Genomic DNA, 58,195 nt, shown 5'->3' on the forward strand with positions numbered 1-58,195 from the left:
AAAAAAAAAAAAAAAAAAAAAAAAAGCGATAGAGAACAGTAATAGGTCAAAACTGGGGAAAAATGGAATAGAGTTATGGAGGAGTAACTTTTCTATATGTCACTAGAATAAAACTAGTATAAATCTGAAACTCATTCTGTTAAGTTAAGGTTTACAGTATATGGTAAACTCTAGGGTATCTATTAAAAATATAGTGAAAGGAGTGGGCATGGTGGCTTATGCCTGTAATCCCAGCATGTTAGAAGGCCAAAGTGGGAGGGTTGCTGAAAGTCGGGAGTTCAAGACCAGCATAGGAAATAAAGTGAGAACCCATCTCTATAGAAAAATTTAAAAATAAAATAAAAATATAGTGAGAGAATTACTAAAAAAGTTAAAATGCTGCATTAGAAAATATTCAATGCAAAACGAAGCAGGAAGACAGAAAAGAGGAACAAAAAAGGCATGGGACATACAGGAAATAATTGCAACTATACCAATAAAGCACTAAATGTGAATCAATGTGAATGTGAATTAAGCAGTCCAATCAAAAGTCAGAGATTGTCATACTGTATAAAAATATATAGTCAAACTATGTGCTGTCTACAGAAGCCACAAATATAAGTAAAAAAATGGAAAAATACATTGTCTTGCAAACAGGAACCATAATAAAATGGAATGGCTATACTGATAGGAGACAAAATAGACTTAAAAAAAACTTACAAGAGATAAAGAGAGACATTCTATAATGAAAAAATAATAAAAGGATAAGCTCATCAGGAAGACATTACACTTACACATATATTTGCACCTAATAGCAGAGGCACCAAAACACATGAAGCAAAAACTGACAGCAGTAAAGGGAGAAACTGACAATTCCACAATAATGATTGAAAATGTCAATACCCCACTTTCAATAATGGATGTAATAATTAATGAAGATCAATAAGAAAAAAAGGAAGACTTGAAAAACACTATAAACCAAATAGACCTGACAGATATCTATAGAACACGCCACCCAGTAACAACAGAATATACATCCTTCTCAAGTTCAAATGTAACATTCTCCAGGACAGACCACATGCTAGGCTATAAAACCAACTTCAATAAACTTAGAAGGATAGACATGATACAAAGTATGTTCTCTGACCACAATGGAATGAAGTTAGAAATCAATACTAGGAAAAAATTTGAGATAATCACAGATATGTGGAAATTAAACAACATACTCCTAAATAATCACGTGTCAAAGAAAAAATCAAAAGGGAAACCAGAAAGTACTTCAAGATTAATGAATATGAAGATACAATATACAAAAACATATGGGATGCCGCTAAAGCAGTGATTACAGAGAACTTTATAGCTGTAAATGCCTATATAAAGAGAAAAGAAAGAGTTCAAATAATAACCTAATTTTCCACCTAAGGCACAGCAGGTGGGAAAAACAAATGAAATCTAAGGTAAGCAGAAGAAAGGACATAATAGAGACTAGAGGAGAAATTAATGAAATCGAGAACAGAAAAACAACATAGAAAATTATAGTCCAATATCCCTAATAGACGCAAAAATCCTTAACAAAAATTTGGCAAATCAAATCCAACAATGTCTAACAATACAGTCATGTGTTGCTTACCAATGGGGATATGTTCTGAAATATGCATCGTTAGACAATTTCCTCACTGTACAAATGTCACGGAGTGTATTTACACAAACCTAGACAGTATGGCCGACTACACACCTAGCCTATTGCTCCTAGGCTACAAACCCGGACAGTGTGTTACTGTACAGAATTCTGTAGGTAACTGTAGCAGAATGGTAGGTATTTGCATATCTAAACATGTCTAAATATAGAAAAGGTACAGTAAAAATACAGTATTATAATCTTATGGGACCACCATCATATATGAAGTCTGTTGTCAACCAAAATGTCATTATGCAGTGAATGACTATATATGAAAACAATATTAACAATAATAATAATAAATCATGAGCAAATAGAATTTATCACAAGAATGCAAGGTAGGTTTAATATTCAAAAATCAGGTAATTCATAACATTCACAGAATAAAAAAGAAAATCATATAGCTATCTCAACAGATGCAGTAAAGCATTTAACAATATCCAATACCCGTCCATGAAAAAAAAAACCTCTCAGCAAACAAGCAATAAAAGAAAACTTTCTCAATCTAGTAAGAGGCACCTACAAATAAAGCACAGCTAAGATATCTTGCTTAATAATAAAACAGTAAACACTTTCTGTCAAAAAATGGACTAAAAGAGAGAGCAGAGAGAGAGACACCATGTTCTTGGACTGGAAGACTCAATATTGTAAATCTGTCAGTTTTCCACAAATTGATCTACAGTTTTAATGTAACCCTAATCAAAATCCTATCAAGCTTTATTTTTCAGAAGTTGGCAATTTGATATTAAAATGCATATAAGAATATAAAGTACCTACAGTAGCCAAAGCAGTCTTGAAAAATAAGTGGTACAAAATTAGAGAACTTACCCAACAGACTTTAAAATTTATTACAAAGCTACAGTAATTAAGATAGTGTGGTATTAGTGTAAGGGTAGAAAAATACATGAATGGAACGAATAGAGAAGAATGGAGAGTCTGGAAATAGATCCAATATGTATATAGTGGACTTTTTACTAAGTTGCTAACGCAATTCAATGTGGAAAGAAAAGTCTCTGCAATAAATGATGATGGATCAATTAGACATCTGTATGGAAAAAATAATAACTCATATACAATAATTAATTCAAGGTAAACAACAGATTTAAATGTAAATCCTAAAATTATACATCTCCTAGAAGAAAATATAGGAGAATATCTTTGTAATCTCATGCAAAATTCTTTAAACAGAACACAGCAAGCACTAAATATAAAAGAAAAAATGATAAACTGGTCTTCTTCAAAGTCAAAGCTACTGCTCATCAATTTTGTGTTAAGAACACAAAAGGCAAGTCACCAACTAGAAAAAACAGATGCAATACATATACTGCACAAATGACTTATAAAGAACACAAACAAAACAATATTTAAAAAAAATAATCCAACAAAAATGGGCAAAAGATAGACATTTCATAAAGAGAATACATGAAAGCCTAGTAATAAAACTAAAAGTTGCTCAATATCATTGGCCTAGGGACATGGATTTTAAAACCACAAAGAGATTCCACTACAAACCAACAAGAATGGCTAAATTTATAAAGACTAATGGTGCTGGGCAACCACATTGCTTATATATCACTAGCCAGAATCTAAAACAGTATAGTTGCTAGACACCTACCTCTTGATCCAACAATTTCACTCCTTGCTATTTAACTGAAAGAAATCAAAGATATGTCTATAAAAAGATAAGAAATATATACCAGCAAGAGAACAGATGAATAAAATATGGTACATCCTCACAATGGAATACTACTCACCAATAAAAAGAAATGAACTACTGATACATGCAAGAATGTGGATGAATCTAAGTAACATTCCTCTTTGGCATGAGTCATATGAAAGGTCAGTTTTTCCCTTGGGTTGAAGAGAATATAATTACAAAGTTTTAGAAAAGGTAGAGATGTCTTAAAGTGGCTGTAATTCATCTGCTTTTATTCACTGGAGAGAGAAAGTAGAGGAACTCTTAGGGCAGAGGGAATCTTAGGAATTGTAAGCTAATTTCTGGCAAGGACTCTTAGAGCAGAAGGGTCATTAGATACGGTAACTTAATGTTCACCCTGGGCTTAACTGTAAGTGGATACTAGCAGAAGAGCAAGGACAAGGGATATAAGCCAGACCTTGGAAGAGCCTTTACTCTAAGTTAAAATAAATGAGTTGTCACACAAGAATGGTGGAAGAGATAACTGTACATTATAGAAGGGATGAAATATACCAATAATTAGGCTTTAGCAAAATATATCTCACAGTTTAGTATTCTTATATATGTTACCTACAAAAACTCTTTACTTCATTGTTTATTGCTATTTTAAATAAGGTTTTCAATTTTCAGTATATCTCAAAGAGAACCAGTGGAAAATGCATTATGCTGATCCAAATCTCAGATTAAGGCGAGTTTCAAGTTTCAACCACTGACCACATCATCAGAGCACCACCACTTAACAGGTGGCCACATAATTAAATTACAAAGTAACTGAATTGACAGTTGTTTCCAAAATTTTGCTATTAGAAAAAATGTTAAATGCACAGTCTTGAGCATCCGTCCTATTTCACTGTGCTTCTGTAGGAAAGAAAGTGAGAAGTGAAATCACTGCAATTTTAAATTTCAAAAGGTACAACAAATTGCCCTGGAAATTTACACCTTTACTCACAACATATGAGAACATTCACCTCTCCACGCCACCATTTGATACCATCATTTTTTTTTTTTTTTTTTTTTTTTTTTTTTTTTTTTTTTTTGAGACGGAGTCTCGCTCTGTCGCCCGGGCTGGAGTGCAGTGGCCGGATCTCAGCTCACTGCAAGCTCCGCCTCCCGGGTTCACGCCATTCTCCTGCCTCAGCCTCCCGAGTAGCTGGGACTACAGGCGCCCGCCACCTCGCCCGGCTAGTTTTTTGTATTTTTTAGTAGAGACGGGGTTTCACCGTGTTAGCCAGGATGGTCTCGATCTCCTGACCTCGTGATCCGCCCGTCTCGGCCTCCCAAAGTGCTGGGATTACAGGCTTGAGCCACCGCGCCCGGCCCATCATTTTTTTTTTTTTGTCAACTTGATGGGTAAAATATACTAGCTCTTTGTTATTTTATTTTGTACCTCTTGAGATTGAGCATGTTTTCATGTTTATTAGCCATATGTACTACATCTTCCATAAATTGTCTATTTCTATTTTTTGGCTATTTGTTTTTTTCTACTTGCTTGTATCTCCCTTTCTTTTCTATTTGAAGTAGATGTGTGTGTGTGTGTGTGTGTGTGTGTGTGTGTGTGTGTGTGTGTGTCTGTGTGTTTGCCAAATATAACTTCTTTGTTATTTAAGTTGCTAATAGTTTATCCAAGCCTGCCACTTGTCTTCCAATTTGTTTGTGTAGATTTTTTTAATCATTGAGAAGTTTTAAATTTTGATGTCGTCAAATGTCTGATCTTTTTGCCTCATTAAAGATCTCCCCCTACTCTGACAGTATCAATATATTATCCTACAATTTCTTCAATACTTCTTTGTTTTTACACCTAAGATGTTAATTCATCTAGAACTTATTTTTATAAATGGTGTCTGCCAAGGAAGTAGTTTAACTTTTTTTCAAATGGTAAGTCTCCATTTTAACTCACTGAATTGTTCTTCCTTTCCTCTAGTGAATCAGAAATGCACCTTTATCCTATACTAACTTGCTATACATATAAGAGACCATTTCTAGACTATATTATGTTCTACTGTTATACTTATCTACATTAATTATATATTGTTTTAATCTCATATTTTTAAAACATGTTTTGATGTCAGGTACGATGGCTTGTTAATTCATTGTGTGGTAAAAGCTTTTTATTCCTGGAAACTTGCTTTCTTTTGCTTAGAACTCCACTGCTACAATTCTCCATCCAGAATAGATGCAATACCTTTTGTCTGCTACTTTCCAGTCTGGCCATTTTTTATAATATCCAACATCCATTCCTGGAAAACAAATCAATAAAAACAAACCAACTAAACCACAACTTATGTGGAATGTTAATAACAACATTATTCATAAAAGCCAAAAACTAGGAAGAATTCAAATGTCCATCAACTGGTGAATGGATAAACAAAATATGGTACTTCTATACAATGGACTACCACATACACATTCATAAAAAGAAATGAATTACTGATACATAAAACAACATAGATGAAATTCAAAAAATGGAATTTCCTACTAGGATATGAACACACAACAACCAAACACACTCACAAAAGATAAAAAGATAAAATCTGCCACCCCAACACCCAACTTTCTACACCTGGAAGTTTAAAAAACAAAGCAATTTGGGAGTTGAAATGAAAATGCTAAGGGAAAGAAGTCAGACATAAAAAATTGCCTATTATAGGATTCCATTTCTACACAATTTCTAAAAAAGGCAAAATTATAGAGACAAAAAGCAGATCAGTGGTTCCCCAGGATTTGGGGTTGAATGGGAATTAACAGCAAATGGGCAAAAGGAAACTTTTTGGATTGATGAAAGTATTCTAAAACTAGATTGTGGTGATGACTGCACAACTATATAAGTTTACTAAAATCCATTGAACTGTACACTTAAAATGGATGACATTTAAGGTATATAAAATTCTACCTAAAGATGTTTAAAAAAAAACAAAATCCTGATCTATGAACAAAGCCACAAAAGAAATGTCAACTAACTCTACAATGAGATATCAGACAAGTGACAGTCACTATTCATCATGCAATCAATCAATTGATCAATAAACTATAGCTAAAAACCTGGAACAACCCAAAAATTTGTCTGCAGTAGAATGAATAAATAAATTATCACATTATCATACAACATAATACTGTACACAATGAATATAAAACACAGTTACATGCAACTTCATGGAAAAATCTCACAACAATAATTTTGGGCAAAAGAAGTAATATAGATACTACAGAATAAATTCAGCTGTATTCACATGAAGTTCAAAACCAGCCAAACTAAACTAGCAATGCATATACAAATTTTAAAACATTAAAAAATGTGGATAATTATCATAAAAATAAATTCATAGTAACCTTTGAAGGAAGGAAGATATGAGATATAATACAGAAGATCATGTGAGTTTTGTGGGGTATTGGATACTATTTGAATTGTTTTATTACTTACATCCACACACACAAACACAATCACAGGAACCACAACCCTCATTCCCATTGGGCGTACTAGGATGTGAACACACCACAACCACACACACTCACAAAAGACAAAAATAATTAATAGCTAGATGAAATCCGTCTGCCCAACACCCAAATTTATACATCCGGAAGTTTAAAAGACAAAATGCTTTAAATAATTTGGGAGTTGAAATGAGAACCAAAATGAATATAAGGAAATAAAGCATTGATAAAACTAAAAGCAGAAAATAATAAATTAGAAAATAAAAGCTATTCAGTAAAACTAAGTGAAAAAGATAAAACTTTGGCAAATATGATTTAAAATAAGGACAAAATTAATATAAATAATAAAATGAAATAGATGACTAAACTGAGTTTTTTTTTATTATAAAGAGATATGCACAGAAAAGATCCAAAAATATAAAAACTCACACAAAATAAGTAATTTTCTAGGAAAATATAATTATCCAAATGGGCCAAAAGACAAGTAGAAACTCTACAAAGATTAATCAATAATCATAAAAAGACTCAATAAGAGTAAAAAAATTATATTCCACAAAGGCTAGAGGTCAAAAGAATTCCATGGCAGAACTCTATCAAACCATCATGGAACAGATAATTCACATCTCAAACGCAATGTTATAGAAAACACAAACAAATGGGAAGGTACTCAGTTTATTTTACAAGACTAATACGATCCTAATATCAAAACAAGAAAATGATAGCACAAGAAAACTTTGACCTCGTCATATATGAACTCAGATGTGAAAATTCCAATAAAAAATTAGAAAGCTGAAAGCAGCAGGGAATTAAACAATATTATATCAATAGCCTTTATTTCATGAATTCTAGGGTGGTAAGGTGAGAAAAGGCTACCATATAATTTGCTCCATGGATAGTTTAGGGGAGAAAAACAGTAATCTCAACAAATATTTAAAAATTGGTAAAATCCAATCTATTATTTGTAGACGTAATTCACATATCACAAAATTCACAATTTAAAGTGTATAATTCAGTGGTTTCTATTAGATTCACAAAGTTATGCAACCATCACCATTAATTCCAGAATGTTTTCATCACCCCAAAAAGAAACTCCATGTCCATTTTCAGTCTCTCCCCAACCTCTCTTCTCTCCACATCCTCTGGCAATCACTAATCCATTTTCTTTCTCTATGGATTTGCCTATTCTGGGCATTTTAGATCTACACAATCATCAAATATGGGCCCTTTGTGTCAGGCTTCTTTCACTTAGCATAATATTTTTGAGGTTCACCCATACGGTAGGATCTAACTTCATTCCTTCTTATGGCTGAATAATTTTTCATTGTATTAATAAATTCCATTGTAGGACAAACAGGATTTCCTTATCTACCTGTTGCCTGATGGACAGCTGATTGTTCTCACTTTTTGGCTAGTATAGATAATGTTGCTATGAACTTTACGTACAAGTTTTTATATAAACATGTTTTCAATTCTCTCGGGCATATACCTAGAAATAGAATTATTTAACTCATTTTTATGGTCAAAATGATTAGCAAACTAGATACAAAGCAAAAGTATACAGTAAATATGGTTGGTGAAACATCAGATGCAATCCAATAAAAGTCAAGAACAAGATAAGGATGCCCTTATCTTGCACAGGATGTGTACACAAGTATCTCAGTAGTAATACTATATTAATACTATTCAACACTGTCCTAAATGTCATAGACAATGCAATAAGAGAAGGGAAAAAGGCCGGGCGCAGTGGCTCACACTTGTAATCCCAGCATTTTGGGAGGCCGAGGCAATCATGAGGTCAGGAGATGGAGATCATCCTGGCTAACATGGTGAAACCCCATTTCTACTAAACATACAAAAAATTAGCCAGGCATGGTGGCGGGTGCCTGTAGTCCCAGCTACTCGAGAGGTTGAGGCAGGAGAATGGAGTGAACCCGGGAGGCGGAGCTTGCAGTGAGCCAAGATAGCACCACTGCACTCCAGCCTGGGTGACAGAGCGAGGCTCCATCTCAAAAAAAAAAAAAAAAAAAAAAAAAAAAAAAGATTGAGAGAGAGAGGAGAGAGAGAAGGGAAACAAAATAACATATAAGTGACAAGAGAAAGAAGATGGCAAAATTGTGATTATTTGCTTATGACACATTGAAAATCCAAGAGCATCAAATAAATTATTAGAAGTGATAAGAGAGTTCAGCAAGAGAGCCAGATAAAAGTTAACACAGAAAAGTCAGTAACTATCTGTTAGGGAATGTGTTCATATGTAACAAAAAAACCCAAGTCAACAATGCCTCAAAAAATTAGTGCTTTACTTTTTTCTTCACACAATGAAATTCAGCTCACAGGTGTCAAGGCTAAGGTCTCCAAAAATCTCTTGATCTTTCTTTTAAGGCTATATAGTTCTAACCATTACATCTGTGTTCTATGTAGGCGAAAGATAGAGAAAGAAAAAGGTAGTATGAGCAAAGTCTACCCTCTTTTAGAAAAGAGCTTTTCTGGGAGCTCCACCCAGCAGCTTCTGCTTGCATTTCATTAACCAAAACAGTGTCATATGGTTACTCTATGCTGAGAGTCTGAATAATATGTAGTTTGGCATACTACTGCCACAAACAAAAGTGCAGCTCTGATTATGCAAACTTGCCTGCCACATGCCAGTAGTAACCAAGTAGAAAGTGTAATAGAAAAAATAATCCCACTCATCATATCAACAAAAAACTATAAAATTTGTAGGAATAAACCTAACAAGGAATATAAGATCTTTATGGAAAAAACTTTTAAAAATGACTAAAAAACATTTTTTAAAAGGACTTGGAATAAACAGGAAAATATATCATACTTATAAATTGAAAGACTCACTTTTGTAAAGGTATCAATTCTTATCAAATCAATCTATTATATCAATTTAATCGAAATCAAAATCCCAATAGAATTCTCCACATAACCTGGAGAACATGATTCTAAAACTCATATAATAGAAGGTAAACATTAACAGGACAACTTTGAATAATTAGGGAAAATTGGCCCTACTGATCATCCAAACCTATGCTATTGGCATAGAAATACGGTACAAAATATGGAATCCAGAAACAGATTACATACACACAAACACATACAGCTGGATTACAAATCTCACAATTTTTTTAAGCAATAGATTGAAAATACAGGATTACAACTCTCACTATTTTTTAAGTATTAGATTGAAAATACAGAAGAATACATGTATGACTCTGAGTTCTTGTGTTAGAGAAAGTTTTTCTTATACAATATACACAAAAAACCAAAAATATAAAAGAAAATTTTTTATAACTTTGACTACCTAAAGATGTAAAACCTCTAGAAGACTGAGATCCCACAGTAAAGATTATTATTAAATCAGGAGAAACTTTTTACAACTTGTATAAAAAAAAGAAATTATTGCAATCTTAAACCTATGGAATTTTACACAGAAATTTAAAAATGAGTAATATCAAAATAATCCAGCAATAGAGGGAATGGTGAGAATATGTATGAAACAAGATTGACCATGAACTGATAATTATCAGTGCTGGATGATGAGTATACTAGGTTTATTATGCTACCCTTTCTATTTTTGTATATGTTTGAAATTTTTTCATATTATTATTTATGTACTAACATGGCAAATGATCCAAGAGTGTAGAATGAAAAAAGCAAGTTTGTAAATAAACAAACTATAATACTATCTATATTTTAAACATCGATATTATGTATTATAAATTTTCTATGGGCCAATTTCCTTAGACCAGTTTTACTAATTTATATTTTCCCAGAAAATACATATGTAAATGTCCAGAAAAGGTCTACAATATTACAAACCAAACGAGTATCCATAGTTACCTTGGGAGAAAAGGGAGGTACCAGCATTGTGAATGTTCATCAAAGGGAAAATTTAGCCTAATCCCTAAGGCTTTAATTTTTATGTAATTACAGTGTAAGAGTTTATGCAACTGCATATATTTATCAAACTCATAGGCCTGGAATTGTTCTGCATCCTATCTGTGGTAGTGGCTACATGGATCAATACACATATAAAAACTCATAGAATCATACAACAAAAGAAGTAAATTTTGTTATAAAGTTAAAAAAATTTTAAAAATACAAGCAAAAAAACCTCATAAAACTGTCACTTTAAAAGGGTGAATTTGACTCTATGTAAATTATACCTCAATATATCTGACCTTAAAAAATAGGAGTTTAATTTTTTAAAAATCATAATTTATTTAAAGAATAGGGTATAAATTACATTAGTGGTATGATACGTTAATTGTTAAAGCAGATTACAAGGCATACATGTACTATATATGCATGTATAATATGATCCCACTTATATGCCTCTATCTTATTTCTGCATTAGAGATTACAGAGACTTTTTTTACTTACCTGTATTTTTTCTGTGATAAACACATATTATTTTCTACTAATAATATTTTTCAAGGTTAGACGAGTGGGCACTGGCCCAATGGTGGAGACTCAATGTGGAATCTCTGCTGTCTAAGCCTGGACTCCAAGAGTGAGTGTCTGCAGTGGCCCAAGGGAATGCAGTGGGGGGTTCCTGTGGTAACAAATAAGGAAACGTGCTTAAGGCCCTGACAGCCGTGTGTCCCGGGTATCTGATCATTTGGCTACCACAGGCGTGCGTGAAAGAGTTTGCCAAATTGAATATAGCTCTTAAGAACTTACTGTGAGGCCCCATCAGGCACTGTCAAAGATTCCCTTCCCAGCACACTAGAAAGCACTCTCTACCGGCAGATTGGTCTCTGTCAAATTATTTATAGGAGATTGGTTTGCATACTCAAAATGATATGAATACTTCTAATTATATCCAAACATGACAAATGTCACTACAAACTATGTTGCCAAATGTCTTGCCCTAACAAAGAGGAGGTTGTTGCAGCATCAGCACATTAGTTCCTATATAAGCAGGACTGATCCTTGTGCCTTATCTCCACCAAGAACCCAGAGGTAAGTGATGAGGGCCTTGGAACTCCAAAAACCCCAGGTGGGGCAAAAGGGCTGACCTCGTAGCTTTTTGTGAGCATTAAACTGCTCTCTCCGTCTTAACTTCTATCTTCATAGAACCAAGCTTTAGGGTAGGGAAACTTCAATTTTGTAACTATAGTACTGGAATTTCGGAGCATCACTAACAAGAAGCTTGTTGTTTTACAGTGTGGAACACTTCTGAAATTGCATTTTCATCTGGAACTCCAGAGGTAAGACTTGGCTTTATTAATTTATTGATGACAGAGGGGATATAGTCTAATGAAGCTGTGAACAATCCTTAATTATACACCATTTCCATGTTTTTGCAGTTATATCAGGAAAGAGTGTTTCTGAATGAGTGTTTATAAATGCTAGAAAATAACTTTTTCATAATGTCTTGTTCTCAGAGACTATCTTCATTTGAGTTCTAAGATTAAAAGACCGTTTAGAACAGAATTCGCTTTGACAGGGAGTTCTCAGCTGTGCTTAGAACTGTCCAGTGGCAATAGACTAGTCCACGCCAGTCTTCTTCTATGGCAAAGCATTGAACACTTAAGACATTTTATAGACACTTTTGAAGACCCCAGAAAGATTCTTACCTAAAAATATAAACACAAACACCATTGTTAAAACCATTATATTTTAGCTACCTTTGATGATTCACTATTTGTTGTTAGAAAGACTTATTATTATTTACGGAAAAGGTCTCAAGTGTTACATCCATGGGGTGTAATACCGTGACTAAATTCCATAACTAATTTAAGACGGATCCTGCCCTTCCCTAAGTAACTTAGTAATTGAAAATAAAGGAAAAACTCAACCAATCTAACATGTCCACATAGCAGAGGCCTATCTATTAATCAGAAGACAATGGCTTACATGCATGTGATGTACTCTTAAATTTTTTTCTGTTTTCTGGGTGGAAAGAAAAGAACCCCATGGAATTTATGTGGGAAGAAGGGCCTTTGTGCTGAAGCTCTCATTCTTCTGTGGTTAGATCTGTTAACTGACAGCTGCAATCTCTCATGTCAAAAAAGATTTTGGAATCAAGGCAATGCTAAGTCTGTTGGGAACAAGCCAAACGACAAAAAATTCGGAGTACTAGAATGTATTACGTTCTTCTAACAATCCACTGAGAGATACACCACCAAATATCAACATAAAGATGTTAAAAATAATTATTTGCTTTATGAGAGAAAACGGTCATCTTAAAAGGCAAAGGTTTTTTGATAGCTTTGAAAACATCAACCTTCATTTGAACAAGACAAACTTTCTTTTCTCACTGTGTGATTGTCCTGGCATATGGCATAGACAACCACTATGCAGAAAGAGAAGGAATTAAATAATGACAGTTGCTACAAAACAATCCATCAATAGTTTTAGCTGCAGAGGTTTCACTCTAATTCAGTTGTAGGTACCCTATCCCTGAGGATCAAGATATGTGATCTGGAAAGGAAACTCACAGTCCTAAAAATGAAATCTCAAATTACAGTCTGACTCCAAACTTGTCCTTTAGACTGTGTTAGAACACTGGGGAGTGCCAGTTTGGAGGAACAGTTACAGCACAGGCTATGTTCAACATGTCTTTCATTTCAAAGCCTAACTCACATTTGTGACTTCTGCTTTTTATTTCTCTCTCTCCCGTTTCTTTCCTCCCTAGGCAGAATCCTTTGCTGAATAAATCGCAGCCATGAGTGCGAGCTCGGATGCTGAGATGGCTGTTTTTGGCGAAGCTGCTCCCTATCTTCGAAAATCGGAAAAGGAGCGGATTGAGGCCCAAAACAAGCCGTTTGATGCTAAAACATCTGTCTTTGTGGCGGAGCCCAAGGAATCCTATGTGAAGAGTGCTATACAGAGCAAAGAAGGAGGGAGAGTAACTGTCAAGACTGAAGGTGGAGCAGTAAGTGAAAACAGGGAGAAAATACTCCCCATTTTATTTCTTGGTTCAAAAGTTGAAGCCTAACTTCCTGGGAATCTCCAAGCCTGTTGCCAATGCAAACACCCTTCTAGTCAGTGTGGAGACATCAGATGCAGAAGGCAAAAGGAATTCACAGCAATAACTTCATGTCTTCCCTTCCCAACTTCGCACAGGACCTCACCCCACTATGTATGGCCTTCACTATCTCCCTTCAATTCCCCACTTCCTAGTCTGAATCTCCAAACGTGAGAGAAATGAAAACAAGCTCCTTCTATCAGAAGTTAAATATTTACTTAGTTAAATAATGTATTAATATCCCCATTACTTCCAGAAAACGAAGTTTCTTAATGAATGAAAGAAAAACAATAAAAATTTAGCCTATTAAAATAATAAAAGGATACAAACTGATAAATCTGGGATAAGAGAATGTGGGAGGAAAAAATCTTTTAAAAAGATAGTGTCCTAGCTCATCATAGGAAACAGGTTTTCTTAACACTGAAGCTCTGAAATGAATATATTTCATGCCTTTTTAAGAGGACATTAAATAAAATAATGAGAAGTATGTGCGATTATAGTTTTACACCAAAATACACAGGCAAACATAAACCCTACCTCCAACTATCAAAACAAATTAGTCTCAGCCAGGGGCAGTGGCGCATGCCTGTAATCCCAGCACTTTGGGAGGCTGAGGCGGGTGGATCACCTGAGATCAGGAGTTTGAGACCAGCCTGGCCAACATGGCGAAACCCTGTCTCTACTAAAAATACTAAAATTAGCTGGGCATGGTGGTGGGCGCTTGCAATCCCAGCTACTCGGGAGGCTGAGGCAGGAGAATCGCTTGAACCAGGAAAGCGGAGGTTGCAGTGAGCTGAGATTGCGCCACTGCACTCCAGCCTGGGCAACAAGAGCAAATCTCTATCTCAAACAAACAAACAAAAACGAACTGGTTTCTTGCTTACTCCCCAGACTCTAACTGTCAGGGAAGACCAAGTCTTCCCTATGAACCCTCCAAAATATGACAAAATTGAGGACATGGCCATGATGACTCACCTACACGAGCCTGGAGTGCTATACAACCTCAAAGAGCGCTACGCAGCCTGGATGATCTACGTGAGTGTCTGTAAATACCTTTTTATTTCATGTCTCTCTCTGAGTAAAAACAAGATCCAAATGATAAATGTTCTGATCTTCACAGACCTACTCAGGCCTCTTCTGTGTCACCGTCAACCCCTACAAGTGGCTGCCGGTGTACAAGCCAGAGGTGGTGGCTGCCTACAGAGGCAAAAAGCGCCAGGAGGCCCCGCCCCACATCTTCTCCATCTCTGACAATGCCTATCAGTTCATGTTGACTGGTGAGTGAGAGAGGCATCTATTTACAGAAATGTGTAAATAGAATCTTTGCGGAACAGACAGACCTCTTCCGAGCCTCATTATATAATAATAATACATTCTAGCCACATGGGGCTTCACTGTTTTCAAAAAACTTTCACAGCCGTGACATCTTATGCTCTTCCCAGCAGCTACCTCCATTTTGCAGATGAGTAAAGTGAAGCTCACTGAATTCACTGTCCTTCCCAAGCTAACACAGATAGTTAAGTGGAAGGCTAGCTGAAACAATTACTAGACCACTGTAAACATATTCATTGTTTTCCATATTTTTTTACTTTCCAATTTGGATAGAAAATAATGTTCAAATAGACTTTTTAAAAATACCCAGGTTCACAGCAATCAACGAAAAGAGTTATCAGCCACAGCTGGAAAACTTTGTGAATTCTTACATTTATTTTTGAATGACACAGCTAATATTGCCAGCCTTTAAGGGTAGAACATGAGTAAAGAAAGCTATGATTTTCCTCCGAAAGATTTGAAGCACTTTCCTATTAAAATGAAAGGAAAAAATCTTTTCTGAGAAAAATTTTTAAATTGTATCAAAGCCTGTTATTCCTGCCTTATCAAGGTATAAACAACCAGCTTTGATATGCATTATAGGCCCAAATACAGCATTAAAACCTTTTATCTTCATACAGCAAATGCACTGCCTTTGGAAATAGTTTATATTCCTGAGTTTCCTGTTGTTCCATGGAATTTTAGAAACTAAGGTGTTTTTGCTTTCTTTTTGGTTTGTTTTTTTGCACTTGTTTTTAAATTGTCTTTTCAAGGGGGAGAAAAAAGAGGAAGGGATAAAATAGGAATCTCCCATTACAAATTGGCCAACAGATTCTACAAGGATTCTATGCCAGTAAACTGTTCTTTGGTTGTCAACAGAAGCTAACTACCTCCCAGAAATCATCCAAACGCTGGCTCATTTCAGAGGTTTTAATACTCAGCAGCTGCATTTACACAGCTATGTACACCACCCCTGCCCTCCCACCCAGCAAGCTCTCTGCTCCAAATGGTTTGGTTTGGGGCTGCTCCAAACTGAAGGTTACTTATGGCTCCCAAACATGATTTTAGTACAAAATGGTGCAGCACTCCAGCATTTGAGCTGGTGAATGTTATTTTAGCATTGCCAAGAGACCCGAACATTGTTTTCTTATCTGTGCTCCCACTAGACGTGATATAATCTTCCACGGTTTTGCTTATACTAGAAAACAAATCTATCTGACTAGGATGCAAAATCTGCATCAACTTCCCTGAAGAGAAGGCTAAAGTTTTCTGAAGTCTATGTCTATATCTACATCGAAATAACATCCAGATTTGTATCTATTTTCCCTGAATAGATTTTTAGGTTTTAGAATTCTCTAAAATCTATAATCTAACACTATAGAATTAGAGATTTAACAATTCAGCAAATTGATATAAATACAACGTATCAGTCACATAATCAGTGACATTTGTTTTTATTATTTAGAAATGCATATAAGATTAAAAGGAAAATAAAAGCAGATGAACACAAATATTCACAATTCCAGACCCCTTCCTTATTTAGTATTGCCAGAAGTCAAATGAGTGACATCAAAAGCTGGGAAGAGGCCAGGAGGATATCTTTGACCTTAAGTAGCTATATACTTAATATTAGAAAAGTCACTTCCTCCTTTATCGGTCTCAGTTTTTTATCCCTCAAATGTAAGGGTTGGCCTAAGCAATTTCTAAGATCTTTTATGACTTCAAAATTCTGTAATTCTAATTGCAGTATTTATAAATAAAATTATAAGATGTCTGGGATTTTCTTTAAAATAATTCAGTGAGACTGGGATGGCGTATAGATGATATAAAATTGGCCAAATGTTAATAACCATTGCATCTGTATGATGGGCACATGGGGATTCATTATATTATTGTCTCTACTTCTGTATATGTTTGAATTTTCTGTAATAAATGTTTTAAAAATTAATCAAATATGTACCTTACACTCATTAGGATGTTTACTATCAAAAAATCAGAAAATAACAAGTTTTGACAAGAACTGGAGAAATTAGAACTCTTGTACACTGTTAGTGATTATGTAAAATGATTCAGCCACTGTGGAAACAGTATGGTAGTTCCTCAACAAATTAGAAATAGAATTACAGTATGATCTAGCAATTCCACTTCTGAGTATATACCCAAAAGAACTGGAAGCAGGGTCTGGAAGAGACATTTGTACAACTATGTTAATAGCAGCATTATTTACAATAGCAAAAACATGGAAGCCACCCAAGTATCCATCGACAGACGGACGGATACGCAAAATGTGGTATATACACGCAAGAAGATATCCTGCCTCTAAAAGGAAGGCAATTCGGACATATGCTAAAATATGAACGAACCTTGAGGGCATCATGCTGAGTGAAAGAAGCCAGTCACAAAAAAGACAAATACTCTATGATTCCTCTTATATGAGGTACCTAGAGTAGTCAAATTCACAGAGGCAGAAAGTAGAACGGTGGGTGCCAGGGAATGGGAGGAGTAGGAGATGGGGAGTTAAGAGGTTAAGGACACAGAGTTTCAGTTTGACAAGATGAAAAGAGTTATGGAGATGAAGTGTGGTGATGATTGTACAACTTTACGAATGTATTTACTGCCAGTGATCTCTACACTTAAAAATGGTTAATGGTAAATTTTATGTTATGTGTATCTTACCACAATTAAAAATTAACAAATACAAATAGGAATAGACGATTCCTTGCTCTCATTTTCACAAATTTTACAGTGAGAAGCAAATGGCTATTTTGGAGGATAAACACAAAACCAAAACCAAAGTTGACATTTTCAAAAAGTTACAAAGAACAAGCTGTGTTTGATCTGAACTGATTCAATAATCTTCATATTAAATATGCATTTTTTATTTATTTATTTATTTTTATTAATTTTTTTTTTATTATACTTTAAGTTCTAGGGTACATGTGCATAACGTGCAGGTTTGTTACATATGTATACTTATGCCATGTTGGTGTGCTGCACCCATCAACTCGTCAGCACCCATCAATTCATCATTTATATCATGTATAACTCTCCAATGCAATCCCTCCCTCCTCCCAAATATGCATTTTTTAACTGATGATTTTGAATTCATTCACAGATCGAGAGAACCAGTCCATCCTGATCACGTATGTGATTTTTATTCTTCTCTGATTTGCAAGGATTGTCTTAGATGTTGACAATGCAGGCCATAGTTCTCTGATTTCTTCTCTGATTTCCATTTGACAGCGGAGAATCTGGTGCCGGAAAGACTGTGAACACCAAGCGTGTCATCCAATACTTTGCAACAATTGCAGTTACTGGAGAGAAGAAGAAGGATGAATCTGGCAAAATGCAGGTAGGTCTGGTAGCCAGAGTCAAAGACTCTGTCAAGGCTCTCAGATATCTGGAGTTCCAGATGTGAGAACTGCTCCTTCCTTTGCAGGGTACTCTGGAAGATCAAATCATCAGCGCCAATCCCCTACTGGAGGCCTTTGGCAATGCCAAAACTGTGAGGAATGACAACTCCTCTCGCTTTGTGAGTCTCTTGGTCACAGAGGGGTCTACTCCATCCCTAACTTCCAGAGTAGCCACATCTGAATTATTACTGAATTACTATTTCAGTTGCATCTCTCTGTGTGTTTCAGTTTTCTAATATTAAATATTCTTTTCAAGGGTAAATTCATTAGAATCCACTTTGGAACTACAGGGAAGCTGGCATCTGCTGATATAGAAACATGTGAGTAACAGGACCACTGAAAATCAAAACAAAGAGACAACTGATTTCATTTGCAGGGATATTTTGCAACCTTTGCTGCACATGAAGCCTGTTAAAAGGGTAGTCTGCTGCCAGTACTGCCTGCAAGCTAATGCCAGGCTTACCCATAATCCACTGAATGCTCCCTTTATCTCAGTCTCAGACTTGATGGTTCTGTAACACGTCCTAGAGAAATTCCTGCCCCAGAAGCAACTATGATTTTTTTCCAGGACAAAAGCTAGGGCTACCTATGGGTTTCCAATACATCCCTGTGGTTGCTCCGGATCTGAGTTTTGGTAGATGTTTCCAAGGTAGCCCCTCACCACAGAGTGAATCCTAGGTGATCCAAAGAAGGAGGGGACATTAGGGATCAACTAAAATACAGAGGTCATGGATCCTTCATGTGAAAAATATATTTGTCCTAGAGCAAGTATGCTTCAGTTGCTGCTCTTAGACAGTGAGAATCACAATCCATCTGCCATTGGTCATCAAGTTGAAATCTCACTGGAGCCAAATGTAATGCCCCAAATTTGACCAAAAACGTGAGTTTCATTTACCATCTCAGAAGCACTGATACTTTTTTCTAACTCAATATCTATTTCCCTCTCCAGATCTTTTAGAAAAGTCCAGAGTTACTTTCCAGCTAAAGGCAGAAAGAAGCTACCATATTTTTTATCAGATCACTTCCAATAAGAAGCCAGATCTAATTGGTAAGAAAGAACTTAAAGTCATAGATGGAAGTTAATATTTTATTAACAATGTCTAATGTAAAATGTATGCCCTGAATTCTGTGACCCAGAAATGCTCCTGATCACCACCAACCCATATGACTATGCCTTCGTCAGTCAAGGGGAGATCACAGTTCCCAGTATTGATGACCAAGAAGAGTTGATGGCCACTGATGTAAGTCAAACACACTAATTTTAAAAATCCATTACGTATGGGAATGATAATAGCAACTTACTGTAGGTAAGTAACTTACTGTGGTTACCTTAGGATATGTATAAATTCTCTTATAAGTTAGTCTCTTCGGCCCTAACCTCTGTCCTATCATTTTTCCTGGTAGAGTGCCATTGACATCCTGGGCTTCACTCCTGAAGAGAAAGTGTCCATCTATAAACTCACAGGGGCTGTGATGCATTATGGGAACATGAAATTCAAGCAAAAGCAGCGTGAGGAGCAAGCTGAGCCAGATGGCACAGAAGGTACCAAATGAAACCTTTTCTGGGTTTAATGAGAGAATGTAGCAAAAAAAAAAAAAAAAAAATCCTATTTTACACTCACATCTCCTTTGTGGCTGGACTTGTGACTTGTGAAGGGCATATACACATTTACACACACTGCATGCTTTCCTCACCCCCTCCCTTCCTTACATCTCCATGTCTCCATCATTTCCATCCAGCCCAAATAAGTCACAACAAACCCCAAAAGCCACTTATAAGCACAAACTATGAGATAGAATGAGGTATAATAGTGCTTCTCGTTGGCCTTGGCAATGAAGGTGGGTATATGAGATAACTGTAGGCTGCTCTATTTCAGCACTGAATAGGAAGACCCTAGGAACGGACAACAGGGAATCTGCCCAAATTCAGGGCTGGGGAGAAAGATACCCCCAGAGTCATCTGTATGAATGTGTGTATTGTCTGTATATAAATCTATAGACAATATAGGCAGCAAGTAAGATTTAAAAGAAGGAATTGAGAAAAAAGATTATATATTCTATGTATGGAAAGAACACACAATACACAGGACCTACCACAGAAAGATAGTTATCGCTCCTTAAAGCCTTTCCTGACCACCTCGAATTGACATTCTTTCTTCTTCCTCTAAACGTTTCATCGGTTACTGGTGTACCTGACATGTGACATTTATTTACATTATAGTCACTGACAGAATTTTAGATAGGGACTCTGTAGGGATCACCCAGTAAAATTTAATCTCCACATTTTTAGATAAAGAAATTAATCCCGCAAGGTTTAATAGGGAGGTGAAAAACTAAGATGAGAATCAAAATATTCTGACGTTTACCCTCTCTAACAGTGAATATTTATATTATCCTTCCAATTACACCTAATGTGTCTTAAAAACAGGGACTATGGCTTTTACTTATAAAAAATTGCAAGACTGCAATAAACATTACATATGTTTATGGTTGATGAAAAATTTCTTTAAAACTACTTGTAATAAATCACTAAAGGTCAGTATAAGCAATCAACCATTTACTGGCAACCACATGCTCTAAGGTTAGAGAATCTCATTTGGCCTTTTATAGAGTTATTTGAGCTTTTTATTTAAATAATAGGTTGAATTGGAGAAAAAATGGAAAGAGTAGGTAAAAGAGGATATCCTTCATGAAACATGTCCTGAACTGTGTCTCTGCAGTTGCTGACAAGGCAGCCTATCTTCAGAGTCTGAACTCTGCAGATCTGCTCAAAGCCCTCTGCTACCCCAGGGTCAAGGTTGGCAATGAGTATGTCACCAAAGGTCAAACTGTGCAGCAGGTAAGTACATGACCTCAATGAATCATACACATCTCAGGCCTTCATGGCATGTCTTTAACAACACCAATAAACTTTATCTGTGAAGGTGTACAATGCAGTGGGTGCTCTGGCCAAAGCCGTCTACGAGAAGATGTTCCTGTGGATGGTCACCCGCATCAACCAGCAGCTGGACACCAAGCAGCCCAGGCAGTACTTCATCGGGGTCTTGGACATTGCTGGCTTTGAAATCTTTGATGTGAGTTATCTTCATGTTAATAAGAATTAAGAAGGAGGCAATTGTGGGCTTTGATGTATTAAGTATTATCATTATTCATTCACATTTATAGTGTCCATATTACTTGCCTCCAACACTGCACCTAGAACAAGGGTTATCTGCAAAATAGGAGGTAACATAATGTACTACTAATAATAGCTAACACTCACTGGGCCAGCAGTGCACACTAGGGACTTCAAAATGTTACCTTATTTAATCTTCAAAACAACCCAAGGAGTAGCTAATATTCTCCCAACTTATATAAAAGAAACTGAAATGCAGGGAAATCAAAACACTAGCTAAAGATCCCACAGATGCATAAGACAAATCCAGGACAGCAACCCAGATCTACAGCAGTTGGTCCATACACAAGCCTTCTTCATAGAGGAGAAAAGGCCCAAAGGTAGAAGCCTAGAGACAGATGAGAGTCTGTCTCTCCTCTTCCAGATTCATCTTACACAAACTATTTTACCTCCAGGGCATCAGTTCACCATCTATAAAATAAGGGAGTAAATTATTACAAAGACTCTTTTGGATCTTCAACTGCTATACTACATCAGGTCCCTGGTTTTACACACCTGACAAGGGGGATCTGCTAAATGTCTGCTATAAATAGAAGAGAAATTACCCTAACGATTTCACTTTATACATCAAGACCTTTATACTAAAGGTCTTAAGATCAGTTTTCCTTAATAATGTAACAGCCAAAGTTGAAAATGTGAACTTTATTTTGAATTGGAGAGTGGGAGTGGTAAAAGAAGCGAGGCTTGCCAATAAACTCCTTTCCCCTTTACCTTTGAATCTAAACCGTAACACAGGACCATGGTTGAACTTTTAATGTATACCCTTGTCCATGGAATCTTAGAGGAGAAAAGGTAAATTCTACCAGAACTTGTGTTCTAACATTGATATCTGGGACCCTAAACAATGCCTGGAATCCATGAGAAAGGCTCATGTGAATAAAGATCTTTTCTTTCAGAGTCTCACTCTGCCACCCAGTCTGGAGTGCAATGGCACGATCTCGGCTCACTGCAACCTCCGCCTCCCAGGTTCAAGCGATTCTCCTGCCTCAGCCTCCCAAGTAGCTGGGATTACAGACGCCCGCCACCATGCCCAGCTACTTTTTTTGTATTTTTAGTAGAGACAGGGTTTCACCATGTTGGCCAGGATGGTCTTGATCTCTTGACCTCATGCTCTACCCAGCCAGCCTCCCAAAGTGCTGGAATTACAGTTGTGAGACACCACGCCAGGCCAATGATCATTTTTTGAAGGAATAACAGTTTGAATTGCATCTCATTACTACATTCCACATTTTTTCAATAAAAGAATTTTTTCAGTGATGAATTTTACTACTATAAAAACTCATTTGATTTGGAAATCTCTACTATTTTGTATAGTTCAACAGCCTGGAGCAGCTGTGCATCAACTTCACCAACGAGAAACTGCAACAGTTTTTCAACCACCACATGTTTGTGCTGGAGCAGGAGGAGTATAAGAAGGAAGGCATCGAGTGGACGTTCATTGACTTCGGGATGGACCTGGCTGCCTGCATCGAGCTCATTGAGAAGGTCAGTTTGGTTTCCAAAGAAGGGCAGACTGCGAGGATCACTTTCCCAGAAATCTTAAGCAATTCCAGAAAGTATTACTGTAATCTTTCTGGAATGGTTTGTGATCTGAACAAATTGGAAAATTACTACTTAGAAATGACTTCCTCCTTTTAACTTTTACATAAGAAAGATCTGACAGTGTTTACTTCGTTTTGTTCTAACCATTCTTATTCTGATACTGGATCAAATCCAACTTTAACGCAGCACTGACAACTCTATTTGAGATGTTCTGCTTCACTGCAACTACTATCCTCATTAGTTCTTGATCTATCTCCATTATGATCCATGATGTCCACAATAAAAATATTTTTCTATATAAAAATTAATGCACACATGATACAGTTAGTGCTTTCATGAAAGCTAATCTGTTCAAAGTCAAGAAGTCAAACTGCATATGCTACTTCATAATCGATTTTATTTATTTAGTTAGTTAGTTATTTAGACAGGGTCTCACGCTGTTGCCCAGGCTGAAGTGCAATGGTGCGATCACAGCTCACTGCAGCCTAAACCTTGAGGCTCAAGCAATCCTCTCACCTCCGTCTCCCAAGTAGCTGGGACCACTGGCATGTGCTTGGCTAATTTTTGAATTTTTTGTAGAGACAGTGTCTTGCCATGTTGCCCTAGCTGGTCTCGAACTCCTGAGTTCAAGTGATCCTCCTGTCTTGTCCTCCCAAAGTATTAGGATTACAGGCGTAAGCCACTGTACTCAGCTTATAATCTATTTTAAAGAAATTAAATACCCAAAATATCTTAAAGAAAGTTTGGTTGTTTATACTGTTTAATTACTGCATAGAGTCAACATCGTAAGTCAGCAAGTTATTTTCATAGCAAAAGAAAAACTCTGACAATAGATTTATTCACTGAATAGGAAAAAGGTGTGATAATACACAACATTTCAACATGCTGTGTTGAGGGAGTTTGCATCCAGCTATTCTTTTAATTGAAAGTAATGCTACAGATTGAATGTGAGAAGAATAGTGCAAAAGTCACTGTAGTGATAACAAGGGACTTCTTTGAGCTATGACCCTGGTTTATTTCAGACATATATTTAATCGGGTGTGCTCATAATTCAGTCAAATGACAGCCACCATGTCTCTATCTTTTGAGAGAAGTTAAGTTGACACCAATGTTACTTTTCTGAATCCAGCCTATGGGCATCTTCTCCATCCTGGAAGAGGAGTGCATGTTCCCCAAGGCAACAGACACCTCCTTCAAGAACAAGCTGTATGACCAGCACCTGGGCAAGTCTGCCAACTTCCAGAAGCCCAAGGTGGTCAAAGGCAAGGCCGAGGCCCACTTCTCTCTGATTCACTATGCTGGCACTGTGGACTACAATATTACTGGCTGGCTGGACAAGAACAAGGACCCCCTGAATGACACTGTGGTGGGGTTGTACCAGAAGTCTGCAATGAAGACTCTAGCCAGTCTCTTTTCCACGTATGCGAGTGCTGAAGCAGGTACTTTCTGTGTCCTTAATCGAAATTGAACCCATTCTCATAGAATGTTATAATACATGTTCATATAAGCCTCTGGTATTCTATTCTTATTGATGGGTTTTCTTTTTACCTCAGATAGCGGCGCAAAGAAAGGTGCTAAGAAAAAGGGCTCTTCTTTCCAGACTGTGTCTGCCCTTTTCAGGGTAAAGTACAAATTTAATTTGAAATATCTACTCAGTTTCTAGGAATTATCATAATTAAGGATTTAGAACACATTATGAGGGAATAAAATGTTAACAGGAACCACTTCAAATATCCGCTCTTGTCAAGAGTATAGCCAAAGAAATACTACTCCTGTAGGAACGGATGCTTTACCCATTATTCCTTATTATGATGATCTAATGCATTCAGGACAGCCAAAATGTCCTTAGAAATTTTCTTATTATATAATGAAGCTGATTTCTAAAGAAGTATAGTCAAACTTCAGAGCTGTCCCTGTGGAGGGCCATATTCTTATTCCACTAATGTTGCCCTTTGAAAATGTTCCTGAGTTCCTCTTTGAGAATGAGCTTCAGAAACACTCTTTATGACATCTTTCACCAAAACATATCTTTGTCCTCTGAGGTGAATTTCATTTTTCCTTACAGCTGAAAATCATCTAAAGCCAAGCCCAGCGATTTAAATGGATCATTAAGATACGAAATATCTCTTGAGATTAAAGAATAATAGTTTCACTAAAAAATAATGTGATTTCCCTATGTAGCTTAAAAAATGGTTCTTATATATGGACTAATAATGGCTTTTTAATCAAAATGTGTATGGCTAAGTCTCATTCCTTATAAAACTAAAATACAGACATGACAATATGACCTATGCTATAAACAAGAAAACTACTCTTGTTCTTTTTCTTTCTCACAACCAATTTGCATTATCTTACCAAATAAGACTTCTGTTTTATCAACTTGTTTTCATACATGTTTTCAAAATTAGGAACTCACATTACTTATTTTCTTCATTTCCTAATGGTTAACTGAGATATGAAAAAAAAAAAAAACTGCCTTCTTGGCCAGGCGCAGTGGCTCATGCCTGTAATCCCAGCACTTTGGGAGACCAAGGCAGGCAGATCACGAGGTCAGGAGATCGAGACCAGCCTGGCCAATATGGTGAAATCCCATCTTTACTAAAACTATACAAATTAGCTGGGCATAGTGGTGCACGCCTGTAGTCCCAGCTACTCGGGAGGCTGAGGCAGAAGAATCACTTGAACCCGGGAGGCAGAGGTTGCAGTGGACCGAGATTGCACCCACTGTACTCCAGCCTGGGCAACTGAGTGAGATTCTGTCAAAAAAAAAAAAAAAATCTGCCTTCTTAAGCGTTTACCTAAGAATATTGAGAAATATTCATATGAGTTTTCTATGGCTGATTAAAACATCATCCTCTGGCACAACTGAGTATTTCTGGAGTAACTCCCCCCATATGCTTCAGATAGTAAATAGTCTCAGGTACCTAACACCCACCCACCCAAGGTTATATAGTTTCACAATTTTATTTTATTTTATTTTATTTTATTTTATTTTCGAGATGAAGTCTTGCTTTGTCACCCAGGCTGTAGTGCAGTGGCGCGATCTCGGCTCACTGCAACCTCCGCCTCCTGGGTTCAAGCAATTTTCCTGCCTCAGCCTTCTGAGCAGTTGGGATTACAGGTGCCCGCCACCATACCCGGCTAATTTTTGTATTTTTAGTAGAGACGGGGTTTCACCATGTTGGTCAGGCTGGTCTCAAACTCCTGACCTCACGATCCACCCGCCTTGGCCTCCCAAAGTGCTGGGATTACAGGCGTGAGCCGCCGTGCCCAGCCAGTTTCACAATTTTAGACTCTGCAAAAACCAAAACAAAACCAGAGGTTAAGAGGTCCCGGGGAATAATACACTCAAGGAAGGAAAGGCAAACGTCAGGACAATTGCTAACTTAGGTTGCCACTGTAAACTGCTACTGTGAAAATTATTAGCACTGAGAGAGATGAAAGAGACCCCACACACAATCTCAACTATTCTCAGATAATGTCCAGAGAAACAAAAGGGAGTTTATAGAGTCAGGTAGCTCATTAGTAGCATAGCAAGGCCATCACTTTTTATCTTGTGATTCTCCGTTGAGAACCTTTCCTTGTGAATCACAAGGTTACTGAATTGCAATTTGTTTATGAGACAGATCCCTGGTGTTACAAAGGAATACCTTGGAGATGCGCATTCCTTCCAAGCACTTTGGCCTTTTTGTTATTTGGCAGGCTAGAACTCTTGAGACCCTCAAAATACAGAGCAATGAAGCCTCACAGATGCATGCCTAGTAAAGGACTGTCTAGGTTCATTCCACATAATTACAAAAAACAACCTGAAGTAGAACTTTTTCATCAAGTCCTTTCTGTCTGGTTTTCTAGGAAAATTTAAATAAACTGATGACGAATCTGAGGAGCACACACCCTCACTTCGTACGGTGTATCATTCCCAATGAAACCAAAACTCCTGGTAAGACACAGAGAGTGAAATAACCAAACAGGCACAGGTTTGAAAATCAAATGCCCAGTAATAAGTACTGTTCTATATTTTTAGGGGCAATGGAACATGAACTTGTCCTGCACCAGCTGAGGTGTAACGGTGTGCTGGAAGGCATCCGCATCTGTAGGAAAGGATTCCCAAGCAGAATCTTATACGGTGATTTTAAACAAAGGTCAGTCTTCTTTGTTGTATTTCATTAATACTGTGAATATTTTACCATCTCAATTGTGTCCTCTCTTCATTTTGTTTCATATATCCTCAGTATATATTAAAAAATTAAGAAGTCGAATAATATAGTCTTGTGGTAGTAGGATAATACAACAGGTTAGAAGGATAACAGGAAGCAGGCATGCAACAGAAAATCATATTGTTTTACTGTCTGTCCTCAAAGGACAGTTGGATTTTCTACTTTTATTTCTACTCTCAGATTTTTGTTGATATTTCTTTTTGGTGTCATTTTTGTTGGCATGCGGTCGCATTTTCCTAACCATTCCTTCTTTGTTTAACTGAGCAGATACAAGGTTTTAAATGCAAGTGCTATTCCAGAGGGACAGTTCATTGACAGCAAGAAGGCTTCTGAGAAACTTCTTGCTTCTATTGACATTGATCACACTCAATATAAATTTGGACATACAAAGGTATATTGTTATTTATTTACACCTGACCCAAGTACCTTCTGCCATTTCTGCGTCTCCTGCAGTATGGGGATGATTTGTGACTGTCTCTTTCTCCAGGTTTTCTTCAAAGCTGGCCTCCTGGGTCTTCTGGAAGAAATGAGAGATGAAAAATTGGCCCAGATTATAACAAGAACACAAGCTGTCTGTAGGGGATTCCTAATGAGGGTAGAATATCAGAAGATGTTGCAAAGGAGGTAACAACCATACAGAATATCAGAGTTATAAAGTCCCTTAAGGACTATCAATCAGTCTTCTTCATTCATTTATTATTTCGTTTTGTGGCTAATAGTTCCTCTCACCCAATTCAGAACTCACTCCTACAACACAGCAGCCTTTGCTTCAGCTCTCACAATTGGATTCCCTTCAAAACTTCTCTCCTACCTCCAGCCATCTCACATACAGCCACAAGAATAGTTTGCAGTAAACAGTATTTTTGTCAAGCCAGTTGCTTGCTTGCCTGCCAAGGCCCTCTCTATTCCCCACCTCATCTATCATTTCCAACCACATAGCCTTTTCCAGCCAGGCTAAACAATTTGCTTATCTACTATTCTCTCATTTGCTTATCTCCTTATCTCACCTCTCCCCTCATCCTAATTTATCTATTTACCAATTGAAAACTTTAATTTCCCTTTTCTGTAACTAACCTTACCCAGTTTGTCTACCCAACACTACTGCATTCCCTCTACTTATGCACACACTGTGCATTAATTTTTCTCATCTGTACTAATTCAGGCCCGCACTGGAAGTGTTCCTGAGTCTTTCCCATGTGTGAACGTTATGGTCTGTGTCAAGGTATCTGCTTTCACAGAGTTACAAGTCTTAAAAATTGGACCTATAGGCTGGGCGCGGTGGCTCAAGCCTGTAATCCCAGCACTTTGGGAGGCCGAGACGGGCGGATCACGAGGTCAGGAGATCAAGACCATCCTGGCTAACACGGTGAAACCCCATCTCTACTAAATATACAAAAAATTAGCCGGGCAAGGTGGCGGGCGCCTGTAGTTCTAGCTACTCTGAGGACTGCCAGCTAGGCTGAGGCAGGAGAATGGCGTCAACCGGGAGGCGGAGCTTGCAGTGAGCCAAGATCGCGCCACTGCACTCCAGCCTGGGTGACAGAGCGAGACTCCATCCCAAAAAAAAAAAAAAAAAAAAAAAAAATTGGACCTATAGAGATGGAATTTCCATTTTAACAAGCTTGAAGAAACAGACACATTGCTACAAGGTAGTCAAACCTAGCCAGTCGATGGCTATAGTTTGCAGTAGGGGTACCTTTTATTACTATTTTTCACTTTATTTCAATAAAATAAATTTTAGAGCTCAACAGAGGCTGAATGCCTCGCAAATATTAACAACCCAATTAATCAGTTAAGACTGAGGCACTTGAAAGAATTTGAGACAAGCCAGTGTATTATCTGAAGAAGCTAGTAAAAAAAGTTTAGAGTGGGCCGGGCGCGGTGGCTCAAGCCTGTAATCCCAGCACTTTGGGAGGCCGAGACGGGCGGATCACAAGGTCAGGAGATCGAGACCATCCTGGCTAACACTGTGAAACCCCGTCTCTACTAAAAAAATACAAAAAACTAGCCGGGCGAGGTGGCGGGCGCCTGTAGTCCCAGCTACTGGGGAGGCTGAGGCAGGAGAATGGCGTCAACCCGGGAGGCGGAGCTTGCAGTGAGCTGAGATCCGGCCACTGCACTCCAGCCCGGGTGACAGAGCGAGACTCCGTCTCAAAAAAAAAAAAAAAAAAAAAAAAAAAAAAAGAAAGAAAGAAAAAAAGTTTAGAGTGGACAATTCAGTGTTGTTCAAAATAAGAGGAGCAACTTCAAGGAAGAGATGACAAACCATACTCTCAGTTTAGGTGGGCAATTCAGAAAGCAACCTATGCCATTTCACAGTTCTCATCCGTATGCCCAGAGACAGGCAGCACAATCAACACGCAACCGCCACGCCCACCTCAAATCACTAATACTGTCATAGGTCAAATGGCATGTGCTGATCTTACATTCAAAATATTCACCCCTAAAGGCACTTTCTTTGCTAGTTTGATAGGGACTGAGAACACAGAAGATCTGCTCAATATGAACAGCATTCAATTAGCAAAGTGGTTATACTGAGGGCTACTGACCATGAGTGTGAGTGTCAGAATGTGTGTACACGTATGTGTGTGTAAAGCCTGCATATAATATGTAGAGAATGTGACATATTTATTTGTGAGGGGCAGTCATTAAAAGGGAAATCTGTGTGTGATAAGTAACAATAACATTGCCTCTAATGGATCAGTCTACACTGATATTTTCATGTCATCGCAGAGAAGCACTTTTCTGCATCCAGTATAATGTCCGTGCCTTTATGAACGTCAAGCACTGGCCCTGGATGAAACTGTTCTTCAAGATTAAGCCCCTCCTCAAGAGTGCGGAGACTGAGAAAGAGATGGCCACCATGAAGGAAGAATTCCAGAAAACAAAAGATGAACTTGCCAAGTCAGAGGCAAAAAGGAAGGAACTAGAGGAAAAAATGGTCACTCTCTTAAAAGAGAAAAATGACCTGCAACTCCAGGTTCAATCTGTGAGTACTCCATATTCTGAATGCACCATGTTACTGAAGCTTTTTTGAAACACACATATACTGTGGATTTACAAATGGTCTCTACTTGAAAATCTCAAGTTGCTGTTTTTAATACCTCATTTATCTTTCAATACTCTATGAGGAAGAAAAGCCACAATTATTTCCAAGTTACAATGGGAAAAGGAAAGATTGAAGAATTTGTTTAAATAATATCACAACATTTAACAGCCATGAAGGAAGTAGCTTAAAGCCAACCCCCACAAGTCTCAGACGAATATTTTACCCCTTTGCCTGGGCTACTTTAGCCCAGCATTAAAAGTACAGCCCTATTTTCTAAATGCAAGTCTATGAGATGTATTTAAATTCAAACTTATTTCTCTCTGTATCTCCTTTCCCCAACCCCCAAGATTTAGCTCAATAAATTTATCTGTATTTAATGGAACTGAACTACCAGCATGTCAGGCAGAGCAATGTGTCCTCCTGATTCTTCCTCTGATGCAAACGTCTAGTTCCTAGCCTCTGTTTATTGGTGCAGGAAGGAGGGACGACAGTTAGGGTGGGGAGTAGGTTTGGCACGAGCATGCTCGTCAAAGGTAACCTCCCATTTCCTTGGTTCAACAAACCTAACAATATCATAAACTAACCTGTGAAAAGGATAGTTTTCCTACTTTTTTTTTTAAGCAACTTTCAATTTTTCCTTCTGATACCTTCATTTATATGAAGGTTACATTTTTCCAAAAGCACAGGACCGTAGCCTCTCTCTCACCATCTTTTCACAGTTATCATCAGTCAGTGAGTAAATGTGTATTGAGTATACCACTATTAAAAATAAATATATTAAGCAGTAAAGCTCAAAAAAAGAAGAAGAAAAAGAATCCCACAGTAAGTCCCCATTATATTTCATTTAAATGTTTTTTAAAACTCAAGAACAAAACGAACACTGGGAAATTAAAAAATATTCCCCAGGTCAAGGTAACCTAATAAATTAGGGACTGATCTTTATTTGAATTCTTTCATTAGTCACTTATAAAAACTTTATTGAGCTACACAGTTTCTGAGAATTACACTTTCTCATACATTCTAAAATTCATTTTGATAATTATGGGAGAAGGGGAGAGGGCCACAAATGGGATGCACAAAGCAAATGTGGCATAACTTAGCAACTGGTGAATCTAGGTTCATAACATATCACTGTTCATTCTATTTTTTTTTTCCTAATTTGACATATGGGTTTGAAAATTTTCAAAATTTCAGGGGCTCAACATAGACTTTCCACATTAACCAGATTTAGAAGGGAATAGGAAAACAAAACCAAACAAAAACACAAAAGCAGAAAGAGCTAAGAACAGTTCATCGATCTTTCCTTAACTAGAACTGTCCTGGGCAGAAGAACCTCTAGCCTAGTCAATGGTACAACTCTCTGAAAATTATGTTGCAGTTTAGACCTATTGCCCATGTTGTGTATAAAAATAAAACAATGAAACCACAAAACTTAAAGAACATTTCTGTTACACTGGGGAAATCTGAATATAGACTATATATTAGATAGTATTATTGTATCAGTGATAATACTTTCATCTGTAATAACAGTATTGTAGTTATACAGGAGAATGTTCACGTTCTTAGGAGCGAAATGCTAAAATATCATGATATCTACCATTTACTTTCAAATGATTTAGGAGTGTGTGTGTGTGTGTGCGCATGTGCATATATATGTGTCTATGTGTGTGTTTAGAGAGAGAAAAAAACAGTAAAATGCTAAAAATGCAAGGATTTAGGTAAATGGCATATGGCAATTTATTGTATTATTCATACGGCTATTCTGTAAGTTTAACAGTTTTCAAAATAAAAGTTAGGGTAAAAGTTCCAAAAAATAAAATTCATTTTAACACTAATGGGTAATTCTTTAAATGGAAATGTAAATTTTCAACAATTATAGCACTGTATGAACTATCAGGAAAGTTTTAGTATATTAAAAAATACTACATGGAAATGTATTTATTTTTCTTCTTTTTCTTTTTTCAATACAGCCTAGCAATTAGTGGTTTCAGGGGGACAGGGAATGATCAAAACCAAAACTAACCAATTTAACTAAATCAAAATCTTTAAATATTACAGCTGAAAAGCTCTTGGCAATTATTTATTCGAAATATACATATATGAATATATATAAATATATACATACATGAATAAAAGGAATAAAGCAATTTGCCCAAAGTCATACATATGGAAGCAATATTGTGACAAGAACCCAGGCTTCCTTTTGCCTGATTTAGAGGTCTTTCCACTCTTCTACAAATTATTTTTTAAATAGACAACAGCTCCAATCCAATAACTTTGCAAACTAGTTTGCTTCTAAAACTATAGTCTCACTTCTAATAAGCTGCATTTCTCCAGACCATGTAATAACGTTCGATTCAATTAAATTTATATTCATACTGAAACATTCAACAGACTTCAATAAAACACTATTATTTTTGTGCAAAACAAAACAAAACAAAAAAAGTTTCAAAATAAGTAACACTCTAAGTATCTGAATGAATCTCTCCATAGGAAGCAGATAGCTTGGCTGATGCAGAGGAAAGGTGTGAGCAACTGATTAAAAACAAAATCCAACTTGAGGCCAAAATCAAAGAGGTGACTGAAAGAGCTGAGGAGGAGGAAGAGATCAATGCTGAGCTGACAGCCAAGAAGAGGAAACTGGAGGATGAATGTTCGGAACTCAAGAAAGACATTGATGACCTTGAGCTGACACTGGCCAAGGTTGAGAAGGAGAAACATGCCACAGAGAACAAGGTATCAATCATATTCTACAATACTGTATAGAGGTTCTGCCACCAACTAAATTGCTTTATAGGAGAAATAATCTCTTTCTTAACCTTTGTAGGTGAAAAATCTTACAGAAGAGATGGCAGGCCTGGATGAAACCATTGCAAAACTGTCCAAGGAGAAGAAGGCTCTCCAGGAGGCCCACCAGCAGACCCTGGATGACCTGCAGGCAGAGGAGGACAAAGTCAACACCCTGACCAAAGCTAAAACCAAGCTAGAACAGCAAGTGGATGATGTAAGCACATTTTAAATATCCCTTTGAAAGATTTTTTTAAATATATACTTTCAATTTTTACCATATTTACTTTCTTATTAGCTTGAAGGGTCTCTGGAACAAGAAAAGAAGCTTCGAATGGATCTAGAAAGAGCAAAGAGGAAACTGGAGGGTGACCTCAAATTGGCCCAAGAATCCACAATGGATATAGAAAATGACAAACAGCAACTTGACGAAAAGCTTAAAAAGTAGGAGCTTTTTAGAAAAAAACTTCTATGTGATATCATCTTTCAATTTATATGAGTATTAACACGTCTTGTTCTTCTGTCTAAAGGAAAGAATTTGAAATTAGCAATTTGATAAGCAAAATTGAAGATGAACAAGCTGTAGAAATTCAACTACAGAAGAAAATCAAAGAGTTGCAGGTGAGTCATCTCACGTCTAGTTTTTCTGCACACCAAAAAAACACTGAAGTTGAGATGAGTTTATGTTTATGTGCGCCTTTCATTCCCAGGCCCGCATTGAGGAGCTGGAAGAAGAAATTGAGGCAGAGCGGGCCTCCCGAGCCAAGGCAGAGAAGCAGCGCTCTGACCTCTCGCGGGAACTGGAGGAGATCAGCGAGAGGCTGGAAGAAGCCGGTGGGGCAACTTCTGCTCAGGTGGAATTGAACAAGAAGCGGGAGGCTGAGTTTCAGAAACTGCGCAGGGACATGGAGGAGGCCACTCTGCAGCATGAAGCTATGGCGGCTGCTCTTCGGAAAAAGCACGCTGACAGTATGGCTGAGCTTGGGGAGCAGATTGACAACCTGCAGCGGGTCAAACAGAAGCTGGAGAAGGAGAAGAGTGAGCTGAAGATGGAGATTGATGACCTTAGCAGTAACGCAGAGGCCATTTCCAAAGCCAAGGTACCCAATACTGTCTCTGAATGAAGGTAATCATCTATAAGAACACCCACTGTTCTCTATCACTAAACATTGTTTGCAGGCATTTTTCAGGACTACTTAAATATTTTCTAACCTAATATATCCCATTCTATAGTATTTTTTTAATGCTGGTTATGATCTATTAAGATGATTTCAAAATCCACTTTAAGCAAGTATCAATATCATTGGGATAAATGGTCTCCCACAATAACCAGTTTAGGCACATTATGCACTCACCATGCCTAAATTCTTGCATGTTCCACAGAGTTGATGTCCTAACTTTCTACTCACACTTGACATGAATTTATTTACTATACAAGTATTTTAAGAATCAAGTTTTAACTTTTTTTATTGCATTCAATGTCTCATCTTTCATTGCTACATATCCTGTAGGGGAACCTTGAAAAGATGTGCCGTGCTCTAGAAGACCAAGTGAGTGAGCTCAAGACCAAGGAAGAGGAGCAGCAGCGGCTGATCAATGATCTCACAGCGCAGAGAGCACGTCTGCAGACAGAAGCAGGTAAAGACGTCTTCTCTGGGTCCCAAAACCATGGACTAAATAAAAAGGATTCTAGGGGTTCTAATAAACAGCAATATTCCCACTTTAGAGAAAGATAAACAAATGATCAGAGTTTGCTGAGAAGGTCAAAAAGGAAAGAAAGCAAGACTGAGCAGACAAGTTTACTTACAACACTCCTATGGCAATGGTGCTTTTAAATCTCCGGTTCTAACCAGTTCTATAAAAATACTTAGAAGTAGATGATGTGTAGATTAAACACATCACACACAAACAGACACACACACACATACAGACACACAGACACACACACACAGGTTGAGTATCCCTAATCTGAAAATCAAAAATCTGAAATGCTCCAAAACTCAAAACTGAGGGCTGGCATGATGTCCAAATGAAACTCTCACTGCAGCATTTCAGATTTTAGATTTTCGGATTAGGGATGCTGAACTGGTAAGTGTAATGCTAATATTCTAAAATCAAACAAAAATCTGAAATCTGAGACACTTCTGGTCCCAAGCATTTCAGGTAAGGAATATACAGCTTGTGTGTGTATACACACACACACACATATATATGCATACATATATATAAATTTAAAAGGTTTACACTTATTTTTATGCTAGTAAAAAATTCCCTTACGTCTATTATTCCTAGGTGAATATTCTCGACAATTAGATGAGAAAGATGCTTTAGTCTCTCAACTTTCAAGGAGCAAGCAAGCATCTACTCAGCAGATTGAAGAGCTGAAACGTCAACTAGAGGAAGAAACTAAAGTGAGTTTTGCCAAAGATTTTTTTGACTAACCAAATCTAAACCTGCCCAGTTAGGCTCTACTTGGGATGTGTACGTTAAATATCACTGAATATATGAATTTATGTCACTGAACTGCTACTTCTGCAGGCCAAGAACGCCCTGGCGCACGCCCTGCAGTCCTCCCGCCATGACTGTGACCTGCTGCGGGAACAGTATGAGGAGGAGCAGGAAGGCAAAGCTGAACTGCAGAGGGCGCTGTCCAAGACCAACAGTGAGGTTGCTCAGTGGAGGACCAAATACGAGACGGACGCCATTCAGCGCACAGAGGAGCTGGAGGAGGCCAAGTATGTGTTGTGAACTCTAGAAAAGGAACTCCCAGAAGCAGCTGTGATATTTATGATGATGATAACATAACAATAGCAAAAACTAACATTTATTGAGTGCATACTGTGTCAAGTATTTTATATATATATAAATATCAGCTTATTTACCTTCATAACAATATTATATTGGTATCATTATTCTGATCCCCATTTTACAGATGAGGAAGTTGAGGCTATAAGATGTTAACCAACTAACCCAAAGGTTATCTGCTTAATAAATGATACAACTGGGTTTGGAGCCTGTCATTCTGATTCCACAGCCCACCTTCTTAAGCATTGAGTAGAAGATATACCTCTTAAAACTCACATTGGAGGCCACCAAACCATACATAATGTTTAGGGTTTGGCCTAAATAAAGTAAAGCCTCAGTCTGCATATAGACAAACGGAGACCTTCAAGTAGATCTCCTTGGGCATCAAGTCAAAGGTTTTTCTCTACCATAAGGATGTGTACTTGGCACACAACTGAAAATGAACTGAGAATGTAGAGAATTCAGGAGGGGGAAAAAAAAACCCTGCCTTTGTTTGAACTGCATGAATTGTCCTGATTTATCTATGAATTTCTTTCCCTGGAGAGATTATCCAAATACAATGATTAGAAGAAACTGGCTATTCTCTAAGGAAAAGAATACATAAAATGGAATGGAAAGTCTGAGAAAGCAAATGAATATGCTCAGTACATTTCTGGCCAGTAAAATATCTAGTTAACGTCAAATCTATATTGGAGTCAGAATGAATATATAAGTCAAACAACAAGATTGTCCTGGCTAGTAATTTTCCACAGTCATACTCAATCAGAAGTCTTAAAAATCCTGAGTTACTTAGGTAGTAAGGGAGATACAATGGCAGCACCAACAGCAGCCTCTAAGAATTCTATAATATTCCAAGGACTTGTTTCTAACTCTTCACTACTTTGGACCTTTCCAAACAGTTTACCAATCTAGAAAGCAGTTCTGGCTGCCACCATTTTGAAAATCATATGCTAATTGCCAGTATAGAAACAGGACTGTGGCCAGGCTCAGTGACTCACACCTGTAACCACACAAGTGGCTCACACCTTGGGCTCACTTTGGGAGCCCAAGGCGGGTGGATCACCTAAGGTCAGGAGTTCAAGACGAGCTTGGCCAACATATAGTGAAACCCTGTCTCTATTTAAAAAAAAAAAAAAAAAAAAAATTAGCTGGGCATGGTGGTACATGCCTGAAATCCCAGCTATTTGGGAAGCTGAAGCAGGAGAATCACTTGAACCCGGGAGCTTGCAGTGAGCCGAGATGGCGCCACTGCACTCCAGCCTGGCGACAGAGCGAGACTCCGTCTCTTAAAAAAGAAACGAAAGAAAAGAAACAGGACTGTGAAAAGGGACCAAGGAGGTTATCACTTTGCTTCTTTTGCTTCTGGTCTTGGCCATTCTCCTGACTGCCTGGCTAACTTTTCAGGAAGAAGTTGGCCCAGCGCCTGCAGGAAGCGGAGGAACATGTAGAAGCTGTGAATGCCAAATGTGCTTCCCTTGAAAAGACAAAGCAGCGGCTCCAGAATGAAGTTGAAGACCTCATGCTTGATGTGGAAAGGTCTAATGCAGCCTGTGCAGCTCTTGATAAGAAGCAAAGGAACTTTGACAAGGTGGCCCAGACTGCTTAAACTTTAAAAAGCGTTTTACTTGGTCTTCCTTTCTCCTTGGATCAACTCATGATTTATTGCTTTTCAGGTCCTATCAGAATGGAAACAGAAGTATGAGGAAACTCAGGCTGAACTTGAGGCCTCCCAGAAGGAGGCCTGTTCTCTTAGCACCGAGCTGTTCAAGGTGAAGAATGCCTACGAGGAATCCCTGGATCAACTCGAAACGCTAAGAAGAGAAAATAAGAACTTGCAACGTGAGTCCTCACAGTCCTCCCAGTCCTCCCAGTCCTCCCTTCCCCATATATCCCTGGGAGGACCTTGCCATGTTGCCATCTTCTGACCATTTCTCTCCTGTCTGGTCAACCACAGAGGAGATTTCTGACCTCACTGAGCAGATTGCAGAGGGAGGAAAGCAAATTCACGAATTGGAGAAAATAAAGAAGCAAGTAGAACAAGAGAAATCTGAAATTCAGGCTGCTTTAGAGGAAGCAGAGGTACATATTACCTTGTATTATGTTATGGAAAAACAAAGACAAACATCAGTTAAAAAAAAGCAAAGTGGGGCTAGTGATAATTTAAACTTACAGGATCTTTATGAAGAGCAACTTGGCAATAGTTATCAAAATCCTTAAAAATGTAAATACTCTGACCCATCAATTCTATTTCTAAGATTTTATCACCCAAAAAATGTCAACTGGAGTAAAACTTTAAGACAAAGATGTCCAATCTAAGAACAAAAGTAAACAAATTACAGAACAGCCATATGATGAAATTTTATACAGCCACTAAATATGACTATTTTGGAAAAAATATTTTACAGTAGACAGTATTTTAAAGATGCAAATTTGCATATACAATTTTGATTATGCAAAAATATAAAGAAGTAGGAAAAAGGACTTGAAAAAAATACACCACATTAAAATGTTTATCTCTTGCGGGGAGAACAACAGCTAGTTTTTTCTTTGTTTTTATGTATTGCCTTCACATTATACAATGCACATTTATTATGTAATCAGAAAAAAATTAACATATTTTAAAACTGATAATTTCTAGACCCGGGGTTAGTATGCTCCACAAGAACATTTTCATTTCTAAAACAGATTGAGAGTTTATATTTACTATACATGAATTTAATTATATAATTGTATTAGTACTAATATGAGTAATATTTGTATAGCACAAAGCGCCTTTATCGCAGAGCTGCTCTAAATAATCTGTCACTGAATAAACAAAATAATGATTTACCTAGAAGATTCCCAGAACTATTATATTTTTATATTTTGTATTATACTTTGTAAAATTAGACAAACTGATATTGATAAGAGTTTGGCTCACAAGGGAATATACTCCAAATACTCAGGCTCTTCTCCATTATTAATTGACAACTGTTTTGTTAAGGCATCTCTTGAACATGAAGAAGGAAAGATTCTGCGTATCCAGCTTGAGTTAAACCAAGTCAAGTCTGAAGTTGATAGAAAAATTGCAGAAAAAGATGAGGAAATTGACCAGCTGAAGAGAAACCACACTAGAATCGTGGAGACAATGCAGAGCACGCTGGATGCAGAGATTAGAAGCAGAAATGATGCTCTGAGAGTCAAGAAGAAAATGGAAGGAGATCTGAATGAAATGGAAATCCAGCTGAATCATGCCAATCGCTTAGCTGCAGAGAGTTTAAGGAACTACAGGAACACCCAAGGAATCCTGAAGGTAAATGGGTCCACATTTGCCTCCCAGATGAAGCAGGGAAAGTACCTGTCTTCCATTTCCCAAACACCTTGTTAAACCATCCTTTTTTTCTCTTAACAAATTATACAGCTGACAGCACAAAGGTAACTGAATTAAAAACACATAGAACATATTATTTTTAAGAAAATGTTATGTAGAAGATCAAACAAATGCCTAGGCATTACAATATGATATGAAAGAAAGTGAACAGACTTGGGCACCAGACAGGCCTGAGGCTGAGTCTTAGTTTTGTCATTTACTAGCTGCCTGATTTTAAGCAAGTTATTTAACCTCTCAGAACCTCTGTTCCTTCTTCAAAATAAGAATGAAACTCCCCACCTCACCGAGTTACTGTGAAGATCAAATGAAATAACAGATGTCAAGTCCTGGAGAGAGCATATGGAAGCTGCTCCACAAATGACAGACATTAGTGACTCACACATGACACAATAACCAGTTAATGGCAGAAACAGAACAAGAATCTGTGTCTCCTGATAATTCTCTCTCACCCTAAGCAAATGACCTAACCATACTCAGATGCAGTCAAATGACAGGCATAGGTCATCTTCTGTTCCTGGCACCAGTACAATCTCCCAATTCATCTCCTGGGATCTTCAAATCCCCTTCAGAACACCTAAAGACTTTTTCTGTTTTTCACTTAACAGGAAACCCAGCTCCACCTGGATGATGCTCTCCAGGGCCAAGAAGACCTGAAGGAACAGCTGGCGATCATAGAGCGCAGAGCCAACCTGCTGCAGGCTGAGATCGAGGAGCTGCGGGCCACTCTGGAGCAGACAGAGAGGAGCAGGAAAATCGCAGAACAGGAGCTCCTGGATGCCAGTGAGCGTGTCCAGCTCCTCCACACCCAGGTGAGACCCTCACCTCAAGCAAATGCTGGTGTACTGGTAGGGTGATGCATTAGAATTATAACATGAAAGTACTCAATTTGTATAAATATGTGTATGTTAACAAGGATGGGGAATATGCTCAAAAATACTCATTGCCATTATCTTAGGGTAATTAGATTATGGGTGATTTTTTTGTTTGTTGTTTTTTTTTTTTTTGGTGTGTGTTCCTGTTTCTTTCTTGGGGGTTCTCCCCCCGCAAAAAAGTTATTACTTCTTTATTTAAAAATAAGGTTTGGCTATTTAGAAACCATGAGGAAACCATGAGGTAGAATAATATTGAGTAAAGATACCTGCTACCTCCAAAATCTGAAAATGTTCCATGCAGTGTTTCTCATCGGTAGCACTTAAGCATTTAGCACTGCTGTGTTCACTGTCCCCATGCCTTACGGCACATTTAGCATTCCTGACTTGCCCAGGCATTAAATGCAGTAGCACCCCCTGGTCATTTTGACAACCAAAAATATCTGCCCCTAAACATTTTCAAATACCCATTGAGACAATATTGCTTCTCTGAGAAACACTGAGTTGAAATCTTAAGAATATGTTTTCAGAAGACAAATTCAGTGCTCTCCAAGGGAACAAATCATGAAAATTCAGAGAGAAAAGATCCTACTAAGCAAGAAATTCTCAGTGCCTATCACTCACAAAACGAATTTATCCTTTTCTATTTCCAACCTTCCAGAGAGAGAATAACTAGTGATGTCTGACTGAAATATAATTAAAAGAACAATTAACTAAGGTATGCCAATAAAGGCATTCTCAAACCTCAGAAGTCCTTATGCATGAATCAGATGGACACTGGGGAAGTTGGGGGAAAGGAGTTTCTACCTTGCAAATAATTAACATTTTCCACTGAACAAATAATTAAAGTTTAGTGAAATGTTGCCAACAGATCCCCTGCATGAACCAACAAGTAAGACACTTGTAAAATCCCAAGAGGGCAAATGACAAATTTTGTAAATTTCCACTGACTACTTTTAACAGAATACCAGCCTCATCAACACCAAGAAGAAATTAGAAAATGATGTTTCTCAACTCCAAAGTGAAGTGGAAGAAGTAATCCAAGAATCACGCAATGCAGAAGAGAAAGCCAAGAAGGCCATCACTGATGTAAGATGAACATTTGTCTTACTGACACACGTATGCTACCTGCTATCATCAAGTTTCATTACTTCATTAATTTATTTCCTAAATAGGCTGCCATGATGGCTGAGGAGCTGAAGAAGGAACAGGACACCAGCGCCCACCTGGAGCGGATGAAGAAGAACCTGGAGCAGACAGTGAAGGACCTGCAGCACCGTCTAGATGAGGCCGAGCAGCTGGCGCTGAAGGGTGGGAAGAAGCAGATCCAGAAACTGGAGACCAGGGTGGGTGTCTCAATCTCTCTAAATCTGGGAAGGGAAAAAGGGCACGCTCTCTACCCTTCTCTCTTCCTACACAAGACTCCCATCCTGTTCTGGAGCTAGGAACACCCACCCCATGCCTTCAGTAGGTCTTGGGCTAATTAATATCCCCCAACACTGACTGCGTAAGTATTTTTCTTGGCTGCAGGTACGTGAGCTTGAAGGAGAGGTTGAAAATGAACAGAAACGTAATGCAGAGGCTGTTAAAGGTCTACGGAAACATGAGCGACGAGTAAAAGAACTCACCTACCAGGTAAAGGGAATAGCCTTCCAGAATATCCAGTCTTCCTGCCCAGAAGGAAATTGAAAACCTTATGAATATGTATGTATATGCCACTCACAAACAAATATGCATTAACTTGGTACATATAAGGAGTAAAGACAGTTGCTTATCACAGACTATACTAAAACTTAGGGAGGCCTTCAGATTTCTGAAGTTTAGAAAAATAGCGTGAGAGTAAAGAACACAGATTTTAAAGACAGATAAACTGGGCATTAGTCCTAGTCTGGCCTCTCTTGCTTGTTGAACTTAATACTCTAAACCTCAGTTTCTTCACCTGTAAAATAGGGATAACAGCATCTATTTTCGAGGATAGGGAGGTAAGGATTAGAGATGTGTGCAATTCTCTAATACAGGGCCTGCACACTGGAAACATTTAACAAGAGTGCTACTGTTAATTTTATGAAGAAAATCGCAGAGTTGATCAGGTTTACCCTAGGCCCACCTGCTATCATGCCAAATGATTTTATTTTAGTATCCAGAGTAGCCTAATTTCTTTGGAATGAATGCAGATGATTTTTTTCAAACTTTCAGACTGAAGAAGATCGCAAGAATGTTCTCAGGCTGCAGGACTTGGTAGATAAATTACAGGCGAAGGTGAAATCATACAAGAGACTAGCTGAGGAGGCTGTAAGTATCTTTAAGCCCTTGAGGAAAGAAGGAAATTTCTTTTGCAGTAGAAAGTGTTTTAAAAGAATCCATCAATAAGAAAGAAGATGCAATGAAAGTGAAAATCTGCCACTCATATTTTAAGAGGGATGATTTTATAAATATGAATTTGTCCCCCCCCCATCCAAATTACAGAACAAGATTTCTAAAGGAGTTTTTTTTTTTTTTTTTTGAGACAGAGACTCTCTGCATCACCCAGGTTGGAGTGCAGTGGCGTGATCTTGGCTCACTGCAACCTCTGCCTCCCAACCTCAAGCGATTCTTATGCCTCAGCCTCTCCAGTAGCTGACGACAGGCATGTGCCACCACACCTGCCTGGTTTTTGTATTTTCAGTAGAGATGGGGCTTCACCATGTTGGCCAGGCTAGTCTCGAACTCCTGGCCTCAAGTGATCCGCCCGCCTCGGCCTCCCAAAGTGCTGGGATTACGGGCATGAATCACCACACCCAGCCAAGATATTTATATTATTAAGCAATTTGTAAGGGTTGAGGGGGGCAAGTTCCAAACAGCTCACTACTTGATAGCTGCAAATGATATACAGTAGGAATTCTAATTAATACCATCATAATTTTCCTCTCCCTCTAGACATAGAAAAAATCAAGTTCTCAAAAGCCAAACATCAATCTTTTTTTTTTTTTTTTTTTTGAGACGGAGTCTCACTCTGTCGCCCAGGCTGGAGTGCAGTGGCCAGATCTCAGCTCACTGCAAGCTCTGCCTCCCGGGTTCCCGCCATTCTCCTGCCTCAGCCTCCCGAGTAGCTGGGACTACAGGCACCCGCCACCTCGCCCAGCTAGTTTTTTTGTATTTTTTAGTAGGGACAGGGTTTCACCATGTTAGCCAGGCTGGTCTCGAACTCCTGACCTCGTGATCTGCCCAGTCTCGGCCTCCCAAAGTGCTGGGATTACAGGCTTGAGCCACCGCGCCAGGCCCAACATCAATCTTTTAACCCACCTGACCTCTTCACTCCCTACTAGTGTCATCAGTGGGGGCTCTTGTCCCCACATTTGCTGTAGCTACTATAAGAACATGTTAGAAGATTCTTTACCCATACTCTTCCGGGTTATCCCTCCACTCTTCCAGACACATGTGATAGGTAGGAAGTAAATAGGAAGGAAGAAAAGGAAAGAAAAAAGGGAGAGGCATAAATGGTAATGAGTCAAATAACAGAGAAGACTTTCTTCCTAGTCCTACCTTTTCCCTTTCTTTATATAGTAGAATGAAAACATAAGGCAAAAATATATAGTAAGTGATATTTCCTCAAGTTATAATTTGGCCTTGCATTTACTTACTGATGTCTATAAGGGTACATAGATCTCTTCCTCCTTTCCACAGGACCATACATCATAAAAGTAGGTATGGGCTTTATATTAGGCTGTCTCCTCCACTTCAAAACTCTCCTTTCATTCTTTAAAGTAAAAATTACAGTTGAAGTGATAAACTCTGTCTAGATTTGAAGTCGGATATGCTAAATAGACCATAAGAAGGAAATACGTGATTTGAGGAACTCATCCTGTCTGGTGATAAGTGCAATGAGAACCATACAGTCTAATTCTCACAATTTTATCTCTATTCTTAGGAGGAACAATCCAATGCTAATCTATCTAAATTCCGCAAACTCCAGCACGAGTTGGAGGAGGCCGAGGAACGGGCTGACATTGCTGAGTCCCAGGTCAACAAATTGCGAGTGAAGAGCCGAGAGGTTCACACAAAAATCAATGCAGAGTAAACACACCTGCCTGATGCTATCAACTGGCTGAAGAAAGGCACAAAATGTGCTGTTTTTGGTCACTTGCTTTATGATGTTTATTTTCCTCTTAAAGCTGAATAAATAAAAACTACAGTAAATGTATACATTAAACCGGACTTTCATTTTTTCACTTACAAAGCTATTTATGCTCACAGTTCTCACCTAGCTACTAATCTCTTAATATTATATATGGCTTGGCAGAGTATTCAATATTTCATGCCTTCAGCACCACCCGACAGTCCCTTTCCCACCTCTTCACCCCCCCAACACACACACAAATACCTTTTGCTGAGCTCGTTGTTATTACGTCTCTCTAGATTGCTACAAATTACTAAGAAAAACACTCCCTGAGGCTGCCCTCCATATGGGGCCATTCATTTACTCCACAAACAGATACTGAGCATCTACTATGTGCATCAATACAATAAATCAATAAATAGTGCCAGGCACTGTTTAAGTTCTGTGGGTATGGCAGTGAACAAAATACAGTTTCTGCTTGCTAAGACTTATATTCCACAAGGAAAGAAAAGCAATAAATAAATTCATAAGTATGTAATGAGCCAGATGACAAGTACTAATGGGAAATTAAAAAGTAAGAGATGCCGGGCGCGGTGGCTCACGCCTGTAATCCCAGCACTTTGGGAGGCCGAGGCGGGCGGATCACAAGGTCAGGAGATCGAGACCACGGTGAAACCCCGTCTCTACTAAAAATATAAAAAATTAGCCGGGCGCGGTGGCGGGCGCCTGTAGTCCCAGCTACTCAGGAGGCTGAGGCGGGAGAATGGCGTGAACCTGGGAGGCTGAGCTTGCAGTGAGCCGAGATCGCGCCACTGCACTCCAGCCTGGGCGACAGAGCGAGACTCTGTCTCAAAAAATTATAATAAATAAAAATAAAAAAATAGTAAGAGAGACGCATTTACTATTTCATAGAGAGTAGTCAAGGAAGGAGTCTCTGGTAAGAAGACATTTGAACAGTGACCCAAAGGAGGTAAGAGAGTAAACCAAGTGAGTATACGGGCGCACAGCACATCCAGGCAGAGAACGACAGAAAATGCAAAGGCCCTAAGGCAAGGGAAGGTAGGGAATGTTAGAGGGGCAGGGAGGAGGCCAAGCAGGGCAGGAAGAGAATGAGCAAGATGAGATAGTTAAGGCATAAGAGAGGAACAAAGAGGCCAGATCATGTAGAGCCCCTTGGCCACTCTAAGGACTTTTGCCTTTATTCGGGGTGAAGTGGGAAAGCTTTGGAGGATTTTGAGCAGGGTGATATTAACATACATTTTAAAATAATCACTCCGGCTACTGTGTTGAGAATAAACTAAGGGAGCAAAGATAGACACTGGGAAACTAGTTAGGAGCCTACTGAAAAACAAAGGATAAAAGATGACAGTGGCAATTGGGTGCAGTGGCTTACGCCTGGAATCCTAACACTTTGGGAGGTTGAAGTGGGCAGATCACTTGAGCTCAAGAGTTCGAGACCAGCCTGAGCAACATGGCAAAACCCCATCTCTACTAAAAATAGAAAAAAAGAAAAAAATTAGCAGGGCATAGTGGCATATGCCTGTAGTCCCAGCTACTGGGGAGGCTGAGGCGGGAGAATCACCTGAGCCCGGGAAGTCAAGGCTACAATAAACCAAGATCGCAACACTGCACTCCAGCCTGGGAGACAGAGTGAGACCCTGTCTCAAAACAAAAACAAAAACAAAAAATAAACAAAAAAAAATTAACAACAACAATAAAAAACTATGACAGTGGCTTAGGGCAGAAAAATAACATCGGGAGACAAAGAGAAGTGGATGGATTCCAGATTTATTGAAGATAGCTAGCGTTCATAGTATTGTCAGATAGATTGGATGAGGGACAGAGTGAAAGAATGAACTTATGAAACAGGGACAGAAAATAAGACAAAAAAAAAAAAAGGCTTGATGGAGTAGAACAGACGTGTTTGGCCTCCAGAAAGAGGAAGCAGCAGAACAAAAATGCAATCTGGACAAAGACTGTACTTTATGCACTCCTTCTACCTTCTAACGTTTAGTGTCCCCCAACCTCTAAACCCCTATCGGCCTCAATCTTTTACAGTATAAATTGTGTAGACCACAATCTCAAATGTGTCTAATAACAAAAGTTTAAAACAAAAAAGAGAAAAAAAATTTAAATTATCTCCAAAAACAAAATTTTGGATCAAAGAGGAAATCAAAACTATAATCATAAGAACATCTAGAAAGAAACAGAAGAAGAAATCTTTGTGACCTCAGCTTAGGCAAAGATGTCTTAGATATGACACCAAACATATAGGCCACAAAAGAAAAAATTGATCAATTGTACATCATCAAAATTTAAAGCTTCTGCTCTTTGAAAAACACTGTTATAAAGAGAAGGAAAAGACAAGTCACAGACTGAAAGTATTTACAACTTATATCCGTGACAAAAGATTTATATTCAGAATATAGGAACAAATCTAAAAATCCAGTGAAAAGAAAACAACCTAATACTTTAAAAGGCAAAAGGTTTGGACAAACATTTCACTAAACATACAGATGATAAAAAGCATCTGAAAAAACATTCAACATCAGAGTCATGAGAAAAATATCAATAAAAAACAGTAAGTTACCGCAACACATTTACTACAATGACTTAAAGACCAAAGTGTTGGCCAAGAGTCATAAAATAAAATGTTACAATGACTTAGGAAAGCAGTTTGGCAACTTCTTAAAAAGTTAACAAATTATCTGTATGATCTAGTCATATCTCTTCCCAGGTATTTACCAAAGAGAAATGAAAGCATATGTCCAAATGAAAACTTGTACACAAATGTTTATGGCACATTTATTTGTAATTGGAGCAAAAACCAAAAAGAAGAACCAATATATCCATCAACGAATGGGTAAACAAATTATGGTATATCCATACAATGAAATACTACTCAGCAATAAAAAGAAACTATTAACACAAAAAAGAATGAATCTCAAGATAATTATGTTGACTGAAAGCAGCAGCCTCTCCAAAAAGTACATACTATGTGATTCTATTTATATAAAATTCTAAAAAATGAAAACTACAGTGATAGAAAGTGGACCAGCAGTTGGCTAGTGATGCAGAGGGAGGGTTTGTAGGGGGCACAAAGAAAGAGTGGTGGGGATTACAAGGGAGCAGGAAGAAATTTGGAGGGTTGATGAACATGTTCATTATCTCGATTGAGATGATGGTTTCACAGGCATCTAAATATGTCAAAACCTATCAAATTGTGCACTTTAAGTATGTGTGGTTTTAAATGTCAATTATACCTCCATAAATTTAAAATTCTGCATTAGGGGAAATACCACAATTACAGCACTCTGGGAAAATAACTAGTAATTAGAATACTGTATGCCAAACTTTAAAGCCAGAGTTATACTTTTTCACAGAAATTGCATTAAGCCTGTTTATCAGTTTGTTGACATATTCACTATGCTGAGTCTTCCAATTCTTGACTACAGTCTGTTTCATTTATTTAGATCTTCTCTAATTTCTTTCATCAGTGTTTGGTAATTTTCAGCATACAAGCCCTATACACATTTTGTTCGATGTATGTCTAACTTTTTTCTTTTTTTTTAAGTGACTATAAATGGCATATTTCTAATTTCGCTGTCTACATGTTCACTGCTAGCATACAGAAAAACAATTGATTTTTTCCTATGTTTATCCTGCATCTTGAAACCTTAGTGAACTCTCTTATTAGTTCTGAAGGTTTTGTAGATTCCTTGAGATTTTCCACATAGAAAATCATGCCATCTGGAAAAACAATGATTTAAAGCAAATCTAAATTAAAATGAGGTCCAAAATTTCAGAGTAAATTGTGAACTAGGGTTTGATTTTCAAAATAAAACCAAAAATATTGAAATACATTTATTTTCTGTTGTACTTCCTTTTTTTTTTTTTTTTTTTTTTTTTTTTTTTTTTTTTTTTTTTTTTTTTTTATGCAGTCTCGCTCTGTTGCCAGGCTGGAGTAGTGCAGTGGCACAACCTCAGCTCGCTGCAACCTCCACCTCCTGGGTTCAAGTGATTCTCCTGCCTCAGCCTCCTGAGGAGCTGGGACTACAGGCATGCACCACCATGCCCAGCTATTTTTTGTATTTTTAGTAGAGATGGGGTTTCACCATGTTAGCCAGGATGGTCTCGATCTCTTGAGTTCATGATCCGCCTGCCTCAGCCTCCCAAAGTGCTGGGATTACAGACGTGAGCCACCACACCCAGCCTTCTGTTGTATTTCTTAAGATTAGGTCATAATTGCACCTCTGCTATTCTTAGAACAAAGAACAAATAGATGTTGCAGTTGGGATGAAAGGGACAGATTTCTCACAGTCATATGTGATAACATAATATGACATCCTTTAAGTTTTGCAATGCAACAATAAAGTACACCCTTTTTCACAAAAATGCAGGACTTCTTCAATATTTTTAAGACCCTTCCTAATCCTTTGATCCTGAATTCATTCTCGTGAAACATCTACTGGGTCATCATTTTTGTCCATTTTCAGTTCTTCAGTTGTTAACTAGTTCAACACTGTTGAATCCACGCTGGTCAATGGCTTTGCAAAATTCAAGCCAATTTCTTTTACTACTTTCATTAACTTCACTAAATTCTGCAAATGTTGTTGCAAGATTTCTCATTTTACTTTGCATTCAACTTAAATTGATTGTTGCATATTTACAACATCTAATGATCAATAAGATCATTAGTGAATACTTTTTGTTTTCCTATGCAATATCATTACTGCAAAGGCTCCAATAACAGGGACTCCACTACTGTAAACTGAAAACCATCTTTAGGCCTTGCCTAGAAATTCTATTCTGTAAATTTAATAATTAAAGATATGCATAAGTATTTATGTACACACATATTTACCAGAATGTTTTAAAGAACAGAAATTTAGAGCATCCTAAATGCCCAATAATAGAAAATTTGTCATATGAATTATGTTATCTTCAAAGCATGGCACACTATGTAACTATTAAAAATCATAATCCAAAAGAATAGTTAATATCATGAGAAAAATTATAAAATATGTTCTAAAAGCAGAATACAAAACAGTGCTTGCAGACTGATATCTCAATTGTGTATGTGTTTAAGAATACATAAAAATTGGCCAGGTGCGGTGGCACACACCTGTAATCCCAGCACCTTGGGAGGCCAAGGTGGGCAGATCATGAGGTCAAGAGATTGATACCATCCTGGCCAACATGGTGAAACCCCATTTCTACTAAAAAATACAAAAGTTAGCTGGTGGTGGTGTGGTGGTGCGTGCCTGTAGTCCCAGCTACAGGGGAGGCTGGGGCAGAAGAAACACTTGAACCCAGAAGGTGGAGGTTGCAGTGAGCCAAGATCACGCCATTGCACTCCAGCCTAGTGACAGAGTGAGACTCCATCTCAAACAAACAAGAATACATAAAAACATGGAAAAAAAAATGTGAAATTGAAAAATTTACGTAGAGATGACTTCCATGCTAAAATTTTAGGTACGACTTAAAATTTTCCTTCAGTATGTTTGATTATATTTTTCCATGTGTGTACTATTTTTGGAATTCTTTTAAAGGCTCATGTTTTTAAAATAAATAAAAGTAACCTGCCCCTTAAGATTTCATATCCACTTCTCATCAAAGACATGGATATAACTGACAACAGTAAGGTGAAGAGAGGGTCATTTGATGGATGAGACTATTAGCACAGCTGCTAAAAGCTGTTGCCTGTCATCCAAGCTCTCTGTAAGGATTAACATTCCAGGACTGACACAGAGCAGCTGTCAGTAAGCAAACTTAAATTCTGCCTCCTGGCTGCGGCAGAGGTTTGGGCACATGTTCCACATATCAGTGTCCCTAGGAACCTTCACCGCAGACTCCAACGGTCACATTTTCCAAAGCGAGAAGCTGAAGAATCAGCCGTGGGCAGATGGAAAGAACCTTGCTTAAGGATGGAATTTGCCAGCCTGATTCCTCCCTCCTAGTTTCAAGGGTCACTAAGATGCTGCTTCCGGAGGCCGCAAGGAAAAAGAAAGCCTCTCCATGGTGAAGGAGAAAAACATCTCCCCTGAGGAACACACCCAAAACAGGGCTTCTTTTAGATTTCAATAGCCTGACCTTCACAAGAGGGCAGACTATTTTCTCAGCTCCTCACAGAAACTATGGCTTGTGGCTTTCTCGGGGAAACTGAGGTACAGAGCAATGTGAAGGCTCAAATTATAAGAAATTACGTTTAAAACATGGATGGGAAAGGTAGTACCTTCTGAGCAACGAAATCATCACTTTTTCCACTATTTGGAAAAATAATTCAATTGGTACCCACAGATTTGAGTATCTGAACTTGACTTTATGTAAGAATATGTGTGTGGCCGGGCGCGGTGGCTCACGCCTGTAATCCCAGCATTTTGGGAAGATGAGGCGGGTGGATCACCTGAGGTCAGGAGTTTGAGACCAGCCTGGCCAACATGGCGAAACCCCGTCCCTACTAAAAGTACAAAAATTAGCCGGGCGTGGTGGCGGGTTCCTGTGACCTCACCTACTCAAGAGGCTGAGGCAGGAAAATCACTTGAACTCGGGTGGTGGAGGTTGCAGTGAACCAAGATCGTGCCACAGCATGCCAGCCTGGCGACAAGCGTGCTACTCCGTCTCAAAAAAAAAAAAAAAAAAAAAAAAAAAAAAAAAAAAAAAGAATATGTATGTGTACAACATAATAATATGGCTCTGCATGCACTGAAAAATTTCAAATGGGCTTTGGTGACAAGAATTTTAAATTTTCTGTCTGGCCCAGTCAGCCATGGGTCTTACCCTCAAATGCCCTCTCCACACTCAATTTCATACCCTCCCCACCACACAGTCCTTCACGGATCTACTGTCTGGAAATGCACAGCGCAAATAAATCGCCGGGAAGAACAAGGTCCTGCTCACTCGCAAACTCTCAAATGCACACTTACTGGCCAGGTCCCAGTGTGGCCTCCAGGGCTGCCCCAGCCATGGCGAGAGTCACTTCTGGCCTCTCCTTCCCGCAGACTGACCCCTCCCATGATGCCCCGGGACGCACCGGAAGTGACTCTCCTCCTCTCTGGACGATTGGAAACATCATTTCTCTCCTGTAGTACTGGGGTGTCTCCTTCAAAGCACACTGCTCCTGCCTCCTTTTTCTTCTTCTTCTTTTTTTTTTTTTTTTTTTTTTTTTTTTTTTTGAGACAGTTTCGCTCTTGTTGCCCAGGCTGGAGTGCAATGGTGCGATCTCGACTCACCGCAACCTCCGCCTTCCTATTTAAGCTGGGATTACAGGCATGCGCCACCATGCTCGGCTAATTTTTGTATTTTTAGTAGAGGCGGCGTTTCTCCATGTTGGTCGGCTGGTCTCGATCTCCCTGCCTCAGGTGATCCGCCCGCCTCAGCCTCCCAAACTGCTGGATTACAGGCGTGAGCCCCCGCGCCCGGCCCACTGCTGCGGTCTTTTGACGCGTTATCAGCGCTTTGACCCACTCCCTCCCTCCCCACAACTAGATCACAGTTGTTGAGAAAACAAACTTTCTCCTCAGTTCCTGGAAAAATGTCTTCATTAGCCTTGTGTTGAATGAAGAGCAGACATTCAATAAATTTCGTTGGACAGAATGAACCACTATTGAGTAGAAAAAGAGCAAATAACAGATCCAACGCTCAGCACAGAAAAAGGAGGAACAACACAGCCTTTATAACAACAGCTGACATTTGAAACCCGAAATCCTTACCTTAATTTCCAAGGCTCTAAACCATCTGCTCTTGCCTACCTCTGCCACTACATTCCCTACTGCTGGTTCACTCTGCCCTACTGGCCTACCATCTCCCAGAGCGTATGCATTTGTTTCCTCTGCCTGAGGTACTGTCGCCCTTTGATATTTTCACGGCTTACTCATTCACTTCACTAGGTGTCTGCTCAAATATCGCCTCTTCAGAGAAACTTTCCCTGTTCAATCTGTTTAGACCCCACACAGCCACTGCTTCCTTATCCTGCTTTTCTTTCTTTCAGAGCCTTTATCATTAATTGATATATCTGTTTGTGACTTTTATTTTGTTCTTCAGTACTTAAAATCCTCCCAGCATATAGTAAGCTTTCAGTGAATATTTAATGAATGAATGCGTGTTCACCATGTTGCTTGCTCTCTGCTAAGCCCTGTGTATGTATTACAGCTTTGCAATTAACAGTTCCAGGTGGGAATTTCATCATCATTCTAGCTTGGATCATTCTAGGAGATGTCAAACTGATTCCATCTATCCTTGTCTTGGTCAGGCTTGTCTTGTCAGGAGGTTGCAGTAAGCCGAGATCGCGCCATTACTCTCCCGCCTAGCGACACAGCGAGACCCTGTCTCAAACAAACAAACAAACAAAAAAGAATACATAAAAACACGGAAAATGTGAAAGGATTTAAACCAAAATTTAGGTAGAGATTTTGAGGGCTTTGCCGTGATACCCCCAAACAACCTATCAGGTATAGTGATGGATTTACCACCCCTTGGGTGTCAGGACACCCAAGACAGTCCTGGTTTTAAAACGGAAAGTCTCAACAACTCCCTTAGCCCCAAACAAACTGGCATGGTTGGTCACCTACTTTCAGGTATCCAGGCTCCTATCTTCCCTGTTTTGTTTTACTGCTATGTGGGGAGGAATAAATCTACACAGAAAATTGGCTACATAGAGTGGGTAGAATGACAGGACTAAAAAGACAGTGGACAGGCTTTGGTAGCTGGTGGGCCTCACCAGACAGCAACATCAAAGACACGAACAACATTGAGGGCATTGACTTGGCTCCCAAAGCCCTCTGCCACTGGCAGTGGTTGGTGCGTTTACCAGAGAAAGCTCATGTTTTTCAAAATCACAGTGTCCTCTGTTGACATAGCATCAATCACTCTCCCCTTTCCCAAACTATCATGTGGCATCCAAATAGTACCCTGCCATGCATTCATTAATTCACTTAATTGCCACAAGAACCTCCTGAGTTAGTTATTGTTATCGTTCCCATTCTACAGGTGAGAAAAATGAGGCTGAGAAAGGTTAAGTAACTTGCCCAAATTCAAGTAGCTTAAATGGTGAAGTCAGAGTTTGAGACCTAGCATTCTGATTGTCAAGATCCATCCTTAGTTACTGGATTATCGTGTGGATTTTAATGATGTAAGTACATACTTTTAATGTGTCCAACAAGCTTTTTTAGGACACATTGTTTAAGACCTAAATGGTAGTAGTTAAAAGTAATCAGTCATGCTTTCCTTAGCTCTAATGAGGTTTTAAGCAGCTGAAGTAACCAAAACACACTAAACAGACCCCAAAAAGGGGAGGTAGGAAGCAAACAGCAGGAGATCCTAACTTTCACAGACTTGAGTCAAAGCTATGAAGCCAGGCTGGAAAGTCTCCAATTTACTGAACAGACCTAGCTGGTAGGATTTCTTCTCTGAACACGATGTTCTCAGGTCATCCACACGATCTCTTCATGTTATTTTCAGTGAAGGATGCCTAGTTTATGTGTAATTCTGAGAAGCATGTATAATTCTGAGAGCATTAGTGTCTTACAGGATCTTGTAAAGCCAGAAGCAGCTGTCTTCAAGTGAAAATACAAACTGGACTTGGAGTCAAAAGATGTTTGTTTTAGCTCTCACTCTGCCACTTATTAGCCATATGATTAGTCACTTGTCCTCACCAAGCCTCAGTTTTCCCACCTACAAAACTGTGATAAGTCTTTCTTCTCATTGACATTTAATAATCAATTTAAATCATGCTTTTGATAACCCCTATGAACTTTTTGATTTGCACATTTTCAGTATATAAATACTAGAAGTGAAGAAGTTTATATATTCTATTTGAAAGAGTTCTAAACTTGCTCTGTTGAGTTTGAGAGTAAGATGGAAAGGGGTCTAATTTTATGCTTAGCATGAATTAGATAACCTGTGTAGAATCTCAATTTCTGATTCTGTAAGGCAGGAGTTACTTTAGACAATACTCAAAGGCTCCTTTAGTTCCAGAATCTATATTGTCATTCAAATCTTTAGTTAGGCAATTCAAATATGAATGGGGGCCATTCACCAATGTGCCTGCCCTGTGACTTTCACCCAGAAATTTATATTCCTGGCTGGAAAACTTCCTGCTGCTTTTTGAAATTTCATCTGTTACATAAGCCCTGAGATAGCCTGAGTTGTGAGGGATGAGGTATGATCCCACTATTAGCACAATTAATTGCCCTTTCTTCTCAAGTAGCCCTCTGAAGAGTGACCTCAGTCACACTTTTTTTTCCTAGTCTTATTCGGCCTTGCTACTGCCTCCTTCTTCCCACTGCGCTATCCACATTGACATTTCCTCTGAATGCATCTTAAATAGTGATTTGTGAAGAGATTTGTCCCAAGGAAAATCAGTAAAACTTTTTCCTCCTCCTTAACACCTGCTCATTCCTTAATCCCTTGCTGCCACCCCCACCATCCTGCTGACATTGCTGTCAGGATCATCTCCCTGGCCAATCCAATGCCCTGTTCCTGGTCCTGTCTTTCTCCAGCTTCTCTATGGTGCTCTTCATGACAGCCTCTCTCTTGAAAATATCACCTCCTTTGACTTATTTTGACACTAATAATAAAGTTACCTTCACTTTAGACAAAATGATTTTGTAATAAGACTGAAGAAAATTTCCAGTCATAGAACTCTCAGGTTTGAGAGAGGTGGGCTGATAGTGTGGGGTGGGAGCTGTGGACTTGGGGGGGATAGTGATGAAATAGAGATGATGAGACCCGAAAACAAGGAGTCTCTCAGATGTGATGGATATGACTATTACCTTGATTATGGTATATGCGTATGTCCAGACTCATCAAATTGTGTGCTTAAATGTGTACAGCTTTTTGTATATCAATTATGCTTCAATACAGCTGTTAAAAAGAAGAAAGAGAAAGATGAGCCCCTTTCCCCCTGAAAAAGGGCCTATGTGAGTAAAACTAGGTGGCGACCAAACTTGTTTCTGAAGATGAAAGTGGTCTTCTTTATTCGATGAGTTTTATGTTGCTGAGTAACCAGATGAGTAGAAATGCATGTCTATGGCAAAGCTAAATGATTCCACGTAATAGAGGAACAACTGAGTACCCTAGGGGTGCAGAGAAATTCCTCAAAGGAAGAAACGAAAAGACATCCAGCATCAGTGTAAAGAAAAATGGACTTTGTAGAACAGACATTTCTGATAGAAACAGATAATTTATTCTGAAGTACATAATATAATCCTCTTCTCTGTCTCCCCTACAAAATCTTCTGTAAATTCTGCATTGCTCATTTAGATTTTTGGGGATGGTGGATTATATGCTGAGACTAGGTCAGGGTGGGTGGACATGAAAATATACAGTTTGGCATGGGCTAGAAGCAGACTGCACACAGAGATAGCCACATCTAGATGGCAAAGACAGGATTTCATTAGGTCCCCGCATCATCCTTGTGACTTGGGCAGAAACAGAAAAATTTTTTCTGATTTTGCAGCTGAAGGAGAAAGAACTCCAGAGTTGCTAAGAGAAGGGAGGAAGCTCACCCCAGTCAGTAAATGGCAGAAGTAAGCTGGGGACTCTCTCAGGTCTTCTGACTTCAGCAAGATCTTACTGCTTCTCACTTGGTATTTGCTTACTTGCAGAATTTTTTTTATTTCTTCTTTATTTTTATTTACTTTTTTCCTCTTTTTCTGCTTTCATTTCCTCTCCCCATGTCCACAACACCTAGCCGTCCTGTGAGCGCTCAACTTTCACAATAGTTTCAGTTATCACCTCTAGACAAATGATATCCCCCAACACAGAGAACGACATCTCTAGCCTTGACATCTCCTTTAAACTTCGAACCCTTATCTGTGCCACATCATCTCACGCTCAATATGTCCAAAATCGACGCATCTTTCTCCAATTCAGTGTCTCCTCTGGGCTGGTGTCACGGCCCTAGATTCCAGGCTGTAATGAGGGCTGGATGACAGGCAGGACCCTTTGACGACTCCTCGCCCCTCAAACTCGGCAGTCATCAAAGCCCTTTGGGTCTTGCCTTTAGGGGACCTTTGAGTTTTCTCTCTTTCCTTTTTTTTTTTTTTCTTTTTTTTTTGATGGAGTCTCGCCCTGTTGCCCAGGCTGGAGTGCAGTGGCGCTATCTGGGCTCACTGCAAGCTCTGCCTCCTGGTCTCTCTTTCCTTTTAAACTTCATTTTTACTCTCTGTAATTGAGGCCCTCTTCATTTTACACCAATTAAAAAAAAAAATTTTTTTTTGAGACAGAGTCTCGCTCTGTCACCTAGGCTGGAGTGCAGTGGCGTGATCTCCACTCACTGCAAGCTCTGCCTACCGGGTTCAGGCCATTCTCCTGCCACAGCCTCCTGAGTAGCTGGAACTACAGGCGCCCACCACCACGCCCAGCTAATTTTTTTTTTTTTTTTTTTTGTATTTTTAGTAGAGACGGGGTTTCACTGTGTTAGCCAATATGGTCTCAATCTCCTGACCTCATGATCCACCCGTCTCAGCCTCCCAAAGTGCTGGGATTACAGGCATGAGCCACCGCACCCGGCTGATTATTTTTTATATTCAGTGTAAGTGGATGTTAATATACATTGGGTAGATTTTAATATATGGATATAATATGGGATAGGTCCTCAAGAAATAAGCCTAGAACTCACAAAGATCTTAAATAGGCCCTAATATACACTTCTTTTTTTATTTTTTTGAGATGGAGTCTTGCTCTGTCACCCAGGCTGGAGTGCAGTGTTACGAACTCAGCTCACTGCAACCTCCGTCTCCCAGGTTCAAGAGATTCTCCTGCCTCACCCTCCCAAGTAGCTGGGATTACAGGCACCTGCCACCATGCTCAGCTAATTTTTGTATTTTTAGTAGAGATGGGGTTTCACCATGTTGGCCAGGCTGGTATTGAACTCCTAACCTCAAGTGATTCGTGTACCTTAGCCTCCCAAAGTGCTGGGATTACAGGCGTGAACCACCACACTTGGTCCCTAATACACACTTCTTTTACCACCTGGGGTTTGAAAATTCACTGTTCCTGCTTTGCCTAAATGGGACAGCGTAAAAGAAAAATTACAAGCCCATGCAATGTTCTTCTCCCTGATTCTGCATGATGGACTCAGAGCCACCAGGGCTGGACTCAGAACCACCAGCCACCAGGACTGACAACCACTGCAAAAGCCACCCTGTGGTGCTGTGGCGAATTTTAACACAGATCTGAAAGTACAGGGGCATTGATGGGTGAAGTCTAAGCATCAAACAGCCTGCCTGCCCCCACGAACCATCAGAACCTGTCCCATCATCTAGGAAGTTTTAAACCAAGGTTTTTTCAATAGCCACAAAGTGCTTCTAGGCCACCAGGTTCTCTTGCCACCACTACATCATATCACCAGTTCTTGACTCATCTTCAAATACATGTGTATGTGTGTGCATGAGTGTGCATGTGTGCGTGTGCACGTGTGTGTGTGTAATCTGCTCACTTTCCTGCTCACAAACCTCAAAAGGCTTCCCAGTGATCTCAGAATAATGCCTGACTCCCTCCATGGGCACTGAAAATCCATCACAAACAAGCACAGCCCACTTCTGCCTTCACGTCCGTATTACCCCCGACCCCACCCCAGTCCTGTGCCGTGGCCTGGCTTTCCCTGTTGACCTTCCTGAAATATCCTGGGAAGACTTGTTTCCAAGCCATGATCCCTCAGTTCCCTAAGCCTAGAACCTCCTTCCTGTTCCCCTCACCCAGATAAAAGGCTGCCTCCTTTAAGAGACAGGAGAGGATAGAGGAAAAGGCATGGCTTTGGAATCAGAAATCCTGGATTTCAGTTCTGGTTCAATT

At 38.6% G+C, this 58,195-nt stretch overlaps 1 protein-coding gene across 1 annotated transcript; it reads left to right on the forward strand.

Moving 5' to 3' along the window:
- Positions 1-11,732: 11,732 nt before the first annotated feature.
- MYH8 (myosin heavy chain 8) lies at positions 11,733-44,482 on the forward strand. Its single transcript, XM_010379591.2, has 40 exons — positions 11,733-11,753; positions 11,958-12,001; positions 13,432-13,671; positions 14,656-14,799; positions 14,885-15,041; positions 18,191-18,218; positions 18,319-18,427; positions 18,515-18,607; positions 18,745-18,808; positions 19,438-19,536; positions 19,626-19,729; positions 19,893-20,031; positions 21,209-21,327; positions 21,413-21,562; positions 22,978-23,148; positions 24,335-24,644; positions 24,759-24,826; positions 27,058-27,145; positions 27,230-27,347; positions 27,690-27,813; positions 27,910-28,046; positions 30,156-30,411; positions 32,965-33,207; positions 33,299-33,475; positions 33,557-33,702; positions 33,789-33,879; positions 33,969-34,358; positions 34,770-34,896; positions 35,551-35,669; positions 35,797-35,993; positions 37,468-37,651; positions 37,737-37,902; positions 38,018-38,142; positions 39,047-39,355; positions 40,039-40,242; positions 41,266-41,391; positions 41,478-41,648; positions 41,833-41,937; positions 42,499-42,594; positions 44,210-44,482. Exons 3-40 carry the CDS (start codon positions 13,462-13,464, stop codon positions 44,357-44,359), a joined length of 5,814 nt encoding a protein of 1,937 aa, XP_010377893.1. The 5' UTR covers positions 11,733-11,753; positions 11,958-12,001; positions 13,432-13,461; the 3' UTR covers positions 44,360-44,482.
- Positions 44,483-58,195: the final 13,713 nt, after the last annotated feature.

This window comes from Rhinopithecus roxellana, chromosome 19 (assembly GCF_007565055.1).
Source record: "Rhinopithecus roxellana isolate Shanxi Qingling chromosome 19, ASM756505v1, whole genome shotgun sequence".
Lineage (NCBI taxonomy): Eukaryota > Metazoa > Chordata > Mammalia > Primates > Cercopithecidae > Rhinopithecus > Rhinopithecus roxellana.

Excerpts from the sequence above, each read along its gene's own strand:
- MYH8 (XM_010379591.2), top strand. The coding sequence starts at position 13,462 with ATGAGTGCGAGCTCGGATGCTGAGATGGCTGTTTTTGGCGAAGCTGCT. Across the intron at positions 23,149-24,334 it reads GCATCGAGCTCATTGAGAAG|CCTATGGGCATCTTCTCCAT; the intron begins GTCAGTTTGGTT and ends TTCTGAATCCAG. Across the intron at positions 39,356-40,038 it reads ACACCCAAGGAATCCTGAAG|GAAACCCAGCTCCACCTGGA; the intron begins GTAAATGGGTCC and ends TTCACTTAACAG.